The sequence below is a fragment of the Grampus griseus genome, assembly GCF_964374135.1.
Source record: "Grampus griseus genome assembly, chromosome: 1".
In the NCBI taxonomy this organism is placed as follows: Eukaryota; Metazoa; Chordata; class Mammalia; order Artiodactyla; family Delphinidae; genus Grampus; species Grampus griseus.
The window spans coordinates 153,450,638-153,522,386 of record NC_139017.1 but is presented as its reverse complement, the minus strand read 5'-3'; the positions used below and the strand labels follow the sequence as shown (position 1 = coordinate 153,522,386).

Genomic DNA, 71,749 nt, shown 5'->3' with positions numbered 1-71,749 from the left:
GCCTTGAGTGTGTAGCAACTTGCTTCTAATGAATAGAATAGGGTAAACATGATGGCATGTCTGAGACTGGGTTATTAAAGGCTGAGACTTCTATCTCATTTGCACTCTCTCTGGCTCTTTGTGATGAAGCAAGCTGGAAAGGCCCACGTGGCAAGACACTGAAGTCAGTCTCCAGCCAACCACCAACGGGGAACTGAGACCCTCAGTCCAACAGCCCTTGAGGAACTGAGTCTTGCCAACAACCTGTGCATGAGTTAGGAAGTGAGTTCTTCCCCAGCACAGCCTTCAGATGAAACTACAGCCCAGTAATACCTTGACTACAGCCTGTGGGAGACTCTGAGAAGGGGACTCAGCTAAGTCATGCCCAGATTCCTGACCCACAGAAACTGCAAGATAATAGATGTGTATTGTTTTCAGCTACTAAATTTAGGGAGATATTTGTTACACAGCAACAGATAACTAATACAATTATTATTCCCATTTTATAGATGAGGGAACCAACGCTCAGAGAAATCACCAAGTTTGCCTGGGCCACACAGTGAGTAAGTGGAGGACCCCAGATTAGAACCGAAGTTGATCTGACCTCAAAACCTGAGTTCTTATCCACCAAGCACTCCTGCCTCCTCTCTAGGCCCCAATAATGCAGAAGTCCAGTGGCCTTCCTGACACAGGCTCCATCATCTCCCTCATCCACCTGTCCAAGCCTCTCCTGTTCAGGGATTTGGTTTTATTGGGTTTTGAGGCTTCAGTCACTTCCTGGCAAGACCCAGTTGAGGCACACTGATCCCATGACTTCTGGTGCTACCTTGGATGGACACCCTGACCCTGACCCTGGAGAAGGTGATCATGTACAAGAAACAATGGCAAAGAAGAGGCGAAGGAAGGAGGTGTTGGCAGTGGTGCAAGAGCCAAAGGCCATGTCCTTTTTAAAGCAGCCCCATCACTTTCCTCAGCAGCCCCACCTCTCACTCCCAAGCATACCCTGGTACCCACTCCACTCACCTTCCCTACCCCCACCCTCATCCGCAGTTCCTCAAGGCCCGCAGAGCCATCTCAGCCCCCACTGCCGCACACCTATGCCAGATTGCTGATTGCTAAGGTCTGAGCAGGTGAGGACCACATCTGCCTGGCTCTTGGCTCCCCCCAGGGCACAGCACAGAGGAGCTGGACCAGTGGAGTCCTATGCTGGTCAAGAACCCACAGAGCTGGAGTCGGCCAGACTTGGTTCCAGTCCCTGCTCCATCATTTATGCTCTGTGTGACCTTGAGTAACCTCTTCAGCCTCAGTTTTCTCATCTACAAAATGGAAACAATAACAAAAATAATAAACTTCTTAATCTAGTGCCTGCCATGCTATCGACACTTAACAACTGTTACCCATTAATACCATTGCCATTAAATTATTTCCTTATTTGTAAAATTGGAATAGCTCCATATTTCATGGAAGGCTATATTTCATTGTTTCATTGTAGGCTATAAAACCATTATTGCATAGACCACTAAGAAAGAAGAGTACTATCACTTTTCATCCCATCAATCATGTTTCCTATTTCTAAGAGTACATATCGGAATCAATGAAATACAGAAAGAACGTGCACCACCCAGAGCTGTGTGGGGACCAGATAAGTTAATAATGGGATAATAGCAAGGTGCTCAGTAAATGTTTATTGACTGAATGGAGGCTGGACTCCCACCCAGGACCCAAGACTCCCAGTCCAGTGCTCTTCTGCCCTGCAGTCTCCCCAGCACTGCCCCTCTGCAGTACCCACGAGGCAACAGGACTGAAGGCAAGGAGGTGGCTTCCATCAGTCCCCTTGCTGCACAATCTCTCAGTTCCAAGACCCCCAGCCCGGCAGAGCTGCCGTCCTGTTTACAGCCAAGGGGAGCCTTGCTCTGACCACCCTGGAGGGCCCTCCTCTCCTTGCAGCCATAGCCCCAGGCAGCAGCCTGGTGGCCAGCCAGGGACAGCACTCAGGGCTCCAGCACACCATGGGACAGCACTCAGGGCTCCATGCCTGAAGAGCTGCATCCCCATCCTGGCTCCCTCCTCCTGGGATTGCCCTCCCTGTGCCTCAGCTTCCTCATCTGCAGAATGGGGATGATGGTTCCTCCTTTTCAGACTGCTGTGAGAAGCCTGTGGGATAGCGTCCGTGAAAACCCTCCACTTGCTCAGACGAGTTTGTTTCACCAGAATGAAGTCCCCTAGACCTTTCTATTGCCCATCTGACCTCCTTCTAAGCCTAAGAAAGTTCAGCATCTTGTCCTTCCTAGGGCCTGTCAACCTCCCAAGGCCAGTGTCTGCTTGGCACTCAGAGCCAGGAAGTGGGGCATCAGACAGAGGCCTTTCCTTACAGACCACCAGAAGCTAGGATTGCACTGGCCCCTCTTGACGCTTCCTTAGAAAGTTCTTCCCAAGATCTGCCCTGCATCCTTTGGGCATCAGGAGTCCAGGCCCCAGGCTGAACAAGTCCCAGTAATTAAAGGCAGCTGGATCACTCTCCCCTGCCCCTGAGATGTCTGGGTGAGGGGAGTGACTAAGGGAGAGGGACAGATAAATGGCAGCCCAGCCTCCAATTTACAGCTGTGCATCCCTTGGGCAGGACAGGCATTCACAAAGCTCATAACTTGTCCAGTTTTCAGAAATATGGGTCCAGGCTTCTCTGTGTCCATGTCTCTCTCCCAGGCACCTCTGTCTAGGAGTATCTGTCCCTCCCTGCCACCTCCCACCCTGGCGACCAGGACTGAGATCGCCTAGTGATGGGCCACTGAGGCAGAGAGAGCTCAGGCATCCCACCCCAGCCCAGAGAGTCTGGCTCACGAAGGACCAGCTCACAGCAGCTGCTGGGGAAGAGCAGTACCCCCTCCGTCAGGCATGATGAGCTCCTTATCTCTCTCTGCAAATTAGGAGCACTTCATGGTAATCTAGCCCTGCTCCAAGCCTCGGCAGACTCTCCAAGATAAAGAGAGGGATCTGAGTCATCGAACATTTAAGTTCCCCCATCACCCCATCCCTCCAGCAGTCACGCCTATGAAAGGGGGTTGGATGATGCTGCATGTTGTCTGAGCCTCCCCCGTGTCCAGGCACCCAGAAGTCCATGACCGGCCTCCCCATGGGTCATATGGGGGCTGCCCCTGAACAGGGCTCACACCCTAGAGAATGCACCATAATATTAACACCCACCATTTATGGAGACTTCAGAAGGTCTAGGCACTGGGCCATGAATAACCTCATACAAGCCTCAGGACAGCCCTGTGAGGTGGGAGCTTTAGTCCCATTTTTTAGACAAAAGGCCGAGAAGTACAGTGCCTCGGCCAAGGTCGCAGTGCTGGCCAGTGGCAGGAATGCACTGCAAATCCACCCCCATCTAACCACGTTGCTAACGTTCCTGGGGAGAGTCAGGGTACGTCACTGCAGCTGTACACATATACTCCCAGAATACACCCACTCACATACTCATGTGTCCGGGACTCGAAGTCTGATTTTTTTTTCCCTCAAATGGACCCAGAAGGAATGCATGACAGACTGCAAACTACAGCCCCAAACCATAAGGCGGAAGATCAATTTGTAACAGAAAAAGCCACGATCTGATCTCCCGCAGGTGCCTGGGAGGACCAGGCAGCCAAGCATGAGGCACAAGCAGCCACTGCAGAGCATCGCTCTGCCTGCTGCACTGGCTCCCTGCTCGGGAGGCAGGACCCGCACAGCCCTGCACTGTTTCCAGATTGATGTTGCCAACAGGTTCCTGCTTCCGTTTCTCTCTTCCTGGCAGTGGCTCCCCCGCAGATGCTGAATTCCAAATGCAGCGAAAAATAAATATTTTAAGACTCTGTGGCCTGAGTCGCCAGAGTTGGTAGCAGCTAATGTTTTGCAGCTGGCCCTGCCCACGGGCTTCTTAGCATGCAGTTAAGAAGCAAAATAACATCCCTTAAAAGCTCCCCTCCAGGCTTCTTTGCTTCTCCCTTCAAGGCCCTAGTGGATTAAGAAGATTCAGGAACAGTGGGGAGGAGCTTCTCCAAACACCCTTATTGGCAAAAGAGTTCCAGGCTGGGCGCATGGGCTTAGCTCAGAGCCAGCCTAGGATGGGGACGCTAGTCCTCAGCTGTCCCCTCCTCCTGGCTCCCTGCAAGCCACCTCTATACCAGAGCACACACAAGACTGAAAAAGTAAACCAGACTGTATTCCTAATTAGACCCCTTCAGTGATGCCCCATTGACCTTAGCTTATATTCCAAACCACTGACAGTGACCTCCAAACCAGACTACTTGATCTTCTCCCTCCCACCCCTGAATCTGATCTTATCTCCCTCTACTTATCCTCTCCAGCCACAAGGGCCTCTTTCAATTCCCCAGAACAAGACAAGATTTTTCGTGCCTCAGGGCCTTTGCACTTGCTGTTCTACTTTCTCCCGATCTGTGCATGGCTGGCTCCCACTTAACCTTAAATATCACCTCTTCAAAGAAGCCCTTTTAGAACCCCAAGTAATAAGAACTTACAATGGGCCAACACTGCACCAGGTACATTATAACAACCCAGGGAGTAAGAAAACTGAGGCATGAACTGTTAACTTGTCCAGGGCCAAATAGGATTTGAACCCAGCTATTCTAGCTTCAGAGTCTGGGTCCTTAACCATTGTGCTCTATACTATCTCTGACTAAAGTGGCTTCTTCCCCTCTATCTTTATTTGGTTATCTTCTGTGTCACCTCAGTTGGATGTCACTAGTCCATGAAAACAAGAGCCTCTTCTATCTTATTCTCTCCTGTTTCCCCAGGACCACAGCAGTACCTGGCCAAGGTGGTTACTTAATACATATCTATTGAATGAATGAATAACCAACGAATGAATGAATAAAGTGTTCCAGCTGACTCCACCTCCTCCTGCCCTTTCTCTGGAGGGCTTTGGAGTCAGGCAAATGACACAGGGAAACAGAGCCTTGCCCGCTGCATGGCATGTGGGTAGGTCTTCAAAGCCTGGGCGCTAAAGTGACTCCTTGGGAAAAGACAGGTTAGCGTTTGTAGCAGTTTCCCTAATCTAGACATTCTCTTGCTGCAGCTGGTTCCCAAAGTACAAGGGAGACAAAATAGCAAGTAGAGTTTGTAGTTCCTGAATTGTGATGGGCAGCAGGGAACAAGGAAGACAAAAATGCAGAGGGAGTGCCACACGTGCTAAAGAGAATGTACCAACAGGCCATCGAACATGGAAACTGCAGAGATCTCTGAGTCTGTACAGGGGCAGGAGGGAAGAAGGGGGGGGTCCACTTAGCACATTCCTTAGGACTGTTGTGGAACAAAATCGTCACCTATTAGGACTGTTACATGATAAGAACATGTGTGAGGGCAAAGCTCTGGTGTCCGTAGGTGACCATGATATAAACATGGGCCAGCAGAGTGAAGTGACTGCTGAAGAAATTTCGTTCACTCTTAGGCAATATCAATAGGAGTATGAGAGGGCTTCCCTGGTGGCGCAGTGGTTGAGAGTCCGCCTGCCGATGCAGGGGACACGGGTTCGTGCCCCGGTCTGGGAAGATCCCACATGCCGCAGAGCGGCTGGGCCCGCGAGCCATGGCCGCTGAGTCTGCGCGTCCGGAGCCTGTGCTCCGCAACGGGAGAGGCCACAGCAGTGAGAGGCCTGTGTACCGCAAAAAAAAAAAAAAAAAAAAAAAAAAAAAAAAAAAATTGGAGTATGAGGTACAGATTAAAGGTCATTGCCTCCCTGCACCTGCTCTGGCCAGACTTCCTTGGAATGTTGCATGGGGTTCTTACTACACTTCAGGGGGGAACTTACCAACTTTGAATGTCCACAGGATATAGCCCCAGGCCCACTGAAGGAACTGTGGCCATCCCCCCAGGAGGAGGTAAACGCAGAAGACCTTGACCTTTGTTTGCAATCCCTGAAGGCTACCTGGAGATGGAGCTCAACCTGGCAGAGAAATGAGGATTTGAGTTATAGGATTTGTATGGTAAAGGAACCTCACCCTATGGGTAGTAACATTCCTGTCCTTAGCAGGGTTCAAGCCACTTTTGTTGGTGGGCAGTGGCAGAGGGCATGGTGGGTCTATGAAGGTTTAGCCTGAAGACAGGAGCCTTGGAACTCAGAGTGTGTCCACAGGCCAGTAGCATCTTATTGCCTGGGAGCTTGTTAGAAATGGAGAATCTCAGCCCCCAGCCCTGCAAAATCAGAATCTCCAGTTTGACAAGATCCTTGGTGAGAGGCACTGGGTTAGAGGGCTGGGAGGAGGAGCGAGGCCTGTGGGAAAGAGAATGGCTCGGTCACCTGTTTGGAGGACACCAGCTGAGCACCTCCCTGCTGTCGGGCCCCAGCAGCCCCCCTGGAGGGTGGTCCAGTCTGCGGAGGAGACAAGAAGGAGCCCCAGAGTGCTGAGACCGGGGCAGTACAATGCGGGTGGTCAGCTCCGGGGGAGGGGGAGATGGGGGCAGCTACCAGAAAAGGCTTGAAAGTAACAGGCGACCTTGCTCAAGGTCACAGAGCAAAGACGTAACAGACACAGAACTCCAGGGCGCCTGGCCCCCAGCTCACCTGGTTGTGCTGTGTGTGTGTGAGTGTGAGCTCTGTGTGTGTCTGTGTGTGCATGGTTGGCGAGTCTGTTGGTTGTGAGTGTGTGTGCCTGTGTGTGAGCGTTCACATCTGTGAGCTGGGACATCTGTGCTCCTGTGTCTGTGTGGGAGTTGCGTGTAAACGGGTGGGGGCGGGGAGTGGCCTTGCGTCTGTGAGTGTCTGGGTGCAGGAGAGTTTCTGCAGGCCGGCGCCCAGCCCTGCTGACCAGCACCCCCCAGTCCACAGCCCTTCGGCCACATATAGCAGGGTCTCCCACCTTGCAGTTCACGCAGCCCCAGCCTGGGCTGGCTGCTATGGCTGGCCCTGGGGAAGCAGGGTCCTCTGGGGCTGTCAGCTGTCAGGCTGGGGGCCAGGACACCAGAGTCCTTGTTCCTGACTAACTGCCCTCTGTCCATGTGGCCTCAGGCAGTTCACAGGACATCTCTGTTCCCCAGCTTCCACCCCTAAGTGAAAGTGGACAGGAGCCACTGTGGCTGTCCTTTCCATCCCCTCCCACCGCCACTGCAGCCCCACCATGGGGGAGGGCTCATTAGCAATAGCAACCAGTCCCCAGGTCCCACTCTGGTGTAAGAGAGCCCTCAGCACCTCTGCCCTTCGGCTTCTAGCTCAGAGTCCTGACCCAGCTTCATCCCCGTGTGCCTGGCCTCTGACTCAGTTTATCCTAAAAACCCTCTCCCTTCCCCACCTCACCCCGTACGAGCCATCCAGGCTTGGACGTGTGACAAGAGCTCCTCAGATGAGCTTGACGAGGAAGACACCTCCACACAGACAGATAGCCTGGGCTCAGGGTTCCAGCCAAACCAGGGATGGGGAGGTGAGCTAGAGGGCAATGCGGCAGCACCTCTTTCTGCCTCCAGAATGTGGACTCTGGATTCCAGAAGATCAGCTCTACTTCTTACCTTGGTCAAGCACTCATGCTCTCCAAGAGTCAGTCCACACACCTGTAAAATGGGTATGTGATACCAGCTTCCAGCATCATGCACAGACTCTGTGTCAGTGGGTCAGCGGGGTCTTCTCTGAAGCTACCTAGGTAGAGGATGAGCCTGAGGGTCAGGATGGGTCAGGAGAGGAAGGGTCAAGACCAGACGTGGGTGAGATAGCCCTGGAAATGCCCAGTGCTGCAGGGCAGTTGGCCCTTGCGGGTCCACGAAGGCTGCTAGTGGAGTCAAGAGTGAAGAGGTGTTGCTCATGGATCTGGGATTCCAGAGCCTCAGCTTCCCTGGAGGGACAGAGGTCCCCAAGGAGACACGGGTCAGGAGCCACAGAGCTCCGGCCAGCACCTTGGGTAGAGTCTGGGGGCAGCAGCTGGTTAAAAGGGAAAGAAAGAGGATGGGCAAGTTCAGGGGCAGAATCTAAAGTCCTCTCCCAGCTGAGGCCCTGTCAGCCTTCTCTTCATGCGTGCCAGGTGGCCCTCAGGGACAGCTCACAGCCCAGAGTGGTCAGACTATGAAAATGTCACTCAGAGACATTGGGATTGGTGACCCGCACGGTCTGCTGCCCATAGGCCTCCGAGAGGGCCAAGGGTGAGCATAAGACTGAGTGGCCTCAACAGCCTAGGAGCCAGCCCCTGGGGCCCCCTTGGGGGTGGGAGTGCGGTGCTCAGGAAGTCAGCTCTGAGTCTCACAAGCTGCACGACACCGGGCGTGTGACTTGTCTCTTTCGAGCTGCATTGCCCCATCTGGCAGAGGGGGTCCTAAGCCAGCTTTCTGGGGCCACTCGGGTGACGAAGTGACATGATGAACAGCAAGTGCTTTGCAAAATCTCCAGTGCTCCAGGTACGCTCAGGGTCTACCTAGCATCCCTCAGCAGTCCCTTTATTCCTCTTCCATGGCTCACATCACAATTTGCTAGTGTATACTTATTTGTATGGTTAGTAAACGTGCTGACCTTGTAGCCAAGCAGCCCAGGTTCAGAAGCCAGTTCTACTACTTCTTAGCTGGTCTAGGGCCAGTCATTTAACCTTGAGGTGCCTCTATTTTCCCATCTGTAAAATGGGGAGAATAGGAGCACCACCAAAGGGCTGCAGTGAGGATTAAATGAGGTAATAAGAGCTCCATCAGCACTGGCTACAATCATTCCTGCCAGTATTGTGATTAACATTGCCCACCTCCTCCCACCATGCACACATGCCCACGCACATGCACGCATACACATGTACACACACATGCACACTCACACACTGGGCAGTAAGTGTGAGTGGGCAAGCAGTCTGCTTGGCTCACCGAGGTAGCTCAGAGCCTTATACACAGCACTTTCCCAGTAAACACCTGCTGGCTGAGCGACAGGTAAATATTTGAGTTCGGCAGCTCAGCGAACTGACTCTGCTTCATGCCCCTCCTCAAAGCCCGGGCTCCTGACTATGGCTGCTCCCCCGCACCTCCCCCCACTCCAGCCTCTGCTGTGTCTTACAGGGAAACAAGGGTGAACTTCAGCACAAAGCAGAATCTGGACTTGCCCCTCCCTCGTGTGTGACCTTGAACAGCTCCTTTTGTAGCTCTCTGAGCCTCAGTTTCGTTGGTTGCACAATGAGGGTAATTACCTTCATTCCCCAGCACATGGGCTGGAACAAAATAGGCCCCAATACAAATGAACTTATCTACAAAACAGAAATAGCATTACAGATGTAGAAAACAAACTTATGGTTACCAGGGGGGAAGGGGGGTGGGGGGATAAATTGGGAGATTGGGACGGACCTATACACATTACTATGTATAAAATAGATAACTAATAAGGACCTACTGTATAGCACAGGGAACACTACTCAGTACTCTGTAACGGCCGATATGGGAAAAGACTCTTAAAAAGAGTGGATATATGAATATGTATAACTGATTCACTTTGCTGTACACCTGAAATGAACACAACATTGTAAATCAACTATACTCCAATAAAAATTAAAAAAAAAAAATTAGGCCCCAAAACTGTTCCCAGGCACGTTGCCTCTCCCAATCCCACCCCTGCTGGATTCTACCCCTTCCTGACTCAGATCTGACCACAGCCCCTCCCAAGGCCATTTCCCTACTCTTGACCCCAAGGTCAAGGCCACGGTCCACATCTTTTCTGCTCAACTCCTGCTCCAACTGGATGATGCTCCCTAATAACCCCAGCCCCCAAGCTCCCTTGAAAACAAAGACTGTGGCTCCTGCATCATGTCTCTTCCCAGACCCTTCAGCCCTTTTTCAGCACCCAAGATGGGCTGGTGCTTGTGGCATGCACTTAAGTTTGGGTACACTTCAGTGCATGCACAGGGGAACACAGACTGATGTGTGAGCACCCACAACAAGGACAAAGGTTCACACACGTGGCTACCTACACATGCACTCAGATTGACCAGATGTGCACACGCACAGTGTGGATTGAGATGGGCTGCACCACCCAAGAATGCAGCTGAGTGACCCAGGTAAATAGGTCTCCATCGGGGAAGATCACCAATGCCCCCACCTTCCCCTCATGCTCAAGAAGAATCCAGAGAAGCAATGTAGGAACAAGGGCTTCAAGCCTGGCTTCAAGGCCAGGCATAGCAGTCTTTCTTTTAATGGGAGGCACAGCCAGTCTTTCTGGACCCCAGGCCCAGGCCACCATATTCTCAGAACATCAGGGGGGCCAAGCCTCACCCCCCAAAGAAGCTGCCTCTCCCACAGCAAGAGGAGCTGCCTGGGGGCCTGCTCACCGCCCCCCCAGCAATGTGTGTTGCCCCCTAGAGTCTTCCTCAGCATCTCCAGACCCCACTGGCTTCCCAGCCCCACCTCCAGCTCCTCTCTGTCTCCCACACTTGGGGGTGGGGGACAGCAGTTGGGCAGTGCCCGGGCTGGGCACTGCTAGGCTGGAGCGGCAGAGCTGGCTCCAGCTTCAGATGGGTCAATAGCTCTTGAAGTGGCCTCAGGCATGTCCCTTCCCTCCTCGGGTCTCAGTTTCCCCACCTGTAAAAGGACAAACATTCACACACGTGTCTGTGTGACTACAGACACTCACAGCCATTTCTCTAGCTGCGGGTGTCCAGGGCTAGGACCTCATGGGGCGTGATGGGAGGTCTTCTAACCAGGAAGTGGCCGCCCAAGGCCAGGCCAAGGTGGAAACCGCTGCTCAACCTGTCTCCTCCACCAGAGTCCAGAAGCTGGCCCTGCCCTGGGGTCGAATCCCAGCTCCTCCACTCTCTCACCGCGGGACTTGGAGCAGGCGCTCCATCTTTCTTCCTCCATACAACGGATGCAGACGAAACACTTGGCATGGTTCCTGGGTCACAGCGCATCCCCAGTGGATGCTAACTGTGATTAGCTACTATTGCCTGCCCAAGAGGACGAGAGATGGCTTCACCGGGGACCAGACACTCCACATGTGCTTCTCTTGTGCTCCATTTTAACTGAATGGAATCTGCCGGAAGCTGAGTGGAGGGACAACCATTTCTCTGAATTGGAAGAATTTGGGTCACACAGTGGAAACCCTGGCAACCAGCTCCAAAGGATGGGGGTGTGGGAGCGCCTGTCTGCCACATCCCAACCGCCTCCATGGTGGTCTCCTAGACAGCAGGATAAGCGCGACCCCAGCCCAGGCCCCAGCACCCTGCTGGAGGCCGGCCCGAGCTGTCTCCCCTACCTCTACCAAGGAAGGGGCGACCCTCGCGATGGGGACTTTACCCACTGCCAGCATCTCTTCACATTTGGACTGTGCAGCTCACAAAGCCCGTCCCCCACCCAAGTCGAGGCCAAAGGGTACTCCCCCATCCTGGATACTGGGACCCCCAATGCTGCAGCTGCACCCACAGCCCCTGAATCCCCACCACCCTTCTCCAGGATCTGCCACGGGCTCCCTGATTGCTAATTTAGACTTTCCTGCCATCCCACGCAGGGGAATCAGGGGAAATCAAATTACCGAGTTATTCACTCTTTTTGTGCAGCTGATGGGCTGATTAGCTGTCAATCACAGCCCACATTAACATCTGACACTGTGTGCATAACAATTACCAGTCACATTAAGGAAATCTTTCCCTTTCTCTCTAAAGGGAGAGGGGAGGGGAGAGACAGGAGAGAGGAGGGGGCAGAAGGAGGCCCTGAAGAGAGGAGGGAATTCAATCAGCATAATTAGCTCAATCAGAGAACATCACTTCACCAACTGAGCAGAGCTGCCGCCACTGACAAAGGCCCCCAGATGCCCAGCTGCTCCGGAGCCTCTGCCCACCCACCCTGCCCTGCAGTAAGTGCCTGGTCTCTCCCCGAAGCCACAGCTCTGGCCGAGGCAGTCCACCCTTCCTGTCAGTAAGCCACTTGGCCCCACCCACAGGTGCTCCCTGCTCCAATCAGGTAGGCCTGTTCCTGCCTGCTTCTCTGGGATTGGCTCTGACTGAAGAAGGGGCCTATAAGACTCCAAGGATGAGGCAGAGTTGGGAGTTGGGGGTGAGGTGGATGGAAGGGGTCGCCACCTGTTGGAATCCAAATTTATGGTTATTTTGTGGAAGAGACGTCCTCACATTTTGTAAACCATCCTGCCGTTCTTCCTGCTCCTTCCCTAGAGCCCCCATCTGCATCCTCTGGCCCTCAGCAATCCTGAACTGTCTGACCTTCTCCAGGCGGAACTGTTTGTTCTTTTCACTTGATTTTCCAGGATAGTTTCAAGCCCCCTTTTCCTATCCTGACTTCCACTTCCTAACCCTCTCCAGTTTGTCACTATCCCTGAAACTCATCAGTATTCCTGGTATATTATAACCAGTGGGGCTTCCTTGGGGGCTCAGTTTCCCCATCTGTAAAATAGGACGTCCCTACGGGCCCTCCAGACTCCCTTTCTGAGAGCCTCTCAGTCTGAGGAACCCCACTTCGGGTGCTGCAGCTGCCCCACCACCACAGGGATGGGTGCTTCCAGCTATTTCCCCTGTCTGGACGTGGGGAAGGTTGGTACGGAGTCAGCCATACGCTCCCATTCAGTCTCCTCAGGGCATCCTTGGGACTGAAGCAAAATAAACTGATAACATCCTTGGAAAGGGCTGATCTCGGCCCCGGCCCACAGACCAATGATCAAGAGGTTGTGTTTATGGAGCTGCCCAGGAAGGCAGCCTTCTTACTTGCTTGCTTTCTTATCAACCAGGCCCAGATCTCAGGAAGGCTGACCTCAGCCTCCTTAGCTGCTCTGATTCGGTGAGCGAGTCGGAGACAGATCAAGGGATGCAATTACAACCACATTGATGATGACCTTCAGGAAGGAGGGAGAGCTGAGGCCCAGGAGCTGTTGGTGGACTCAGGGAGGTCCAGGCAGAGGGAGGCCTGGGCTGCGCAGTGGCTGTCCCCGTCCTTGGAACGTCCCAGAGGGTCGTGATGGACGTTCAGCCCAGTTCTCTGGGTCTCTGAATTTCCTCATCTAGTATATTAGTCTGCTCGGGCTGCCATATCAAAGTACCGCACCCGGATGGCTTTACCAACAGAGATGTATTTATTTTCTCACAGTTCTGGAGGCTGGAAGCCCAAGATCAAGGTGTCAGCCAGTTTGGTTTCGCCTGAGGCCTCTCCTTAGCTGCAGATGTCTGTCTTCTCTCTGTGTCCTGTCATGGCCCTTCCCCTGTGTGCCCACATCCCTGGTGGATCCCTGTGTGTCCAATCTCCTCTTCTTATAAGGACACCGGTCAGATTGGATTAGGACCCACCCTAATGTCTCATTTTAATTTAATCACCTCCTTAAAGGCCTTATCTCCAAATAGGGTCCCATTCTGAGTTACTAGGGGTGGGAGCTTCAACAGATGAGTTCTGTGGGAGGAGGGGGAGAAAGACACAGTTCAGCCCAAAACACCCAGAGAATCAACAACAAAATCATTGTTGTTGATGCTGATGTAACTGGCCGACAGCCATGTAGCACTTACTTCATGCCGGGTGTGAGTCTAAGCGCTTTACTCATTCTCATTAAGTCCTCAGGGAGCCGAGTAGGTCCTATGAGGCAGATGTTACTATTGTCTCAACTTCACAGATGTGAAAACCAACGTATAGGGAGGTTCGGTAACCTGCCAACTAGTAAAGGGTAGAGCCAGGATTCAAATTCAGGCAGCTGGCTCCAGAGTCCACACTCTCAGCAACTGTATTCTATGCCTGGCTACAAGGTCCTTAGAGGCTCACAGGCAGTGCAGGCTGTCTCTCCCGGCAGCAGGAAGCTGCTGGCCTCCACCCCAGCAGCCTCCACAGTCGGGCCAACTCAGGCAACCTCCAGCGCAGGCCTGGTACCCAGCCATCTTCAGCCCAGAGAGCCCAGGCACCGCCCCCAGCACTCAGGAGGGTCTCCCACGTGGAGCATCACGGAGCACATCTGAGCCTAACAGCCAACACTTACCCTCACTGACGTTCTGACCCCATGCTAAGTGCTTTGCAGACGTTATGTCATTCAACCCGTGCATCAGCTTGTGATCCAGAGCCTGGTATTAAGCCCATGCTCTCCCTTCTCCCAGCAAGATCTCCCAAACTGACCTCAGCTAAGGCCACGCAGGGTCACTTCTGGGCTACCATAACTAGCATGTCAACTAATTTACTCACTCATTCAAAAAGTTATTTAACATACACACACTACTATATATAAAATAGATAACCAAAAAGGACCTGCTGTATAGCACAGGGAACTCTACTCAATACTCTGTAATAACCTATATGGGAGAAGAATCTGAAAAAGAATGAATATATGTGTATGTGTAACTGAATCACTTTGCTCTACATCTGAAACTAACACAACATTGTATTGAATAAATCAACTACACCAATAAAATTTAAAGTAATAAAATAAAATTATGAGTGAGTGCCTCGTATGATCCAGTCGCTGCTCTGGGTGGCAGGTATGAGTGGGAAAGTGATAGAAGGGATTCCTGCCTTTGTGAAACTTATAATCTAGTAGGTGGACACTTTAGATATAGAGGCTGGGGAAGGCCTCACTGAGGAGGGGAACTAGTATCTGAAGGAGCCGGTAGTGAGGGGGAAGTTCAGGCAAGGCAGAGAAGACAGTAAGTGTAAAGGCACGTTCAAGGGACAAAATGAAGACCAGCTGGGCTGGAGTAGAGGGACCAGGGAGACTGGTAGGAGATAATATTGATGAGGTTTGAACCTGCATCTACCTTCACATCATCGTCCACGGTGAGGTGACAGTTCCTCCCAATGTCTAATCCAAATCGTCCTAACTGCCGTGTAAACCTCATTGCCTTGCTCTGTCTTCAGTGAAGCCCAAACTAAAACTGGAGAACACTCACAGCAATCCCTCTGATAAAGCATCATCCCACCCCAAAACAAATAAAAAAACAGGACCCTCCCCTCTCCCCCCACACATTTCCAGGTGGCATTTAAGAGGGTGACAGGGGATGGGCTGGGAGCCTCTACCAGCTTGAGAAAATCTTTCTGATGTTTTCAGCTGCCGTCCTCCATAGGCTGTCAGAGTGTGACAAGGAGCATTTCTCACCAAAGGTTCCCTCGTGTTACTGCCTAAACTCACGCATAAATCCTTGCCTGAACCAAAAGCAAGGCCCTGCATTTAATATAAGAGAGGCAGAGAGGCTCGTAGGGAACCCTCCACCCCCTGCACTCTGTTTTCCTCTCCCTTTCTTCCCAGCTCCCAGCTGCAGAAGGTGGAAGAAACATTGCCACGAGTCAGGATGTCTGGATTCTCAAGTCTGCATACCCAACTACCAGCTGCGTCTCATGGCCAAGAGAGATGAATCCACAAACAAGTGCAATGCATGCTATAGTCAATTAATGACTGAGGAGCCAGGGAAGACCGTGGTTAGAGGGGACGGGAAGCTCCATTCATTTATTCATTCAACAGCTATTTACTGAACACATACTCTATGCCAAGTACTAGGCTAGGCACTTGAATCGGTTAGGGTCTGGTTAAGAAAACAGAAACCATTTTAAGTGTTTCACACAGTGCGAATTTAATGCAGGGGATTAGTTACACAGATGATATAAGAGTTGAGAGGTCAAATTTGCACCATCAAAAAATTTGCAATGGCAGGAAGCCTCTTGCACCCCTAGAATGAAAGAACAGTGAGAGGAGATGGTTTTATGAGATCCCAGAAACCATATTTTCCCTACAGAGAGCTCGACCGCATGAAAGGCTGCACAGAAGAATCTGGAACCTCAGAGGGGTCACTGTCTGGCAGAAGATGTAGTTGCTGCCAGAGATGGCAGCTCCTGGCAAAGAAAAAGGTGAGAAATGCCCCCAGCTTCTCCCTTCCATCCTCCGGTCTACTGCCAATGCCTCTGATTGGTCAAACCCAGCCAAAAGGCAGCTTGCCAGGAGCCTAGAAAACACAGCCTGCAGGAGTAAGCAATCCCCTACCCCCAGTGATAAGAAGAGAAGAGGAAGAACAAAGGATGGACTTGAGGGCAAATAGTCAAATAAGTGGCACAGTTCTAAAACCTTCACAGAGAAAGGACATTTGATGTGGGTTTTAAAGCATGAATAGTATCTTTGCAAGCAGAAAAGAGAGAAAAGTAGAGGAAAAGACAAGTTCAAAGACAGAGAATGTGGCTTATTCAGCTAACAGCAAAATATGCTGCCTGGCTGCCAGGAAGAGCGTATGAGCAGAAGCAACGAGAGATTGGGCACCATCCTGAAGGGTCTTGAAGGCTGAGCTCAAGGGGTTGGATTTTATCCTGTAGGCAGTGGGGACCCCATTGGATCTCAATCATGAGCAGCTCATTAGCAAAAAGGAGGGACCACAGGTTGGGAAAAGAGGCAGTGAGGAGCCTTTGCAGTGATGACCCTAGTGAGTGATGATGAAGTCTGAACTAGGGCTGTCTCCACAGACACTGGGGGGAGAGTGTGGATTTAAGAGAATTTTAGGTTGTAGAGCCAACAGGACTTGGTGACTGACTGGTTATGGAGGAGAGAGACAGGGGGAGAAAGAAAAACAAAATCTAATGTGTGTGGTAGTTTCTGGGTCTTTCTCCCTGCCTTCTTCCTCTTCCTCTTCTTCCTTCCACAGGGCCACCTGTGGCAGAGCCTCCACTTATCGCCTAATATCCAGTTTCTCTTTTTTCCATTGCATTAGAATCCCCAGGTTTTGGTGGGACAAAAGGCATCCCAGAATAAAGACTACATTTCCCAGCGTCCTCTGCAGTCAGATATGGTCATATGACTGAGTTCTAGCTAATGAGATCAGTGGAAGTGCCATGTGGTTGCTTTGGGGAGCCTCCCTTAAAGGTAGCTGGCACGTGTCCTTTGACACCCTCTTTGTCTCCCTTCTTCATCCTGCTGCCTGGACAGTAGGTATGATGGGTGGAGCTTTGGCCACTGTTATAGACCAGGGACCTAGAAATAGCCTGGGTCCCTGAGGACTTGATGGAGCAGAATTGGCACCAGCCTTGCATTGCCTACATCAGACTTGTAGAGAAATAAACATCCTCTTGTTAAGCCACTGTTACTTTGAGTTTGTCACAGCCAGACTTAATCCGAAATGTTACGATACTCCATCTCTCTAGAAATAATTTAAATATCTTATTTACTCCTCAACAATCCAACGATGTAGATAATATTTATGTACCCAATTTACAGATAAGGAGACTGAGGCTTGATGAGGTTGAGTCACTTGTCCAAGGCCACACAACAAGCAGGTGGTGCAGGTGAAATCTGTACCCTGGAAGGTTGACTCCAAATGCTCTGACTTCCCCAGAGGCTCCCCCTTTTCCCTTCCCAGACGTTTTTCATCTTCCCTCCTGCTTCTCTCCACCTGACACAAGCTTCTAGCAATAATAATGGCCTCAATAATAAGGACCATAATAATAAGAGCACAGAGGTTTGCTCTTTTGTAGAAATGAACAACTTCCCATTATTTCTGCCAACAAATGAGTCTTAGTTGCACTGTGGTATCATTAGGCAGCATTTGGGAAAACATAGAAAGTCCCCAAAATGTCAGGAATATAATTTGTTCAACAAAACATCTGAAAGAGAAAGAAATCAGTAGATGCTTATTTAAAAAAAAAAAAGCCACTGGGCTGAGTTTTATAATCTGTCCTTTTAGCTCCTCTCTTTGTAAAAGACGAATTACACCTTGGTGGCTTCTGGGCTCTGCCTCACTGAACAGTCAGTGAGCCGCCTATGACACTTCCAGCTGAAATGCTCCCGCTATCAGCTGGAGAGAGGGGGTTATTTCACTGAGAGAAAAAAAAGTGTTATTTGGGTTATTTCTCTACTTCTACTCTTGCCCCTCTACAGTCTAATCAGCAGAGAAAAGCCAGATGAGGCATTAAACGGCTAAGTCAGATCATGTGACTCTTCAGCTCAAAAACCGACAGTAGCTGCCCATCCTATTTAGAATAAAAAAGCAAATTTTCATCATGGCCTACCAGACCCTGCATGACTGGTCCTTGCCCATCTCTCCGGCCTCATTGCCAAATCTCTGCTCTTCACTTATGATGTTGCTGCCACAATACACCAATATGTTCCTGCCTCAGGGCCTTTGCACTTGCTGCTCCTGCATTGGCACATTCCCCCACCACCCCCACCCCGCAGATACCCATGTGACCTCATTCAGCTCTCTACTAAGAGTTACCTCCTCAAAGAGGCTGTCGCTGCCCACCAGAAAAAGCATCCCTTATTGCTATTCACCTCCTTGTTCTGCCTTTTTCCATTGAATTGATCACTACCTGTCATTATAATATGAATGTATGTGTATTTCTTTATTGTCTTGTTCCCCAAGTAGAATGTAAGCTCCATGAGGGCAGGGACTTTATCTGGTTTGTTCAACGTCTAGCCTCCATGCCTAAAACAATACATGACACATGGTGGGTTCTCAATAAATATTTGTTGGAGGAAGGGAAGGAGAGAAAGAGAAGGAAAGGAAGGCAAGAAGGAAGGAAGAGGGAGCAAAGAGGGAAGAAGGGAAGCAGGAATACAGGGATGCTGGGAGGGAGAGAGGGGAAGGCTGGCCAGTATTTGCAGAGGAAGGCATCAGAGAAGATGGGAATAAATTATTCTTGCAAACCAACCAAAATAAAATTCATTAAGAGGGATTGGAGTTAGACATAGAAAGTATTTTTTTGACAGTGTGAGACGTAAGGTACTGGATCTAGATGGGGTGGTGGGTTAGGAGGAGATTTGCAATTAGGAATGTGGGTTCCCAGAGCGAGGGTCAGAGTGAGAGAGGCTGTCTGATTTTGACCCGGCCCATGTAGGGAGGGCCCAACCATAGCTGCATCCTCTTTTCCCTCTTCCTGCCTTTCTGTGGGAGCAAATGGAACAGAAGGGATCTGGGAGCTTGGGGAGGGAAGGGGGAAGAGGAGAGGTAGTGCTTTTCTCTTAACCTCCCCACAAAGTTACAGAATAAATCTCAAGTGTGAATCATCCCTCTTTACAATCAAGCAGTTATTTAAAATGGGGAAAGGAAAAGAGACACAGAGAAAGTATCGCCCGCCAGCTCTCTCCCAAATTCCCAGCAATCAGCCTCTGAGCTGTGTCTAATCTCACGATGAGCTGCTTTCCTGATTGAGGGAGCTAATTGCAGGGCTGACACAGCTTCCCAGGAAAGTACTTGTAGACAAAAATGCCAAGTGCTACCACCACCAACAAAAATACATCCAAGCGCACCCGTAAAGGCTCAGGACCCAAAAGGCCTGTGCTGACGGAGACCGTGCCTCACCCGACAAAGGAAGAGGATGCTCTGAGGCTGGTCAAACCACCAGGAAATCCTCAGGGAGAAATCAGCAGAGGACAGAAACAGCAGGTCCACAGAAGTGGAGGGACAAATAGCCAATAAACCTAGGAAGAAAGGTTCAACCTCACTAGTAGTCAAAGAAATGCCAATTATAACAACCATTTTTGTGGGTCAAATTAGAACAGATTTTGAAAAAAAACAAATGTGCATGTTAGCTTGGGTCTGTAGGGAAACAGAGACGAGACCCTGGGCAGATTTCTTTGATGTGGAGGGTTCATCATCAAGACACCTAAGTGGAATGGGTCACAAGGGAACCATCTTTTCGGCCACTGTGGGCACAGAACCCAGTGGAAATAGAAAGAAATAGCTCCGCCTGCTCTGGGATGCGGCTAAGCTACAGCCACTGCTTTCTGGTTGTCCATGCCCACCTGCATGGCAGCCAGAGAGAGGACGTGATGGGCATCCACCCAGAAAGGAGCCTCCGCCCTGGACTCCCATACCCTAGGGGTCATGCTGAGATCTAGCTAAGGTCTAGCCATTTCCCCAGTCCCAAATCTAATCCACTGTGGCAGAAGCGCTCAGTTTCATTTCACCCAGCCAGACATCAGAGTCATAGCAACTTAGGCAAGAAAGAACAAGTTCTGGAGATGGTGTCCAAGGCAAGCAACTTACAGCTTCATAGCCTGCCTGACAAAATAATAATAATCATTTCTGGCAGAGATGTGGTAAGATGCACTTTCCTCTGTGCTGTTGGTGAGAATGGAAATTGATGCGATCTTTCTGGAGGACAGTTTGACCCAAACCTTCAAAATGTTCATTCCCTTTGCCCTTCTTGGAATCAGGAGTGGGAAGAAATGCTGCAGCTACTCCCCCATACAAGTCATCCCCTGCCTGATCCCTTTAGGACTCCACACCGCCCCCCAAAGAAGGAGAAGCTGCATCTGATTGACCAGAGCTGGGTGGGTGTTGATCTGCCCCATGTCCTTTGGCAGAGGAGGTCATTGTGCATTCAAGTCAGCATCCCTGTGGCGAGCTCTTGATGGTACTTCCTGCTTCTATCCTGGGGGATGGAATCAGTGGGCTCCCCTAAAGATGCTGTTCTCAAGGCTTAAATCCAACGAGAAGGGAAGTACTTGGCCTCGCTCGAGACTCAAGCTTCAGCTATGCATCCTGTGATGGCGAATTTTGTGTGGCCATCTGACCGGATCATGAGGTGCCCAGAGGTTTAGCTCAACATTACTCTGAATGTGTCTGTCCCAGTGTTTTGGATGAAAATAGCATTTGAATTGGTGGACTCTGTAAAATGGTTTGCCCTCCTCCATGGGGGTGGACATCATCCAATTCACTGAGGGCCTGAATTAAAACAAAAGGTGGAGGGAGGAGGAATTCACCACTTCCTGCCTGATGGCTTGAGCTGGCATGTCGACCTCTCCCTGCCCTCGGATCTCCTGTCTCTCAGGCCTTTGGACTCATCCTGAATTACACCAACAGCTTTCCTGGGTCTTCAGCTTGCACATGGCAGATTGTAGAACTTCTCAGCCTCCATAATTACATGAGTCAATCCCTTATAATAAATCTCTTCCTATATATATATATCCTATCGGTTCTGTTTCCCTAGAGAACGCTGACTAATACACACCCCCCTCCGCCTTGCACTAGAGTACTGAATTTGGGACTTTGGGTACTTTCATAGCTATGAACAAAACGGTACTTGATTCCAGTTTTGCTGTCGTTTCTGGTGTTATGCTTCTTTAAGTCCTCAAATACAGGTGACAGTGACTAGGGAGGCTGGATTCTAGCATTTCTGAATTTCTGGCAGAAATACCTTCTGATGTCATAGAAATTCCTCCCCAATTTCTTTTCTTTTTTATTTTTAATGAAAGGTAACCTACACACAGAAAAGCATATAAAGTGTATTTGTTTTCATTATACAGCTTGATAAATTTTTTACTTTTCTCTACACCCGTGTATCTCCACCAAGATCAAGATAAGGAATAATTCTGGAACCGCATAAGCTTCCTTCGTGCACTTTTGGAGTCTGTATCTCCCCACAGAAGTAACCACCATTCTGATTTTAATAAACATTGATTCATTTGGCCTGTTCTTGAACTTCTTATAAACAAAGTTATACAGAATTTTCTTTCTGGCTTTTCTCACTCAACTTAATACCTATGAGATTCATCCATGTGTTTGCATGTACCAGAAGTTCATTCCTTTTTGTTGCTGTATAATATTCCATTGTGTGAAAGCACTACAATTTACTTATTCAGTTAACTATTGATAAGTATTTAGATTATTTTTAGTGTGTGGCTACGATGGAGTGGAACTGCTATGAGTATTCTTGTATATATTTTTTATAGACACACACACTCATTTCTCTTGAGTACAGACCTAGAAGTAAAATTTCTGGGCCATAGTGTATGTTTGTGTTTATCTTCAGGAGAAACCATTTTCCAAAATAGTTGCACCATTTTCAACTGCACCAGCAATGTATGAGAGGTCCAGGTGCTCCTTATCTTTGCCAACACTTGATGCTGCTAGTCTTTTTAATTTTATCCGTCTGGCGTATCACGTAATCTCATTGTGGTTTGAATGTGCATTTCTATGGTGGGTAACGATACTGTACTGCTTTTCATGTGCTTATGGCTATCTGCACAGCTTGTGAAGCGTCTCTTTGAATTGTCTGGCTGTTTTTTCTAACTCTAAATTTCTAAAGGGATCAATACTAAGGAAATAATCAGAGGAGCAGACAAAACTTCATCCATGAAGATGAACAGCACAGCATTGCTTATAATATCAAAAAACCAGAAGCAACCTAAATGCTTCACATAGAAAATTAGTTGAAAATTATGATATGCATGTATTCAAATTCAAAAGATGTCATTTTAAAAGATGCTTATAGGGCTTCCCTGGTGGCGCAGTGGTTCGGAGTCCGCCTGCCGATGCAGGGGACGTGGGTTCGTGCCCCGGTCCGGGAAGATCCCACATGTCGTGGAGCAGCTGGGCCCGTGAGCCATGGCCGCTGAGCCTGCGCATCCAGAGCCTGTGCTCCACAACAGGAGAGGCCACAACAGTGAGAGGCCCGCGTATCGCCAAAAAAAAAAAAAAAAAAAAAAAAGATGCTTATAGTAAATGTTAGTAAAAGGAGACAATGCTTATAATGTAATGTTTTGATAGTGACTTTTTTTAATGTAAGCATTAGTGGAAAAAACTGGAAGGAAAAACACCAAAGTGTTACTGCTGGTTATTTCTCAAAGGTAAGACTATGGGTGATCACTATTTTCTCCCTCCTACTTTCTTTGTTTCCCAAATGTTCTACTTTTATATATTACTTGTATAATCAGAAACACAATAAAATCCTTTTTTTTAAACTGCTAAGACTCTTAAGTCTGACTGAAATGGAATGTCACAAACAAACCATTGCCTCCACGAAAACTAGTCCTGTGACTTTCACCATCTTTGGGCAAAATTTTCAAAGCCCGAATGCCCTACAAACACTTTCTCAAGAGGAAATTGCTTGGTTTACTCCACAGCCTTTGTAAAGGTACCTTTGTGTCTATGTTCCAATTAGTTCTCTATCAAAGGATGCCAATGGATGGCTTGAATTTGAATAGGCCTAAATGGGGCTCGGTAATGGGCATTTCAGAACAGGTAGAATCATCTGCAAAAGAACACATTTCTGAGTCTAGGCAAAGGAGAGAAAGGCCACGAGCTCCTTGAGGGCCAGGAACTCTAAGCCTGTCCTGCTCACTGTTGTGTCCTCAAGGCCTGGCATCCGACCTGGGCTCCATAAGTATTTGTTAGATAAATGAGTGAATACATTTAACTACGAAGTACTTATTCCCCCTTACAAAAACACCAGACCTTGTATACACAAAGGAGTGTTTCCCTCACAAAAGCATCCCCTTGGGAGACTAAATAGTTCTTACACGGCACCCGCATGGCATAAAACATTAGAAATTAGTTTTGTAGAATTGCTTCCAGAGTCTATAATGTATTCCTCTGAATAGTCTCAGGATGGCCAATCACGAAGAGTCAAAGGAAGACCTCCTAGAAGGGGGGCATGTTAGACGTAAAGCAGGAGGCAGACTCCATCTCTTCCTCTTGGAAACAAACCATGGAACCCCACTATCTGCCAGGCACTCTGATTCTCCCTAAAGGGTTTGTCCCTAAAGCTAGCGGAGACTCAGCTTCTCTCCTACCCACGGCCATCACTCTCTTGGACACTGAAGAGACCCCGGACCAGGCAGGACCATTCAGAGAGCCTGGTCCAAACACAACGGACCTGTAGCCTCACCTCCTCCAGGCTTCTGCACAACCAGATTGTTCCTCCTGAAGCTCATTTCCATCCTGCCGCTTGCCCGCCTCCAAATCTTTGATAGCTCAGAGCAGAGGCCAAGCCTCCCAGGCTGACCCCTCTGGGGTCATCCTCACCTCCCATCACTCCCTTGTGTGGACCTCCCCAGGGGAGGAGGGCGGCCTCCTGAGATTCTCTGCAGGTTCCCACCCATCCTCTATGCTGGGCTGGGAGAAACAGCATGATGTTGGAAGGCATGGCAACCCAGGAGGGTGTTCATCTGCAGCTCCATCACACTAGACTGAGTGGCGAGGATTTGGAACAATATTCTGATCAAGTCGTGAAGCTCTGGACCAGTGCTTCTCAACCCTGCCTACACGTTAGAATCACCTGGGAAGCTGTGACAGAGTGGCCAGCTGGCTACCAAGACTCATGACTCCCTCCTCAGGTGGCTAGGAAGTGGCCTCCCTGCCAAGGACTAAACTTTCCAATTTCCCTTGCATGTAGATGGGACCACTGACTGAGCTCTAGCCAATGGAATGTGGGTGGGAGTCGTGTGCATCACTTCTAGAGCTGGCCCGTAAAAATCTTCCCAAGCAATCCTCCACTCTCTCGTCCCCCATCTGCTGACTAGATGTTGAAACCCAGATGACGTTGGACACCATGAACTGAGGATGCCAGAGCCTCCCTCACCTGGGTCCTAAATGACCACAGGGGAGATAACCACCCCCAGGCAGAATGGACTTTACGTAAGCAAGAAATCCTTCTCCCGCACTAGGCCATTAAGATGTAAAGGTCTGGGCTTCCCTGGTGGCGGGGTGGTTAAGAATCTGCTTGCTAATGCAGGGGACACGGGTTTGAGCCCTGGTCCGGGAAGATCCCACATGCTGCGGAGCTACTAAGCCTGTGCGCCACAACTACTGAGCCTGCGCTCTAGAGCCCGCGTGCCACAACTACTGAGCCTGAGCACCACAACTACTGAACAAAGCCCTCGTGCCTAGAGCCTGTGCTCCGCAACAAGAGAAGCCACCGCAATGAGAAGCCCGTGCACCGCAACGAAATGTAGCCCCTCTCTATGCAACTAGAGAAAGCCTGCACGCAGCAACGAAGACTCAACGCAGCCAAAAATAAATAAATAAAATAAATTTTTTTTAAAAGATGCAAAGTTTTGTCTGTTACAGATCTAAGGTTACCTTAATTAACATAGGACTTTTTGGGAAATGGTGTGTTTGAGCCCCAACCCCAGATTCTGACTTCACTGGTCCAGGGTGGAGCCAGGCTCTGGTGTGTTTTAAAAGCTCCCCCAGGTGATTCTAATGTCAAGGTTGAGAAGCAGGCTTTAGGCTCGTAAGTATTCATAGATCTTCCTGCAGTTCACTCAGCACATCATGGAGCCCCACTGTGTGCCAGGCATTCTGCTTCTCGCTGAAAGTTTTGCCCCTAAAGCTGGCAGAGACTCAGCCTCTCTCCCACCCATGACCATGGCCCAGAATTCTGCTGTCTCAGACTTGAAGGCAAGTGCAGATCTTCCTTAGCCAGTGCCTCCCTGGGGGGCTGGCACGCCTCTTTGTCTCCTAAAGGAGCCCTACCTCTCTCCCCCGCTACCCACCTTAAAACCCTGCCTGCCCCCTGGACCAGAGCGTAGAGGACAGAGTATGCAGTTTCCAGCAGCAAAGAGGGTGAAGAGCTTCCTCCGGGCAGCCCATGGTGCTACCCCAAAACATACCAGTGCCTTCGTATCGTCACACCAAACACCAGCTGATCCTTCCTCTGGGACAGCCAGTCCTCAGGCTGGCAACTGGGACACAGAGATGGGTAGGATGCAGCCCCAACCTTGAAAGAGCCCGCCGTCCAGTTGAAGACACAGACTATGGTATTGGGATAGGGGTCATCCGAAGCCATCCTGAGTTCCCCTACCCTCGAGGCAGCTGGTGTGGTGAAAAGGGCACTGAACTCACTGGCTCCAATGCTGCCTCTAGCACTTTCCGCAGATGGCTTCAACACAGCATGCGAGAGCTACACCAGAGGCTGCTCGGGGCCCTGTGGGATCCCAGATGGGGGAGGTGGCTCTTGGAGGAAAAGTAGGAGTTAGCCGGACAGACGAGGGACGAGCGATACAGGCTGAGTCACAGAGACAAGAGAGTGCTGGGAAGGTTTTAGAAAGATGTTTGGCCTGGTTGGAGAGAAAGGAGCAAGGAAGATGGGGCAGAAAACAAAGCTGGGGGGGGGGTGATGGGCTGATTTGGAGAGAGCCTGAAATCCGAGGTTCAGGGCCTTGGACTGCATCCTATAGGCCCTCAGGGGCTCTTAAAGGGCTCTGAGCAAAGCATGACATAGTCAGACTCATGGTTCACAAAGGGGCTCTGTGATGGGGGTGTACCAATTGGAAGGAGAGAGTTCAGATGTAGGAGCCCAGTTGGGGAGTTATTAGTCATCCAGACAGAGGTGATGAGGACAGTGGCCATGCTGATGGACAAAAGGGGTCACCCTAAGGCTCCCCAGGCTCCTCCCCCTAGGAGGCAGCAGGGTAGCTTGGAGAGAGCACCGAATTTGAAGTCTACACTTGCTGTATCCTGGGTCTGAGACACTCTTCATCTCTTTATTCTTACCCTTTCACTCTGTTCAAACACCACCTCCTCTGAGAGGCTGTCCCAGACCATCAAAGCAGATGCCTCAGTTTCTCCCCATCTCACCCCCTGTGATTTCCTTTATTTTAATTTCACGATCTGTGATTCTATTGTTTATTCATTATTCACATGTTTGTTGCAAGCTCCGTGAGGTGGCCCCTTTGTCCTGTTTACTTTGAATCCCTAACTCTGGGCACAGTGCCTGGCGCAGAGTAGGTGGTTTTGCTAGATCACATCATTGGCCTCAACTCCTTGCCTCTTCCTTTATTCATGCCCTCGCCATGAACTCTGCAGCGCCCTCTCACTGCGGGTGGGGTGTGCTGCCCCATCTCTTCGTTTGAGTTTGGCCAGGCGACTTGCTTCAGCCAGTAGCATAAGGTCGCAGCGGGGGCGAGCTAGCTCCACGTTCTCTCCTGGGCCTCAGGAGGACGTGTGTGTTTTTGCTTGTCTCTTACCTCTGCTACGGCCATGAAAAGGACGCACCCAGGTCTCAGGAGAAGGAGGGGAGACACATGATGCACTGCTGCCCCCAGCCAAGCTCAGGCCAGATCAGCTGACCCACAAACCTATAAACAAAAATGACTTATTTGAAGCCACTGAGTTTTGGTGGTGCTCTCTTATGTAGCGTTTTTCTCTATCTGTAAAATTAAGGGGCTGGTTTAAGCATCTCCCTCCAAGGTCCCTGGTTCTCCTTTAAGCATGGCAGCTCCCAGCTTCCCAGTCCTGCTCCCTCCACCTTTCCTCCTTCTCACACATGCCACCTCGCCTCAGCCCTCATAAATAATCAGGCAGCACCCACTTTCACAGGGCCAAGTTCATAGCTCCTGAGAGCCCCACGTTCGAGGCTGCCTCTTTGCTGCTGCTTCCTCTTCTCCATCAGCTTCACCAAGGCCGGGGGGCATGGGCCGCTAAAATCCCTCCCTGAGCTCTGATGTGCAAATCAGAGACCCCCCAGGAAGCCCCAGGAAGAGCCCTGTCCTTGCCAGGATGGCTGGCCCACCACCCAGGGGCCCGGGAAGGGTGGCTCGGCTGCATTTGGAATATGAGGGGCCATCTGAGCGGGGTACAAGACAGGAGGGAGGCAGGGTCTAAAGTCATGGAATCCTACACCTGAGAGACCATTTGGAACCAACCCCCGCCGCCACCACCCCCACAGCATCTGGGGAAACAGAGGCAGGAGGAAGTAAACAGACTTGTCCAAGTCAACCATTCAGTGGCAGAGTCAGGACTGGATTTCCTGACTCCCAGCCCAGCGCTCCTTCCACTGCCTCCTGCTGGTCACAGGCAGGATAGATCACAAGGCAAAGGTTTGGAGGCTGGAACGGACTCCTTTATGGATTTTCTTTCCTTTTCTTCCTTCCTTCCTTTCTTTCTTTCTTCCTTTCCTCTCTCCCCCTCCCTCTCTCTCTCTTTCTTTCCTTTACCACGCAGCATGGAGGATCTTAGTTCCCCAACCAGGGATTGAACCCACACCCCCTGCAGTGGAAGCCCTGAGTCTTAACCACAAGCCTGCCAGGGAAACACCATGTCCCACCCACCCCTAGTTGGGGCCACCTACCATAGGCCAGATCTGTGCTGGGGGAGGGGCATCTCTAGTAGGTGCCAGGTCCTGTACTGGGGAGCTTACGCCAGGATCTGTGCTGGGGGAGCAACCAGGCGCCAGGTCGTGTGTGGGTTTGCTGAATGCTTTACTACGTGCAGGTTCTGTGCCAGGTGCCGCCTGCTGGATGGCAGATGGACCGAGAGCTGTGACTGCCTCTGCCTCCCCGCCAGTCACTCTGCTCTGTGTGCCTCTCTCTCCAGGTCACCCCGTGGCCTCTCTGTCTCTCTCTGACTCTCTCTGGGTATTTTGCCTTCATCCTATTGCTCTCAATGAGTTTCTGCCCTCTCTCCCTCTCTTGTTCTCTCACTTTCGTCTTTCCTCGGCCTCTTTATGTTTTCTCTTTTGTTCTATCTTTTCTCTGCCTCTGACCCTTTCTGTATCTTTCTGTCTGTGTGTCTGTCGCCCGTCTCCTGTGTGCACGTCTCTGTCTCTGCCTCCCCCCGTCCTGTTTCTCCGGAGCCCCTCACCACACCTCTGACTGCACCTGGGTCTCTGGCTAAATCCACCTTTCTCTCTTGCTCTTGCTTTTTATTTTCTTCTTTCTCTGTGTCTCTAGGTCTCTGTGACTCTAGCACTCTCTGTATCTCTGTCTCCTTTCCCAGCCGATCTCCCTTCCCCCACCCCCCTCCACACCCACCCCAAGGTTCTGTCCAACGCCTCCCCACTCCCCGGGTCCTGTTCTCTGCCAGCTACAATTACAAGTGCGTCTACTGAAGTGGACCACCTTGACAGGTAACAAGAGGCTTTATGTTTGCAGTCACAGACTGGAAACACTGAATTCCTTTTCAGCAAAGAAAGACAAGCACCCTCTTGGTTTATAAATATTAATTATAGGTACCCGGTAATGAGAGAACAGGGCAGCTGTTGGCTGTGATCTCTGATTGTTTGACTAATCCTAGAGACAGTTTAAACAAGACAGTTATTACCTGACGGGAAGAGGAATTAGGGTGCCGTTGTCCTTTCAGAAGGATCAGCTTAGGAGATCGGCGAGAGATCTGGACCTACTGAGGACACTAGGAGAGTGACCTTGGGCAAAGCCTCTTCCGCTTTCCGGGCCTCAGTTTCCCCTCTTGTTCTAGGATGCCCTTCTAGCTCTGACCTGTATGATGTGGAGGTGCTACTTTGGGAGGGGATCAGGCAGACCATTTCAGAGCATCTGCGAAGCAGGAATCATGGACCAACAGAGGGAAGGCCCAGCTCAGGGGAGAGGAAGCTTGGGAGTCATGGGGGGAAAGCAGGAATCATGGACCAACAGAGGGAAGGCCCAGCGCAGGGGAGAGGAACGTTGGGAGTCATGGGGGGAAAGCAGGAATCATGGACCAACAGAGGGAAGGCCCAGCTCAGGGGAGAGGAAGCTTGGGAGTCATGGGGGGAAAGCAGGAATCATGGACCAGCAGAGGGAAGGCCCAGCTCAGGGGAGAGGAAGCTTGGGAGTCATGGGGGGAAAGTAGGAATCATGGACCAACAGAGGGAAGGCCCAGCTCAGGGGAGAGGAAGCTTGGGAGTCATGGGGGGATGGGGGGAGCATCTGCCTCCTCTGGATCTTTGGGGTGATTCCTAGGTCTGTCCTGGTTTGAGTCAAACTCCTCCCAGGGCTTGAGGCAAAATATTGAGCAAGGACTGAGGCGTGTCCCGTATTGCAAGTCAGAATTTCCAGACCTACCACCGGCTGGCCCAGCCTTCCAGGTACCTCAGTTTTACTTCCTGCAAAATGGGAGTAAAGAAGGATAACTTTATGCAGCTCTTCCTGATGCCAGAGTTACAAGTTTATCTAAATTGAATCTGAGAAGTCCCAGACTGGGCATGCCTGCAAGAGGCCATTTCAACAGTTGTCCTATTTCCAAGCTCACGTCTCGATTCCATAGTTATTGACATCGTTATGTGCAAAGCAGAGAAGCGGTTCCTTATGCGCAGGACACAGGCTTGATGGTGGAAGCGGGGTACATCGGGAGCAGGGAGTGTGCCTGTAAGAGGTCCCTGCTCAGGGTCCCCACATTGAGTAAAAGTGGGCTATTCCTTCTAGAATGTGTACTTTCTAAAACTCCCTCTCCTCTGGGGAGATCAGTACATTTATAAAACACGAAGCCGTTTATCACCTCTGGGGAACACGGGTCAGCCTGCAGGAGAGCCGTCGTGAAATACGTGTTTCCCATTTGGCAGAAGAAGGACCCAAGCTAGGAGGCATCCTTGTCTCTTACCCGAGACCATGCAAGTAGAAAGTAAGGGAGCTGGGAATCAAACCCTGGTCTGCGATCCCAAAACTCAGCTCCAGGTCATTACTGGGTTCCCAGCACCATCAGCCTGCAACTCATCCAAGGGGCATGAGAGCCCGGCAGGCATCCTTGGAGGCTGGAACCGGCCTCTCCTCCTCTGGGATCCTACCCTCCCATCATCACAGTGGAGCCCAGGCTGGCCCATGGAAGGTGCTCACAAATGTTATTGATCGAATGTTCTTCAAGGTTCCGGTCGTGTTTCCGCCAGTCACTCCTTGCCTGGTAGTTAAAAGAGCGTGAACCTGAATTCAAATCCCGGCTCCACCATGTGTGTGTGAGACCTTGGGCAAATGACTTAACCTCTCTGTGCCTCAGTTTTCTAACCTGTAAAATGGAAATAATATTAGGACTTCACTGTCGTGTAGTAAGCGCTATATAAGCATTGGCTGTTATTATTAATAATCACCTCCTGTCATCTCTCTTTCCAGAGCCTCTGAAGTCAGTTTACCCAATCTCACATAAAGGCAAATGTGGAAGGAACATCAGACTGCTCTCCGTTACTGTGTGGTGAGGGAGGTTGGGGACAGAGTCTGGCTCAACTCCAGCCCCTGTGAAGCCAGAGGCTGGGCGGGAGCCACCTCCACTGCCCTCAGCCTCCTGCAGACCTTGATCTGTGGAAAGGCCGTGCAGGCCCCATCCTGGCTGACCCTGAACAGAGCCGAGGGCTCTGCTTTGCCCTGGGCTCTATGCTTTGCAGCAAACTCCTGCCACAATCCTGCAGGACTGAGAGGGGTAGAGGCGGCGACTCACTTAAAAAAAACCCAACATTCTGAGTGTCCCCAAGGCCCCCCTTGTAGGCTCAGGCCCAACTAAGTGCTTCTCTGGAACCATTTTAACTCCAAGTACAGACGCCACTAAGCGGGTCCTGAGGGAGCCGTGGGCTGGGCTTACACACGAATGAGAGCACAGCCGGTCCAGGCAGCAAGGCAGGCGGCTGTCAGCAGAAAGAAGCTGAGTGGTCTTCCAACTTGTCCCTGTGTTTTCTATTCTCACCTTCACCTTCCCAGCATCTTGACAATGCTGGCCCATCTTAATCTTTCATGGGGCCCAGACACACATCAGACCCTCTCTAACCCCCCGAGAGGAGTCAAGACTGGCTCAAGGGCTGAGGTGAGAGCCCATTTTCCGGCTGGACTGCTCAAGGCTCCAGCCCCTTTACCCCAGGTCTTCTTGACAGTTCCCCGGACATTCACAGCATCAGCAAAATCTGTGTCTGCAGCTCCCTCACATCTGTGCTCCCCTCCCATCCTCCCTCCTTCCAGCACCCCCCACCCCCTCCTCCCCACTGTGCCATACATAGACAAGAACCACTTTTGCCTGCAACCAAAGCCCTCACAGCTCCCCCTAAAGATTTCCAAGAAAATCTTCCTACAGATTCAAAAGGAGGCCATGAGCTCAGAGCCAGTCATTCAAATGTTCCACCTGAATTCATCCTTCTTCGCATTCTATTAACCAACTTTGTCATCTGCGCCCAGTATCTTGACCCCTTTGAGCCTCAGTTTGCTCCTCTGTAAAATGGGGAGAATGATGGTACCTCATAGGGTACGGTACCTCCGTGGTCACTCATCAGGAGAGTGAGGGGCAGTGAGAAGATGCACATACAGTGTTTAGTGGAGTGGCTGGCACATGGAGAAAGTGAGCCATCCTTGGTAGCTGTTACCATATATATTTTTATTTCACTGAGTACGTGCTATGTGCCAGGCCCTGGAGCCACACAGCTGAACTCAACAGGCATCCCTGTTCTTAAAGAGCTCACTCAGGCATGGAAGAGAAAGAAAGAAACAGAAATGTTGATATGGTGGGATATGTTTGCATAATAGAAGAATGTACAAGTTACAGGAAAGCCTAAAAAAGGAAGATGTTGAGGGAGGGATGTGGGCGTGCTTGGACGGACTCTTGAAGTCTGAGTAGGAGCTCACCAGGTAGCCCAAGGTAGGAAAAGCGTTGCAGGCAGATGGAAGAGCATATGCAAAGACTCAAAGGCAAGAAACATCATTTTAAGGCCAAAGCCTTAGAGAAGGAGAGGCCCGGAGACAAGACAGAATGGGGGATTAGGGGTCAGTTCTGGACTCACCCTGCCAGCTCTGAGTTCGCAGTAAAGGGAGACTTTTAAGCAGGAAAGTGACATGATCACACTCGTGTCTTAAGCTGCGCTCACGTTCAAGCTTGCAGGGTTTACATAACTTTTCCTTTTCTTCTCGAGCATTTATCCAGCCTAGAAATTCGAGAGCAAGCACTTTCCCTTATTTCTATTCAACCTGAAAGCGGCAGTCGAATCCAGCTCGCATCGTATTGAAATGCAGGTGGCCTGTGCAACAGTGTTGCTAAAATTACCAAAACTAACCACAGCCAGGGAAGGGCCATTATCGGAAACAGATTTTATTACCATGGAAACCAACAGATAATGCCAAGTCCAGTCATTTTTGTTCTCTGAAAAGAGAGAGCGACAAGGGGAGAGAAACAGAGAAACAGAGAAAGCAGCAGGAGAGAGAAAGTTATTGAAAGGAAGCGAGAACCCGGAACAGACTAGAAGGGGACAGAGAAAGCAGGGGAATCTGCCTGAAGATTTCATGCCACACATGCCTCCTGACCGGCCATCCAGCTCGGGTCACATTGGCGGAACTCATACTACATGAGGCAAGCTGGCAGGAAGCAGCCAGAAAGGGCTCTGCGGTGTGACTTCCGCTCCTGGTCCAAAATGCAGAAAAAGCTGTAAATGCCCCCAGAAAGAGCTGGCCCCGGTGTATTTCAAGGCACTTCTGATGATCTCCACTAAGAGCATCAGATTTGGGGTCGGAAGACCTGCTTAGAGTTCAGGCTCTGCCCGAAGTGGCTTGTGACCTTGGGCAAGGTCACAGAGGTTCTCGGAGCCTCAGTTGCTTCACGTGTCCCAAGAGGGAGCTCCTGGGCTGGTTGTGAGGATCCGGTGTGCGTGGCTGCCAAAACATTTTGTAACTGTAGAGCGCTGTGCGCACAGAAGGCCCTGCAGGCCCCATGATTCCTACACGTCTCTCCTTTGTTCCCTGATTTGAAGGGCTCTTTCACCCATCACGTAGTGCCCTGGTCCATGCAGCCAGTGAGATCCACCCCCAGCCCACATAGCTCCAAATGCTGAGGTATGGGAGGCAGGAGGCCCTGCTGAGAACTCTTGGGTGTCCAGGGAACAGTGTGGGTTTGTCAGCAGGACTGAGGTGAAACATCCACCCCAGGAGAAAGGAAAAACCAAAGACAGAGGGAGAGGAGGTGGGCAGACAATTGAGGTACACCAGGACACCCTGGGGAGGGAGAGACCGTAAATATGCTAGGATCCTGGCGAAGCCGTGAGTAGGAGGTTTTAGCTGCCAAAACGGAGAGTCAGGGAGAGGGCAGTTCAAAGGAAGCCACAGAATATATGAAAACACCCATAACCGCACATGCACATACACAAACATCATCAAATCTTTGCTACTCAAAGTGTGCCTCACCTGGGAATTAGAGATGCAGGCTCTTCTCCCGGACCTCCTGGTGATTCACTTCTATACGTAAGAGATGAGAGGCTCTGGTCTAAGCCACTTCCCTTCTCTGAGTCTCAGTTTCTTTGCCTATAAAATAGGAATAATTATACCCTCCCAGCCACATGGGGCTGTTAGGAGGATTAGAGGGAAAAAAAAAAAAAAACCAAACATTTGAATGGATCACTTTGAAAAACAAAAAGCACCGGATGAGTGTAAGATAGTGTTCTGTTGTTATGTAGTTATTACTATTATATATGGGGAGCCCAACCTCCCAGGGTAACAAGGCACTTTCATAACAAAATGACTTGATTAGACTGTTCTCTTAAAAACATTGCTCCCCAGCTAACGTTTTTCCTATCCGCATGCCTCTTCCTGCAGCTGCATATTAAATCTTCATGCCATCAGCACTTGACTGAATTTGTAGAAACAAAATGGAAGAGGGAACTCAGGCATGAATTAGCAGTTTAAGACAGGAATGAGATTACGATAAAATCCCCACTCTCTCCATCCATCAAAATGTAATAAGAATAGAAAACTAATGTGAAAATATCAACATGACCTATTGCTTCGAGCTTGTCATCGCCATCCTTTACGATCGAGCCTTGCAAGAGGCAAGCAACTCATTTCGCTGTAAGTGTCACGCTTTCCATAGGAGACGTAAACCGTGTCCGAGACAGGCAGACATTTGGGCAGATCCCTCTGGGGGAAACAGGAAGGGACCAAATGAGACGCAGTTCCCTGACTTTCCAAGTCGTGGAGAGCAAGAATGAGTGGGGGTGACTCGAGCTGAAGGGTGCTTTGTTTTCTTTTTGACTGTCTGTGGATGGGGAAGCTCCAGCCCTGTCAAAGGATAGTGGCTCCTGTCCTAGATGTCCAGGAAAGGACATTTCCAAAGTTCCAAATGTCTCCAGGAGCCCCTGCTCAAGACCCAGCCTCACACCCTCGCTGCTGGCAACCTGGTCAGCTGCATGGGCACCCCAGGATACAGAGCAGGTTCCTGGAAGGGTGTGGTTCTATCATTGGTCCCTATGCCAGCAGATGAGGGACAGATGTGCTCAGAGAATCAACAGGACTTGCACAAGGACACACACCAAGTGAGGGTTAGACTCCAGGTCCGCGGACTCCTTATCCAGCATTCCTTGCATGGCACCCCGTTGCACTGAGCTTGGGCTGAAGTTATGTGAATCAGGAGCAGAGGCTCCTGCCCTCAGGGAGCTCACAGTCTCGCTCCCATCCTGAGCGCCGTCCCTCCAACCCCTTCCCCCTCCACTCTGCCCTGGTCACCCTGGCTTCCTACTGTTCCATAAAAGCACTGACTTTTTCCCAGTCAGAGACTTCGAGCATGCTCTTCCTTCACCCAGACGGCTTTCCCCCTCCCTGTTCATTGAGACAACTCCGCATCCTTCAAGTCTCACCTGAAATATCAGCTTCTCAAGGAAACCCTCCCAGATATACCTTCACCCTACACCCTTTCCTCTGCTTCAGGGCCCTTGGTTAATTCACTGTCATATCAGTGCTATTCCCCTGTAGCATATTTCTCAATAGTAATTAAATCATCATTTGTTTTAATGTATTTAATAGTAATTAAATCAAAATTATTTAATATTCATCACTCTCAAGGAAGAGCAAACTATAAAGGGCTGGGACCACTCGGCTGTGTTTACTGTTGTGTTCCCCAGCACCTGGCATAGCACCTGGCATGTATCCATCCATTCATTCAAAAATTTTTTATTGAGCACCTAGTATGTGCCAGGCATTCACAGCATGCCAGCTCTCGTGGGGGCTTCACTCCAGTGAATGTCAGGCGGTGAGGAGTGCAAGAACTAAAACAGAGCAGGGCACTCGAAGCTTATATCTGACATGCTGGAATCCTCTTTGAGAAGGGGACACCCGAGGAGAGCCTGGAATGGGCCGCACTAATACTTAAAGGAACAGCCTTCCATGCCGCAGGAGCGGTAACGGCAGATGCTCTGAGGCTGGTTTGTGCTTGGCACATTCCGGAGACAGGAGGGAGGGGGCTGTGGAGGAGGAGGTCAGGGAGGTGGAGAGCCCAGTGGGGAGGATTTGGATTCTACCCTGTGTGATGGCGGAAGGCTTGGAGGCTTATGGGCAGAGGAGTGACGTGATATGACTTCAGCTCTAAAAGGACAGTTCCAGGTGCTGTGCAGAGACCCACAGCAGGGGTCAAGGGCAGGAGCAGGGAGGCTCAGTAAGAGGCTGTTGCAACCATCCAGGTGAGAGATGGTGGTGGCTTGCACTGGAAGAGCAGCCGTGGGGGAGGGAGAAGAGCGTGGATTCCGGATGCAACCTGAAGACGGAGCCAACAGGGTTTGCTAATGGATGGAAAGTGAGGTATGAGAGAGAGAGAGGCGTCAAGGACGAAAGGTGCCTAGAGTTTTGGCCTGAGCACCAGGAAGAATGCAGTTGCCATGAACCAATAAATTGCCTCTTACGCTGAAGCCCATTTGAGTTGGAGTTTTATCACTTGAAAATTTTTTTAAAACCTTGACTAATTCAGAGACTAACAGGTAGGCCAGAGGTAGCAGGGTAGGGAGTGGAGAGGAGAGGACAGATGGGAGAGACAAGGGAAGGTGCCTGCTTGGATGTAGCAGAGATGGGGTCTCAGGATGGAACTAGAACGACTCTGGGGTTTCCAGCCCAGGTGCTTGGGAGTACGGCAGCCTCACTGATGGGACGTACAGGCTCAGACCAGCGTTCGGCTTTTCCTTTTTAGCATCTTAACTTCTAGGTACCAGCTGCTGGAGCTTTGGAGAGAGCCCAGGACTGGAGATAAAACATTTGTTGCATGCCTCCAATGAGCCAAGCACAGGGCCAGGCTCACTGTGTACAATTTTTCCAACCGTGACAAAACGCTAATCAGATTAGTATGCTATTTGACAGATGAGGAAGCAGAAGCTTACAGAAGTTATGGGGCTTGCCCAAAAACATACAGTTAGAACTAAAGATCTGCGAACCACCCAGGAGAAACAAAGCCCTTTGCCTCTAGGTTTCATTATGAACCCCCAGGATGGAGGTCAAGAGACTTAGGGTCCAGCCCTCGCTCTGCCACTTTCTCCCGTGTGACCTTGGGTGAGGTCGCATCCCACTTCGCGCTCGACTTTCCCGTCTGGGAAACGTCAAGATTGGGCACAATGACGTCCCCAACTCATTACAACCCTCATCCCCCCAGCTCTGCTCGGGCTTCGGAGAACCAGGGTAGGCAGAAGCGATGTTTGCCACATAGGTTGAGCACCTACTGTGCGTGGCACCTTCTCCTGGGACGAGACCAGAGGAAGGAGAGGCTGTGACCTTGCCACGGTCTGCGGTCTGATGAGGACTCCCAGACTGGTGGGGGCTGGAAGCGCAGGGCTGCAGCAAACAGCTCTGCAGGGAGACACCGGGGAACCCAGCCAAGCTCCCGCGCACGAAGGCTCACAGCATATGGTCTGCATTTCATACATCATTTACAAGGAGCCGTAGCCATTTTGCAAAGTCTCTTCCTGCTCCCAGAGCGTTTGGGCTTTGGTTTCTGCCTTTGCTGATCCAGCTTCTGACCTTGACACTGTCCGCTTCCACCACTACCAGTCACCACAGACAGTATTTTCCTGTAAGTTTGGGAGATCCAGGTCAAAGTGAACTGAGTCACTTCCCCGTGATGGACTCGCTAATGTAAAGAGTGTGCGTGATCCAGGTCCTGGGAGATGGGCCTGGCGAAGGTAAAGCAGCATGTGAGGGCTGCCAAGGATGTCTGGGAGGGCACCCTGAGCGGTGAGCAGCAGGGCACGGAGGGCACACGGAGTCGTGCAAGTAACGCTCGCATGGGACCTGCTGAGCAATGCCGACGCTGCCAGAGTAAGGTCTCCACTCGGAGCTGCTGTGACACAGCAATGTGGGAAAACGCCCACGGTAGAGTCCACTGCCTCTCTTAAGTTACGTTTTAGCAAGCACATCACTGTGACAGAACAGCTGGGGAGATGCGAGTAATACCAGGGAGCCCTGGAAACGCGGGCCGTGTACAGGTGGGGCAGGCCCGTGCCTGGTTCATGGTTCTCTCCAGAGCTTGGAACATAGTATGTGCTCACTGAATAGCTGCTAAGCAAATGAATGGATGACCTGAGTGAACAGCCTGCAGCCGTATGCACCAAGTGATGGGCCCCCATGGCAGAGGGCTCCTCCCAGAACTGCTCCCAGCACCCGCCCAGGACTTCAGGGACCCCAGATACAATGGAAATGGGTCACCTGCCCCAAAGAGAGGAAAAAACCCATCTCTCATTCTTGCTCACTCTCTCTCTTCCCCTTTCAGTCTCTGGCTCTGCGGCTGGAAGAAAACAAGAAAGGTCCCCTCGCCCATGCTAGGATTTTCTCCCCAAGCCTGGAGCTTCCCAGCTCCGCCATCCTTCCAAAGCTGGACCAGCAGCTTACCGCCTAGGACAAGGGGAAGAGGGGATCTCTGGGCTTCCACCCCACCTCTTAGGCTCAGTTCCTACATGGCTACCGTGGCCACGGAGCCTGCTGGGCCAACGTCAGCCTCCCATCTGGCAGAACGCACACACATCCCCTCCCTGTCCTGGGGTGCCCATCCCCAGGCTGAACCCAAGGGGGATGAAGATGGCCCAGGGAATCCTAAGCAACAGAGCTGCTGGCCTGAAGGAACATGAGCCTCACGCAGATTCTCATTCTCTCCTAATTCTTTCGTTCCACAGAGTTATGGAAGATCTGCCCTGTTCCAGACACCTTGCCCAGCACTGGGGTGGGTCCCACAGGGGCCAAGCAAAAAGTTCCCTGTCCTTGTGGAGCTGACATTCCAGTAGAAAAGAGAGTCAGTAAACCACCAGCCAACAAAAGAAAAAGACTATTTCAGGTGGTGATAAGCACAACAAAGGCAACACGAGGTGTGCTGGGTTTTCCGTTTCTTCCCTTGAAATCGATTCCATTCTCAGACCCCTACGCCTGCTCTGTGCTCTGGGGTTCGAGCCCTGTGGACTGCATCCCAGGGCTCCCTTGCTGGCGGCTTCGAGGATTCAGACAACAAGGAACCGGGCAGGAAACGAGGGCTCCAGAGGAGAGAGGTACAATGTTTCTTCTCCTGCCCCCTCCCTGCCTTGCTGCCTGGGTCTGCAGCGCTGATCCTTCTGTGACAGAGCCTCCAGTGTCTCCAGGCTCTGACAGCACCCCTTCCTCCAGGGTCGCCAAGGTCCCTGGGTGCTAACAGCTTCCCTCATTTGCTGGTCACCAGATTCCCTTATACTTGTCACATCTCTTCAGATTCCCAGCTGAACGGGACTTGCCCTTCCTGCTGGGCCCCTGACTGATACAGGCAGATGCGATAGAAGGTGCTGGGAGATAGGGGTGGTCAGGGAAGCGGCGGGTTCAGGCCCGGGTTGTTCAAGGAGAAGAACAACAGTCAATGTGGCTGGGACGTACTAGGTGAGGGGGAGACAGAGAGAAAGTGAAGTCAGGGGTGACATTCATAGTATTCAACAACGGGCTGGGCACGGGCATAATCCAGCCAGAGGAGACTCCCAGCTCTAAAGGGCTGTCACACCTGCTGGACAGGAGTCCTGGGTGATCAGACAGGTGGGCAGGGGTGTACCAGCCAGGATCCCAGCAGAACAACGATGCTGCACGTGCGCGGGCTCACGTGAGGACAGTTTAATAAAGGGACTGTTTAAACAGGTGTGTGCAGGGACATCACAAGGATGGTACGGATCTCTAGGACTGCAGAATCCCCAGCAAGAGGGTGCAGGAGAGAGCAGTTGCCAGATGCAGACAGAGCTGTGTAGAGAGGAACGGAACACACTCAAGCTGCAGTGGCCCCACGGGGAGGGCACCCATGACATCGACACCCAGCCTCACTCTCTCCCTCCCCCCACCCTCCTGTTGGCGACACCCACTGGCCATGGCCGCCCAGGAGCCAGAGAACATCCTGATGGATCACGTCCTAGATCTAGAACAGTGTGGAGAAGCCTGAAGCCTGGATCTTAGGAGACAAATGGGAAATTTCCAGCTCTCTGATAGGTAAGACCTTGAAAGTCACAGTAAGAAGTTTAGGATTTCAGGCTAAGCAGAGTGGAAGAATACTGGGAATGAGAGTCACAGAATCTCACTTGCACCCTTTTTCTCCATCCACGGGGAGGCGATGGAACGAGCTCTGCTCTTGACATCCTGGACCAAACACCTCCCAGAAGCACTTTGTGGTGGTGGTTGGGAGACAGGAGGGGGTTAAGGGAGTGTCCTGAGAACTAAGCCACCAGGGCAGGCCTGTGGTGACAAACAGCTCAAGAACCTCAGGGACCTCCAGCCTGCAGGGGACAAACCCACAAGCTCAGCATACAGGACCATCTCAAATATGATGGAATTTCACCAGCCCTAAGAAACCAGAAAATGCCCAAGGTTTTCCTTGAGGGGAACAGGGGAGGAGAGCCTGAGGAAGCGGGCAGAAGTCCCCCCCAGACCCACACTTGCCAGGCTGAGAAATGGGAGGCTGGTTTTGAAAGCCTGCCCGCGTGTTTCTTTCTCTAACCATCACGAGGTTTCGGCAGGGATGCAGGAGACAGAAGAGGCTACCACCTTCCTGTACTCTGTCTATGAGACAGGGGGATGAACTATACACTGAATGACCCCCTTGGGTCCTAGGAGTGTTTGGAGTTTACAATCCCAAGGTTCTACAGACCACCAGGAAGGATCTGGGGCTTAAATTTTCCATAGCCTCTACGTTGGGGTCAGGAAAATTCCTAGACTTGGACTCAGAAGCCCAGGGTTCGAGTCATCACCTGCATGTAACAGGTGCACAGAAATGCTGATTTAAGGTAAGAGAGAGAAACCCGATGACTAGGATAATAGCCCGTGCGTTCTCATCCCACCCATATGTGAGCCAGGCATGGGCTCTGCCTATGTCCCTTTGGTCCTTTTTCACATTATCTCACCCAGAGTCTGAGCCAGATATTATGATGCTCATTTCACAGAAGAAGAAACTGAGGTTCAGAGAATCTAAGTCCCTCCCTGCCAGCCCTGCAGCTGGTCAGCAGAGGAGGCAGGCCCAGGACTCTGATGGTATAAGCCTGGGCCCTCCACCACCGTCCCTCCCATCTGTAGGGAGAAGGACACAGCCCCAAAGCCTGGGTTCCCTCTGAAGATGCTGGAGTCTCTGGAGAGAGCTCAGCCCGGTGCTTCCATTCCCAGCCTCGCTAGGTGGAGGCTGGATCCTGCCTGATTCATTCTTTTAATCAGGGACAGAGTGGTGGCAGCAGCTTCCTGAAGAAGTCTTCAGACTCTTATTAAAACTAAGTTATTGCTTTAATAACCACAGGGCGGAGGCAGCTGCGGCTGGGGGCCTGTGGGCTCTCAGCCGTCCCCGGGAGTCCTGATGAGCAGGGCATTGTCACATGGCACTGGGGCACTCCTGTCCCTTCACTCCACATTATATGCCTTTCTTTCTCCTAGTCCCAAGGCCACAGGGAACGGGGAGCTGTCTTGGCTGGTGTCTCTCTCACAATTAGCCGTGTGGACAAAACAAACACTGGGTTCTGGAGGCGCTTCTGAAAAGTATGCCCATATGGGTTCTGGCTCCAGCCCCAGAGATGGGATCAAGCTAAGCTTTAAAAAAATATGACTCAGAGAGGTTACATAATTTGTCCAAGGTCACACAGCCAGCCAGAGGACGCACAGGGGCTTGAACCCACATCCATATACTCTTTCCATTCCATCACACAGCCTCAGTGTGTCTTGCCTGGGTGCTGAAAAAGGCACCTATTCCTGGGACAGGTGTAGCATCACCTGGACAGACATACCTAGCAATGTCACTGTGACTTGGGGCCAATTGCCTCATTTGTCTATTGCTCAAATTCTTCAGCTGTTGTACGGGTTATCAGGTCATTATGGACCTTGAATGAGATAACAAATGTAAAATTGTTCTGTACACTGTAAAGTGCAGTGCACCTCGAGGATGTGTGAGCCTAGGGCTATGGGGAAAGGCAGACTTCAGCAGATGTTAGGGCAGGGGGTTGGGAGCAGCAGGGGAGAGCAGAGGGGAGGGGATGCGGGCTGGGAAAGGATGACAGAGTCCCAGCAGGTTCCAGGGAAGAGGCACACACAGAGACATGTGAGGCAAGAGCCGGAGCCAGGCTCAGGGAGACAGGAGGCATCCTGGCCGGACCACACAGGGCTGGGCTGTGGCGGGGGGGATCCTGAGGTGTTAACAGCAAGGAACCAGAAGACCACACTTCTCTGGAATAGAGCAAGAAGTGGCCAGCGCCGTGCCACACCTCCAGCCTCTGAGCCTCAGTCTTCCCTCTGTCCAATCGAGAAAATATGTCTACTTTCCCGGGCTGTTGTGAGGATCAGCATGTATGTAAAGTGCCTGAGTATAATAGGTGTTCAATAAACCATTTCCATTATGATAAGGATGGTGAAGATTTTGTAAAATGGTGAGGATTATGTAAAAATTACTTACGATCTCTGAGTCTGTTTTCTAGTCTGTGGAATATAAGTAATCAGATCTACGCCACAGTGTCCTTGTCCTCTTTCCAACCCATGGAGTGATATGGAACCTACAGATGGACATGGTAGTCAGACAGGCTTTGGCTCCTTCCAAGAGCTCTCAGCTCCCCATGAAAGGTGGTGAGCTCCCCATCCTTGGAGACATCCAAGGAGACATGAGATGACCTTGTGTCAGTGAGGGAAGGTGATCAATTTCAGGCAAGGGGCTGGGCTCAAGGCCAAGAGCCCTTCCAGCTTGGAGGATACACGATTCTACAACTCTGCAAGCTCTTATATAATCAGACTGCCCAGGCTGGCCCGTGGTAAACACGACCTTACACTTGGAGTCAGAAGGCAGTGAGCTGAATCTCTTCTCAGCTTCTTGGTTTTTCTCAGAAGCTGCCTGTTCCTGCCGCTGGCTGGCTCCACACCTGCAGGTGCCCCTGCTCCCCGTCCCGGCAGCCCCAGGCCCAGACCCAGCAGGTGTGTTTGGAGAAGTACAACCCAAGTGTCACCCTGTACATGTTCCCCAGCTCAATCATAGTCCCAGTTTTCTTTGCTGTTTAATCCCCAAATCAATATGTGTTCATACATATTTAATCGGGAGGCTGTTTTTATTAAAGGGGGGATAGTTCTACATCTTTCTCCCCACCACTTAGAAGGCTTCTGCCAGTCACGAGGAAGATGAGTAGATTAATGGAGGAAAGGCTTAAGCACGGGCTGGGCCTGGTACCCCAGCCAAGCCAGAGAAACTGAGAGCACCACTCCTGGGCCGTCCCTTCTGCATGGGGCTGGCGTCCTGCTGCTTCCCAGCTTCCTCTCCCCCAGGCCACCTGCAGCTCATCCGTCACCCCCAATTCCCACTGGAGGTCCCTGCCTAGGGATGCTCCCTGGGGTCCTTCCAGGCCTGCCCTCCAGCTTCCCCCCGCTAAGGAGCCAGAAGAACAGGGGCCAGCTGCCTGTTGGATGTCAGAGAGTGGAGGTCACCCTCAGCCTTGCCTTCCAGAAGTAATAGATTTCTCCTTCCAACTCCGAGTCAAGGCTGAACAGAATAAATTATCGCCCTTTCACAGCGTAATCACTGTCACACTTAGCCCCAGCTGCCATCTGCTTCTTCACCAGAATCCCCACGTAGCCAGGCTGGAAGGAACGAGAGGAAGCGTGGACCTGGCAGTCACCATGCTGGCCAAAGAAGGACAAAGAGAAGAACACTCTGGGGCCTGGAGCAGGACAGAGGCGGCCCGGACAAGCTTCTCAGCCCTCTGTTAAAACAGGGCTGGGACAGTCATAAGCGGGTGGCAACATGTCAAGTCCCAGCTACACGACATCACATTTCATCCTGGTTGCATCTCTAAGAGACGGAGCCTATACTATTTTTTTTTAAGTATAGTTGATTTACAGTGTTGTATTACAATGCACAGTGATTCGGATATATATATACACTCTTTTTCAGATTCTTTTCCATTATAGGTTATTATTGAATATAGTTCCCTGTGCTCTACGGTAGGTCCTTGTTGTTTATTTTATATACAGTAGTGTGTATCTGCTAATCCCAGACTCCTAATTTATCCCTCCCCCTCCTTTCCCCTCCGGTAACTGTAAGTTTGTTTTCTCTGTCTGTGAGTCCATTTTTGTTTTGAAATAAGTTCTTTTGTATCATTTTTTTAGATTCTACATACAAGTCATGTCACGTGATATTTGTCTTTCTCAAGACAGAGCCTATTCTTATCATGCACATTTTGCAGAGCAGGAAACTGAGGATCTGGGGTCCCACAAATAGGAAGTAGCAGATGCTGGACTGGGGACAGGACCCACGGTTGCCGAGTCCGTGCTCTTAGCTGTTGGGCTGCCCTATCCCCCACTCCATTATGCAATAGTCCTCTCCTGCTCTACACAAGCTGGGGGCCATTTAAGGTGACACCTAGAAACCAGACTAGTTCAGGAGCACCAGTTACTGGCAGGAAATTGCCAGCCGCAGAGGAACCTGGGGACTTCGGGTGGGGTCAGTGCCTCAGCTCACAGCCATCACCTCCCTCTTCTACCCCTTTGGGGACTCATGCCTAACTTCCACCTCCTCTGTGCTCGGAGCTGGGCTGCACGGATGAGCAAAACCCGGCACGGTCCCTCCCTCATATGACGAACTGTGTTACAGGCGAGACTGATATCAAACAGTGACACCATGGAGGTGTGTCTGCAGACACGGCCGAGGGTCCTGGTACAGCGTGTCTCTGCCTGGCGCCCTCTTTTCATCCCTGAGCCCCCCCTGTTGGTCACCTAGCTTCCTGCAGCTCGCCCTTCAGCCGAGGCACCGTGCTATGGGCTCTGGGACTGCCCTGTGCCTCCCCTTCCAAGAACTCACCCCGCTCTGCTCGCAACGACTGGGTTGCAGAGACCAGGTCTGTCTTATTCACCATCGCATCTTAGGCGTCACTGCAGGAGAGAATAAAGTTGAGGGAGGAGGAAAGAAGGAAGGCAGGGAGGAAGGGAGAAAGGACAGGAGAGGGAAAGGAAGGGAGAGAAGGTGAAATCGGAGGAGAAAGAAAGAATAAGGGGAGAAATGGGGAGAAGGGGAAGAAACTTGGGCCACTTTTGAAAGACCAGATGCACCCCCAGAGACCCTACGCTCTCCTCTCATCCTGGGCTGAAGTTTGACCTGGTTGCCAGGAACTGGCCAAGATGGTAACAGCAGGAGACCAGCTGCAGTAGGAAAGAGTTAGGTCTTCCATGGGTTTCCCAAGAGGACAACTGGGACTTAACCCCTTTGCAGAGGTCTGGGGTCCACGCCTCTCTTCCCAAAGCTGCCAGAGGCAGAGGGAGGGACACCATGACCTCCAACCATTGACTTTATATCTAACGACTCCGTGAACTTGACAAGAGACTGCGGCAGAACCACCGCAGGGTGCCCTTCCGGCCAAGGAGCCTATGGCCAGTGCTCAGGGACACGCAGAGCTTCTCCAGAAGCTTGTGTGTCTCCCAGAGGAAGCCTTTCCCACGCAAGGTCCTCAGGACCACCAGCCAGAAGGGCCCCACGGACACTGCGCTGTCCTGGGCTGACACAACCAGCCGGCCCCCGCTAACTGCTTGACAGTTCGTGTTCGACAACGGGATTAATTCCTGAACAAAACAGATAACGTAGGCAGTGCGATTCCTCATTTAGCTGTCAGATCAGGATAAAAAATGTGTGAGAGAGAAAAACCCAAGGGAAAAAAAATTGGATAATGATAAATTGTGACTGAACGCTCCAAAGAAACACAAGCCGTCTCTCCCATCGTGTTGTGCCCACTGTCACTTAATTTTGAAAATATTCTAAGTGCTCGGGGCCTTCTCCTTGGCACTTGCCAGCTTTGCCTGAGAAGCGCCTCATCCCCTTTGGTCCACAGTCTCATTTCCTCTGCAAATACAGCACATACAGCAATGCATCAGAGACCCAGGTGGACACACGAGCCCAGACGCCCTCCTGCCTCTCCTCCCTGCCCCGCCGGGCTCTCCCATCACACAGCCCCTCTTGCTGCCACTCCCCAGAGGAGGGGCCTTCGTTCTGCAGATTTTTACAGTATCATTACGATGCTGGCTCAGAAGGGAGACGGAGGAAAGAGAAAAAAAATGTTTTTGCTGTGATAAGCGTCAACTCTGCCAGTACCTTAAGAGGACTGTTGTTTGCAAAATGCATCATCATCCAAACGTACGGAAGCTGTACAGTGGAGCAAGTTTTCCCAGATCAGAAATTGTTTGGCTGTCCCCGGGGGGCAACAGAGGAAAAGCTCTTCTTTAGATGTTTCGTCGCACCACACAAGGGTCAGGTGAAACATTAGCAGGCCCTCAGGGACTCCTCAGGGCCTGACCAGCGCCCTCTCCCCCAGGAGGGCCTAGAACCTCATGCCTCGGCCAAGGAAGCTCGTTTCCCTGATAATCTCTAAGAACAGGAAGTGGCCTGCTGAGCAGAGATGCTTTGGGTCTGAAGGCGGGGGTGGGACGTGGTGACTTGTAGAGAGTCAGCCTGCCTGAGGATGTGTCTGTGGCCTCTTGGACACCAACAAGGGTCGATGACAGGTCCTTTCCTCTCTGAGTGCCTGTTTGCCCATCTGTGGTCTGGAGGAGCTCAGGGGCTAAAAGGAGCGGGCTTCTGGGACAGGCACCATAGTGCAAGGATGGCCTGGGGTTTGGGTTAAGAAACACCCACCTGGGGTGGATCAGCCCAAAACCTCCTAGAAAAGAGCAAATCAGGAGATGGCTCATCCAGTGGGAGAGGAAAAATAGACGTGCCATTGCCAAAGGAGATCCTAATGCTGGCCAGAAACGGAGAATGAGTCAGACAGCCTCACATCAACCCTACGAAGCAGGAACTGTCGCCCCCCTTTTAGAGATGGAAAACTGAGGCTGAGAGAGATAGAATACCTTGCCCAGAAACGTAGGCCCATGCTTGCCACTGTCTCACCACAATATCCAATCTATCATCAAGCTCTGAGTCTCTGGACTCAGCCCACATCCCTCTATCCTAACCACCGCCTTAATCCAAGACGCCACCATCCTTCCTGGAACTGCTACAGGAGCCTCCTGGCTGGCCACCCTGCCTCCAGTCTAGTCTCCCCACCATCAACCAGAGACTGACTTATAAGATGCAATATCGCATTAGCCCCACCTAAACGCATCGTTGGCTCCACGTTTCCCTCCAGGTGAAACCCAGCCACCTTAACAAGGTACTCCAGGCTCTCTCCAGTCTCCACCCACTTCCATACACCTTCATCTCTTGCTGTTTCATCTTCACACTCCAGCCTCAGCCATCAGAACCACTCTTCGTTTTCCCCAAGGGGCAAATTCTCTTTGCTTCTGGCCCTTTGCCCACGCTGTTCCCTCTGCCTGGTACACCCTCTCCCTTCCCTTTTATCTGGTTCTATCACCCTGAGGTGTCACCTCGTTTAGGAGCCTTCTGTGAGCCCCAGCTCACGCTAATTTCCCACGCCCCTCTATTCTCTCCTGCATCACATCTACTGAAATCACTAGCATGTTGTCGGGGACCCCAATGGCCCAGAACTTAGAGAAATTGAGGACTGTGTCTACCTTCTTCATCATTGTACCCTGAGCACCCAGTAGGCACACAAGAACTATTTGCTGGGCCAATGATTGATGTAATGAATGAATGAATGAGAGAATGAACGATGAGGCCAGAGGGGGCTCTCCTCCGTATATCCAAATGTCCAAAAAGCCCAGGCAAGTCCATCAATAAGGCAAGCATTCGCTCCTCACAGCCTGTCCTTGACTGGGAGTCGGGTGATGGATTTCCAGAGGTGATACATGGGAGCACGAGAAGGGCGTAGTGGATGCGTGGAAGAATAGAGTATAGATTTCTATAGATTAATCATTTGTCATCCCTGCCACTCGGCACACTCGTACACACACTCCTCCCCTCCCCGGACCTCCCCGTTCCCATGAAGAAGCACAACTCATCCTGGCCTTGGACCTTGCAACAGGGGCACACACACTCACAACACACACACACAGCAACATAAACACATGCAGAGAGACACATCACGCAAGTGTGTCCATCACGAAACCCCTCAAACACACAAATTCAGACACACACTCTGCACCGAATCTTAATTCACAGCTTCCCTGCCACCTAGGACACACACACACACACACACACACGCGCGCGCGCGCGAGAAGTGCACACTTACGGTGACACACACACACTCACAAATCTTCTCTCATTGCCCTTACTGTCTTCACCTTATTCCAAGCTCCCCTCTGTCTTCCTTACAGAGTCCCTCCGGGACTGAGGCTGGGGCACTGAGCCCTCTCTCTTTTTTCTCCAGGGGAGAACACAGACATCACCTCTCTGGGCACCCCCGAGACCCAGCTATCCAAGCCACTGGGCTGCTCCCCAGCAGTCCCCTCCAGAACTGTGTCCTGTATCCTCACATCAAATCCCCTACATCATAGGTGAAGGACAGAGGGGAAGGCAGGTAGACTCAGAGTGAAGCCCCTGGTTTTCTCCACTCGCCGTGTGGGTTACATGTGCCTTGTGAGTTGCTTCCTGTCTTATGCAGAGTTGCTGAGGAAGAAATTGAAAAGGGACAGACTCTCTTTCATCCCAAATGAAGAGGGAAGAGCCCCAGCCTCTCCCTGGCCAGCCAGTCTGCTTACTGCAGGGAAGATAAGGGTCAAAGGGCATCGCTCCCCTCAACATCCAATAGGCCCTGTACCTGCTGTCCCAGAGGTCCCTTCCCTGGCACCCAGGGCCCGAGGTATCTCCTCCCTTCTCAGGGCCACACCCTCTACTCCAACACCTCCCAAAGACCACCCCCGCAAATGCCTCCTGGGGCCACAGACCCAGCGTCTTCATGCATCTCTCCAAACTATAGAGTAGTTATTTCACACACACACACACACACACACACACACACACACACACACTCCCCCAAGCTCCATACCCACCAGCCATGTAAGTGCTCTGAGTTCCCTGAAGCCCATAGGGTCATCTTGGGGCTCCCTCTGTCTCAACAACACTTGAAGACACTCAGCCGTGTCCTAGTCACTCTCTGAGGCCCTCTTAACTCTCAGGTTTTCCCACACTCCCTGTGCTGGTCATCTGCAGAAACACTGAGGTTTCACCCTGTGCTGCCAGGGAACATGGCTCTTGGCCCTCTTCCAATCTACCATCCTGACTTCTTGTTATTGGAAACTAAACCCCTTACATGCCCCACCCTCCCCAAAGCCCAAAGACCCAGACACCCGGGTCTCCGCCTACTCCCAGTAGGAGCTACTTCACTGCACTGGTCACAGCCCAACAGGAATGTCAGTTATTGTATCCATTCACTTATTCCCTCATTTGTTTACTAAGCAAACACATCACTGCTCGCTCTGCACTGTGCCCGAAAGGATGGGCAGTACCTCTACCAAGGGCCCGGCCCATGGAGCTTGCCATCCACAGAGACCCAGACACTCAGAAGAGCCAAGTCCAAGCGCAGGGAGATAGCTCAGAGCAGGAGGAGGGCACTGCTGGCTGCAAGTCAGCAGGCAACGACCTCGGCCCAGGTCCGGGGTCCCCTTCAAGACTTACGAAGAAGAGCTTTCTTACAACAAAATGGCAAACGAGTTCTGCCCCCGCTCCCAAGCGTGGTGGATCACAAACCTGCCATGCAGAGGGGGGCGATCTCCAACTGCAACCCCAGAGATGCAGCAGAAAGAATCAGCCCTTCCTGACCTCGTCTATTTGGTCTCTGCTTACACTCTGCGTACCAACTGACACACCAGCTTCTTAACTTTCTGAAGGACTGGATGAGAACAAAGAGCAGACACAGACCCACACAGAGGGCTCCACTGAGGCGCACAGAGATAGTTATTTCCTCCAGGGGATGCCTGTTCGTTGCCAGGGGCTTTACAAGCATTAAAATGCAGGGACCCTGAGCTCCGCAGACCCTGCCTCTCCCAGAGAGGCTGAGCTGGGCTGGGCTGGGCTGGGCTGAAAGGGGCTTCTGGTGCCCCTGCTACTGGACTCAGTTTCCTGGAGCCTCTATTTCCTCCCTGGAGAGCCCTTTCATTCCAGCACCTCTGTGGACGCTGAGGTCCAGAAGGGGGGTACGTGGCACCAGATTCCACTGCTTTTCATCTCAGTCACACTCAAGTTGTTTCAGCATCCTGCCTGCTGCCTCTCTCTTCCCATCTCCCTCTGAAGTCGTTAAATAAAGATGGCTGTAGATTACAGCCATTTCAGCTGCCTGGAGTGGAAACTTCTCAGGCTGCCTCCCCTTTTGGTATTAGCCTGTTGCTCTGTTGGGGGGGAGGGGAGTCTGAAGTCCCTGCTCCAGGTTGGCCAACACCAGGCCTTCTCCCTCCCACAAGTCATGTGCATTTGTGCAGGAATGACTAGGCATCTCTTTGTTTACCATCCTCCCAGGAAACTTTGCAATGACTTTACAGGCCCTGTGAGCACCGAGCTGGGCATCTGTGGAGATGCTGTCAAGGGCCCCAACATGGGCTCCCAAGAATGGCTTGGGGAGCCCTCTGTGGTGCTGAAGACAGGTTCCACACCTCCGTCATCTGAGAGTTTAAAATCAGCCTCCTGATCATGGTCTGCTCAGCACTGCACTGTGGGAAGATGGCCAGCACCTCACCTCCCTTGCTAGTACAAATTTGACTTCCTTTGGGCAAATTTCCTCTCCCCCACCCTTACCAAGCTTCTGTCTTCCATCCTGCTCTCTCTATTGGCCCTGCCATCCTTCCCTGCAGCTCAAACCTTCCAGTGGTAAGTCTGTCAGTGGCAGCAGAGTGAAGTTTTCAGAATGCAAGTCACGTCACCCCACTGCTGTAAACACACAGTGGCTTCCCTTTGCTCCTACAGTAAAAATTAAATTCCTTGATTTCTTGACGTACAAGGCCGCGCATGCACTGGTCCTAGGCCACCATCCCAGCCTCACCCCTACTGGCTTTTTGCTGTCCTGCTACCATCCCTTGGCCTTCCCTGGGGTGGGTCTTTGTCCAAACTTGCCCCTCCCCTTCTTTGTCTAACACATTCACCTTACAGAGCTCGGCTCCTGTGTTGCATTCTCTAGGAAGTCTTCTCTGGTCCCACCATCCAGGCTAGGTCCTCCTAGGATTGCTGTCTTAGAATTGTTCTTTCTTTCTAAGCACTTGCCTTGGTTTTAATTAATCACTCATTTCTGTGACTATTTGACTAGTACCTGCCCTTACATTCCCAATAGACTGTAAGTTCCATGAGAATAAAGACTTTGTGTGTTTTTACTCAGAGTCATCACCAAGACCTAACACAATGTCTTGACCATTATGGGCTCTCAGTACACATTTATTGGATGGACGGATGGATGGATGGATGGATGGTTGAGAAGATGCTCATTTCTGCGGGTATGAGGGGGCCGGCAGCTTCCTTCCAGGCCATCCCAGTTCTCAGATCATGCCATTTTATCAGACCAAATGGGAGCGTGGCTCCTGGGAAAAGAAATAAGAAACAGACCCTTCCTTGCAGCCCCACTTTGATTGCTCAGTGCCGTAGAATGTCAAGGGCAAGGGCCTGGGCGTGAGACTGGATCCCTGAGCAATACACCCTTTACGACATGAAACACGATGACTGCAGAAGCCCCAGAGCTAACAATCCCGGAACCTCACAGACCAGCCCACCTCCCGGTAGGACTCAATTTAAACAAGCCAGCTTCAGGTTTAGAACCAAGGCCAGAAAAATAGACTAGGAAAATTCTGGAAGTCACAGAGATGTTGTGGTGCTAAGAGGGACCAGAACCTAGAAATCCAGACCCTTGATTTCAAACCTGATATTCACCCTCTCAAAACATGACCCAGGCTGTCTTCTCTCACTCTCATTCCTGTCCCCAAGCCAGGCCCCGTAGACGGGCTTCAACCTGCAGAACCCAGCACTGAGGCCTTTGGTTATTTCTTCCACCCCTTTGAGGGGTGGCAGTGACTGACAGCTCATTCCTCGGTCCCCACCCATCCCCAACACACACCCCACCCCATCAAGCCCCAGGTTTTGTTCTGAAGATACCACGCTCTTCGATGCTGCTAGAAATTACAACGCACTTTCCCTGGTTAGTCACCCCTGTCACTAAAACCAGGGAAAGAACCTGCTTCTTGTCTCCCAACCCTCTCCTCCCAATGCCTTTTCAAAGAGAAGGGGAAAACCACACAGCGACAAGAGCGACACCCCCTTGCCGCTCCAGGCATTTTAATGAATTCCAGCCTTCAGGGAGAAGGACGGCTGTGTTAACGGTGCCGGTGAAAAATGAGGGGAGGAACAGTGAAGCAAATTTCTTTTTATTGACTTTTAGTGAGCTATTTAATCCAAACAGCTCATTATCTGCAATATAAATATACTATATAATGGATTTTGCAATAAGAACAATTAGTTTTGCAATTAGCATGAGAATAAGCTCTCCCCCACTGCAGAGCAGGCAAGGTCCAGACAGTGGGAGCTGGGGGAAGCTGGGGGATGGGGGGAGAGGTGGGAGGGAGGGAAGAAAGCAGCTCTCCAGGTGGAGAGGGCAGGGCTGCCCCCAATCCCAACCCCACTGCCCAGCGGGGCCCCAGATGGGCAGGAGCATTGCCAGTAGACAAGAGAGCAGAGCCACGCAGGTAGCTGTGAAAAGCACAAGCTTCCAGCAGATCTGCGCTCAAGGCTCAGCTCCATCACTTACCAGCTGTGCAACCTTGGGCAAGTCACTTAGGGTCTCTGAGACTCCGCTTCCTCATTTGAAAACACAGGCATCACTCTAATATCTCCTCATGGAGTTGTTAGGAGGATGACGGGAGGGGATGCGTCTGTCCCTGGCACAAGAGTACGTCCTCAGCGAACACTCCTGAGGGCGCTGAGCTGGGATTTCTTTGCATCTCCAGGGCTTACCTCCAGGAAGGAAAGGAATGATGTCTGTCTAGCTCACCACTGCATCCAGCCAGTACACAGTGGGCACTTGATAAATATTTGTTGAATCAATGTTGCCAAGTAAATGAAACTCAGTGGCTGCTTCCCTGCTGTTGGTAGCAGCAGCCTTGTCTCAGGGAAACTTGCAGACAAGCATACTGGCCGGGACCAGCCTGCGAAAAAGAGCACCTCTGCAGCCCCATTTCTTTTTTTTTAAATTGAAGTATAGTTGATTTACAATATTATGTTAGTTTCAGGTGTACAGCAAAATGATTCAGTTATACATATATATGTATATATCTGTATTCTTATTTTTCGATTCTATTCCATTATGGTTTATTACAAGATACTGAATAGAGTTCCTTGTGCTCTACGGTAAATCCCTGTTGTTTATCTATTTTATATGTGGTAGTGCACGTCTGCTAATCCCCTACTCCTAATATATTCAACACACACCCCCTTCCCCTTTGGTAACCATAAGTTTGTTTTCTATGTCTGTGAGTCTGTTTCTGTTTTGTAAATAAGTTCATTTGTATCATTTTTTTAGATTCCACATGTAAGCGATATCACGTGATATTTGTCTTTCTCTTCTGACTTCACTTAGTGTGATAATGTCTAGGCCCATCCATGTTGCTGCAAAGGCCATTATTCCATTCTTTTTATGGCTGAGTAACATTTCCTTCTGTGTGTGTATGTGTGTGTATATATATATCACATCTTCTTTATCCGTTCATCTGTTATGGACACCTAGGTTGCATCCACGTCTTGGCCATTGTAAATAGTGCTGCTATGAATGTTGGGATACGTGCATCTTTTCTAATTAGAGCTTTTGTCTTTTCCGGATACAGGCTCAGGAGTGGGATTGCTGGATCACATGATACCTCTATTTTCAGTCTTTTAAGGAACCTTCCTATTGTTTTCCATGGTGGCTGTACCCATTTACATTCCCAGTAGCCCCACTTCTTGACTCTCCCAACCTGCTCTCTCTGCTGCCCCTCCGCCAGCTTCTCAGCATCAGGGCCTCCCACCATGCCCCCACCTCTCGGAGGCCCCAGAGCTTTCCTGAACATCACTTACCTTCAGCCCTTGTCCCTCCAGCTGCCCGCAGCCCCTCACCCCTGCCCTGAACGGGAAAGGTGAGCACACTGGTGCGCTCACCAGATATAACGGGGAGGTGTGCCCATTATATCTCGCAGGCAAAGAGGTCAGGCTGGCTGTGGGGCTTTCCAAATGTCCCCAACGTGGTAGAGAGCACCAGTTAAGGCAGAGACTCTCAGCCAGACAGCCTATGTCTGGATCCAGGAGCTCCACTTTCTAGCTATGTGACACTGACCAGGCCCCTAACCTCATTTGCCTCATCTCTAAAGTGGAAACAATAATAGGTTACTTATGGCTTAGAGTTTGGAGAGGATTAAACGAGAAATCTGTGGGAGGCACTAGTGCCCGTCACACAGTACGAGTTCAACAAGTGTTAACTACCATTGTCACCACCATCTCATTGTGGGTTATCAAGAGCACGCAGACCACACTCTTGGGGTCCGACTCAGCCACCATCTGGCCTCTCTCCAGGGAGCTTTGCTGAAAGTCTTTCACATCTTAGCTAGTCCTGACCAGGTCACAGGCTCGCTTTCGATACTACACACATGTGATGTCCTTTAATCCTCACACCTCTACGAGGTAGGTTTAGGTGTTGTACAGGTGAGCAGACTGAGGCTCAGGGAGATAAGGAAACTTGTCCAGGTAAGTGATGGAACCAGGTCTCAACCCCAAATCTGCCTAAGCTCCAGCCTCTTCCCCAGGCACTGAATGTGACGCTGAAGACCTAAGCGAAGGCAGGGAAGGAAGGGCCCTTTGATCCTCCTGCTCGAGTCTCCAGATGGTCCAACCCGGACTCTGCTTGGTAACTGCCCCAGTGGCACAGGCGGGACCCCTTGAAGGAAAGGGGGTGGTGCCCTGGAATCCTGAACCCCAGGATTCCCCTAGAGTCAGCCCCAGGGACACAGAGTCTGGGCAGAAGCAAAGAGCAGCCTCCTGTGCTCACCAGGGACTTCCTGACCTTGGGCTGCAGCTGAAGTGACCTTCAGGGCCCCACTACAGCTGGCTACCACGTTGGGGACATTTGGAAAGCCCCACAGCCAGCCTGACCTCTTTGCCTTCAAGATAGAATGGGGGGGCTGCCCTGGTGGTGCAGTGGTTGAGAGTCCGCCTGCCAATGCAGGGGATGCGGGTTCGTGCCCCGGTCCGGGAAGATCCCACATGCCGCGGAGCGGCTGGGCCCGTGAGCCATGGCCGCTGAGCCTGCGCGTCCGGAGCCTGTGCTCTGCAACAGGAGAGACCACAACAGTGAGAGGCCCACGTACCGCAAAAAAAAAAAAGCTATAATGGGAACACCTCCCCATGGCCTCTGCGCGCCAGTGTGCTCACCATTCCTGTTCAGGGCAGTGGTGAGGGGCTGCGGGGAGCTGGAGGGACAAGGGCTGAACTTAAGAGATGTTCAGGGAAGCTGTGGGTGGGTGGTGAACGCCTGGCACACACAGCCTCCAGGCAGAAAACAGAAGTCTCCCTGGCATGTGAACACGTGGGTGCGGAACACACAGCTCCTGCCCTGCTTGGGAAGGGGGACGGTGCTGGGACCCCCAAAGGCACGAGGCTACTGAAAGCTTATGGGAGGCTCTCCGGACATAATGGCTAAGAATGCTGACTTCGGGGCTCACAGCCCTGAGGCCAATTCCCAGTCTTGTTATTTACCAGCTCTGTGACCTTGGGCTAGTCAAGTGTTCTTTCTGAGCCTCAGTTTCCTCATCTGTAAAGTGGGACGATGATAATACCATACCTCCTAGCGCTGGAGCACGATAAGGTGTGGAAAGTGCCAAACACAGGTTCTAGCGCCCCCCAGATGGAAGCTGTTGCTCACTAGCTTTCTGCTTTAAATGCAAGGTTCTGGGAAAAGAGGTAAGACAGGGGCCTTGTGAGGCATCCTCTCCGGGTCTCAGTTTCCCCGCCTGTCCAAGCCGATGGGGCCCATGGTCTCAGCACCCTTCTCCTCTCCCCGCTCTTGCCCTTGCTCCTGCCTGCAGCCTCCCCTGATAGCTGCCTGGTTCAGTGTCCCGGCTGGGCCCAATAGCCCTTTGGCAGGAGAGCAGAACGGAGCGCTGTTAGTCACGGTGTAGAGCGGTACCATCCATTGGGGGAGGCCAGCGGGACACAGAGAGGTCATCTCCATTACAAACTGGCTGTGATTAAGCCATTACTTGCCGTAATGGGATCCTTTCAGTTGCAGGTGATGCCTGCCACAGCCGATAACGCTGCCGGCGGCCACTTCGGCCTGGCAGTCTGCAATAACACAGGTTCTCCCCTCTGTGACATGCTCAAGTTCTCACACTCATCAAATAGTCCATTTTCCAGCACAACTGGGTACACTTCCCCGTGACAAATACCTGTTTGCTTTTAATCTGTTACAAGCCGAAGAGGCCCAAAGGAAGCACTCCATCATGGGAGGAATGTTTTCATAAGCGTGCTCGTGAGGGGTCCCCGAGGGAGGGGCCGAACAGCGTGCGTGGCTGGGATGTCTGAGCACTTACGGGGTGTTCTGCCAGTCCAGAGCTGAGTTTGGGAGGAGGGGGTGTGCTGGGGTTGCTTGCTTCTGGGGTGAGTGGGGAGGGTCACACAGACGCGCAAGGCATACTTTCACGTGTCTGTGCTTGGGGAGCGTGTGGAGAGCGGTGCCCGGGGGGACTCAGCCCTTGGTGTGTGCATGGGTGTGACTGCAAATGTGTGTCCCCGAGTAAGGGCAGGAGGTGTATGAAACCTGCAGTGTGTAAGGAAGGATAAGCGCCCAGGGGTGTGTGTTCACATATGTGCATCGGACCTGGAGCTCCCACAGTGTGCAACAGTAGCCCTGCGTATGGGTGTGCCTGGGTGAGGACCCGTGAGTGTGCGTGCTCGAATTCCTGGTAGGGAGCGTAGGTGTGTGTGAGCGTGCGTGCGTCCACTGAAGAGGGTCAGGGCGCGGTCTAACAGCACGACCAGCTTGCCCGGGGCCGCCTGGGAAGACAAACAGGGGCCCTGAGCACACACCCTTAAGTTTTCAGATTTCAGGCCAAGACTGTTCCAACACCTGGAAGCTGGGGATTCACTCTGAGCCAGGGTTGGGGGACAGGGACGGACGGGGGTGCTTTCAGAGACCAGAGGGGCCCTCCCCAAGCCTAGATTCTGGATGCAAAGTCAGGGCCTCAGGTGCGCTCTGTTCCAGATTGAAACCAGAGGCTGCAAGAGCTTGTGCATCTGCAGACGGCCATGGGGCGGGAGGAGTAAGGAGGCTTGGAGGACAGCCCAGAGAAGTCGGCCACGCTGGAGCCAAGCAGCAGCCCAGCAGCAGGCCAGACCCAGGGCTCGGAGGAGCCACGGAGGAGGAGGGAGCTCGGATGGTGGAGAGGACGGCAGCTGCATGCCCAGGAGTTACTAAAAGGGACACTACAGCTTGGGGCTCCCCAGTTTTCTGATCTGAAGAATGTGCTGGAGGGCAACAATGGGAGGAACTGTGCCCTGGGCATCAGCACATGCCCGGCCCCGGGCCAGCCACACCGTCAGTAGCGTCCACACCACTGCGCGCTCAGCCCTCGGCATGCAGAGGCCCTCAGAGACTGGTTTACAGTCAGAATCTCCCAGGACTTCCTAAAGATCTTTACTGAGGACCAGCTCTGAACCCCCAAGCGTGTGGTGTGCATTATTTATGATGACCACAGCAGGACGATGCTAAATAGCTGCTGTGGGTCAGGCATAGGCATGTGCTTCACACGCACAGTTTCATTTATAAATAACAATTCCTAGTGATTACAGTGGCCCACTGAGGGCCTGAGGGGAGCTTCCCACATGCCAGGCACGAGGCTTTGTACCTACGATAATCTTAAAACCTCGCTGAGGGGTGAGGGGCAGGGCAGGGCAGCTGAATGCCCCCCGGTCCCACAAGCAACAAGCTGAGGACCCGACACTGAACTCTGGCGGTTCTTCAAGGAACGTCCTTGAGGCAAGTATTCCAGCAGGATCATCTCCTGTTCCTGCCTTCACCCTGGAGCCTTACACAGCCAAGCAGAAGGTGAAGCTTAGGGCGCTGGTTCACGGACTGATGGAGACTGTGCTCATTAAACAATCAGATGGGTGGAAATGACCCGAGTCCTCCGCGTCAACCGAAAAAAGTAGGAAAATGCCAAGGAAAAGCTCCTGATCCTTATATTCTACACAATACAAACAGTAGCATTCCCAAAGCGTTTCACTTTCATAAGTTTTTTTCCTGCCAAGGTCACACAGAGAGGGGATGTCAGAGCCAGGGTGAGGCTGAACCTCCTTCTACCACGCACTGTGCCAGACATCCCAGGCTGGGAGTGAGTATGGACTTATTTTTCTCAGTTCTGAAGAGAACGTACTGGAAAATGTATGGTTGTGTCATCTCTTGAATGTTTAGTCTGTTTTCTAAAGAGATGTGTGCAAAAAACGTGGTCAGGATAAGGTCCGGATGAGGCTGGGGGTGGAGAGGAGGTATGGGTGGGAGTGGAGACCTTTGACCTTGAGGATGTCCCTTGTGACCTTGAGAACTTGGGGGTAGAAACACAAGTTCTGGATTGCTGGATGTGAGGGCAGCAGAAGGCAGGAACTTCCTGCCAACAGTGGTACCACTGAGAAGGGAAGAAGGGGAGAACGCAGATATACTGACCACCAGCTGTGGGCCAGGCCCGGGGCAAGGCCCTCATACGGAAGATCCTACGGTATCACCCTACTCCACCACCCAGAGCGTAAAATGTCCATCGTAAATGAGGACACTGAGACTCAGGAAGTTGAAGTGATTTACCCCAGATCGCACAACTCGGCAGCGGGGAAACAGGATACGCAGCCAGATCTGGTGGGTTCTTTCTCCCGTATGTCAAACTTGGGGGTACTGTGTACCCCACTTCTGAGCCCTCTTGGTGCAGCTGTGGGCCCTGAGCATTCTTACCCTCCCTGTCCTCAGCTTTCGGCTCCATTACAAGCGCCACTCATCACAGAACCTGAAATCTCCTTGCCCTGGGAGCCAGGGGTCAATGCTTCCATCTCTGCCCTGTCCTCCTTCCCAAAACACTGACCAGGGACCCTCTCTCGGTTCTTTGAAGGAGCTGGTTGCTCCTCCCAGCCTCTCCCAGGTGCCCTCCTCCACAGTACGTGCCCCAGATCCGCGCAGGAGAAACCTCTCTCGTCCCTCTTCTCATCCCCAGTGGATTGCTGCTCTGTCCAGCACATTCCAGGGGAGGAAAAGGATCCAACACTGACCATCTGGGACTCCTGCCTGAGAAATGGCCCTTTCTCAAGACCATGACCCTCCCCCAATGGACATTTAGTTCTCCTCTAGAAGAAGAAATGGCTGGCCTGGTAAATGAATAAGTTAAACTCCTAGTTATCCTCCAGATCTCAGACTAAACATCACTTCCTCAGGGAAGCCCTCCCTGACTCATCCTCAGACTCTGATTGCACGGCACACCAGTCCTTCAGATAACACCAGTTTACAGCCAAACCATAAATAGTGTGACACAGTGTTGGACATCTGTCCCCCCTACTCTGCCCCATGAAAGGGGAGCTGGGCTTATCATGAATCCCCAGCATTCAGCACAGAGCTCTGCACATGATAGGAAGGCAACCAGTAATTGCTGAATGAATGAATGAACGTATGCTCTGGGCAGAGCTGGGGCACCCTCCTCTGGGCCCCTGTAGCCCCCTGGACATAACGTCCTCACTGCCCTATCACCCCATACTCACGTCTCTCTTTCACAGTCTCAAACTCACAGCTCAAGAGCCAAGTCTGGCTCAGCAACAGATTTAAAGTAAGTAATTTTGTATTTTAAAAATCAATACAGTAGGGCTTCCCTGGTGGCGCAGTGGTTGAGAGTCCGCCTGCCGATGCAGGGGACATGGGTTCGTGCCTCGGTCCGGGAGGATCCCGCATGCCGCGGAGCGGCTGGGCCCGTGAGCCATGACCGCTGAGCCTGCACGTCCGGAGCCTGTGCTCCGCAACGGAAGAGACCACAGCAGTGAGAGGCCCGCGTACCACACACACACACAAAAAAAATCAATACAGTAATTTCTCTTGAAGAATAGGAAGATCTGGCAACAATCAGGTGGAGCTGAGTGGTAAGTGCCCCTCTTTAGATGAGCCTCAAGTCTCCAGATGGCCAAAGACCCCCAACTCCCTGTTCTTCTTACTCCAGACCTGCTTCACTCATCCCTGTTACCTGCCTGGACACTGTGAGCATTTGGGCTTGTGACCTCCTGCTATTTCCATAACCCTGCCCTCCCCCCAAGGCCGTGAGCTTCCTGAGGTCAGAGCAACCCTCATGGGGCCTGGTGCAGAGAAGAGGAACAGTAAATGTTGGCTGAGTGAGTGAATATAAGCAAGAACTGGAGGAAACTCCAGGGAGTGGCAAGACCAAGTGGAGCAAACTTGTGTGTAAGGAGGAGAAAGCCTTGCCTAAAGGAATGGAAGCACTCGATCAGACGCTCTTTAAGGATTAGTTAAGAAAAGATAGGGCTTCACTGGCGGCGCAGTGGTTGAGGGTCCGCCTGCCGATGCAGGGGACACGGGGTCGTGCCCCGGTCTGGGAAGATCCCACATGCCGTGGAGCGGCTGGGCCCATGAGCCATGGCCGCTGAGCCTGCGCGTCCGGAGCCTGTGCTCCGCAACAGAAGAGGCCACAGCGGTGAGAGGTCCGCGTACCGCAAAAAAATAATAATAATAAAAATAAAGAAAGGATAATTGAGTGCACCAAACACTTTGTATTTTGTCTAACTACCTTGCCGTCCTTAAAGTTGGGGTGGTGAGTAGGTTAATCTCACTGAACTGATTTAATAAATAGAAATCCATTTTAAATTTATTTATTTTATTTATTTATTTTTGGCTGTGTTGGGTCTTCGTTGCTGCGCGTGGGCTTCCTCTAGTTGTGGCGAGCGGGTACTACTCTTCGTTGCAGTGCGCGGGCACGGGCTCCAGGCACGTGGGCTCAGTAGTTGTGGCTCATGGGCTCTAGAGCACAAGCTCAGTAGTTGTGGCACACGGCCTTAGTTGCTCCACGGCATGTGGGATCTTCCCGGACCAGGGCTTGAACCCCTGTCCCCTGCATTGGCAGGTGGATTCTTAACAACTGTGCCACCAGGGAAGCCCATAGAAATCCATTTTTAAATGTCTCCCAAGGATGAAAATCCTCTGCTGTGTTCTGGTTTCCAAAAGCGGCCTGGGACTCTTCTGCCACCTGGTGGTAATAAGTACATATTGCAGGAAGAGTATTCTAAAAGGAAAACGCAGCCAACATGGACCCACCCACCCCCACCCCCACCCCCACCGCCAGGCAGAGCCACCCTTCACAAAAGGAAGGCACAGAATAGGGCAGAAGTGACTGGTTTAAAAAAGAAATTAAATTCAAACCGCAATTACTGAATATTTGAGGCACCTGAGTTGGGCTAAGTCTGCCCCAACCCTATGCCCCAACCCTTGATAACCTTAACTATAATCAAGACAGACATAAATAATTCTAACGCAAGGCAGACTGAAGTCCAAGTCCAGAACTATCACATCAACAATACTCAGTAATATAGGCCAGGCATCGAGCAAAGTGATTTCTCTTTTTTTTTTTTCTCCAGCAAAACTACAACAATCTTTTGAAGTAAGTCCAATTAGCATCCCATTCTGCAGATGAGTCAACTGAGGCTCAAAGAAGTGAAGCCTCTTTCCCAAACAGCTAGTGAGTGGTAGAGAAAGGATTCAGATCAGGCTTAGATTTGACTGACTCCAGACTCCTCGCCACTTCTTTAGAGTCTCCTACCTGCTGTAGACCCAAAGTGGCCTCTTGAGATTCCAGGGCCCACCGGAAATCAGAATCTCCCCTCCTTATAACCTCAGCAGGTCTCTGGAAGGACTAGATAAGCACAAAGAAAAGTGGTAGAAGTGTCTGGCTCATACCTTTGTTCTAGCCCACCTTCTTGCCCTTCCCCCCTCGGCCTCTATTCCACAACACCCTCACCCTCTGCAGGTTCTCCCAGGTCTGCCTGCCCCAGGGGGAGAGAGGCTGCCTGTCCTGAGCCTCAAGCCCTGGCTCTGCGTCATCTCCATGCCAAGTCCACAGCCCATCTGGGCAGCTCAGAGCCTTGTTTGCTGATTCGCAAGTTCATAGTATGGGCCAGTGCTCCCCAGAGAGAAATACAAAACCATAATTGTCCCCGGATTGGCTTGTGTTCTTTGTGGAAAGAAACAATACACAGCCTTTGTGTTTAAAAAAAAAAAAAATTACTGCAACAAAAAATTTCCAGTTCACACTCTTTTGAATTGAGAGAAATAAGTAAACACTATTTCCCAAATCTATGTTCAGTGGGAAGCCTCCTTTTATTATATTTATACAAAAACATGAGCCGAATATCATCCTACACCACTATAAAACACATTCAATAATAAAATGCAAACGCTATTTGCAAAGAATTACTGAGGATCAAGTTCTGGCCGATTGCAAGAAGTAGTTTAAAATTAAGAGTTTTAAGCTTCACGTATTCCAATTTTATTTTGTAATAATCTATGCCTTTAACTTACCCTGTTTATATTTGCTCCAAATAATGTAGCCAAAAATCCACTGCACATTGATTGTGAAAAGGGTAACTCATTATCTGCTTTTGCCCAGAAATAACAGCGGAAGAAAAGAAGGTGTTTGCTTGCACTCCCACAATTCTTTGGAAATATTTGCTTTCAGACATTTTGTATTATTGTGCAGTGCGCATATTTCTGCATGGGAGCTTTGCAATTTTGAAAAGATACCAAGAGGAGCAGAAAAAGAAACTAAAGAAGTTTTGCTCATTCTTTAGCCCAGGTTAACGTGGAGCCTAATCTGCATACCTACCTGAGGGATTCTGGGACATTGCTGTGGCTCTCCTGGGAGTATTTACACGAAGGGCCTGCAAGGAGGATTTTGGGTGGTTGCTGGAGGGATCTTACACCCTATGCCATTAAAGGAATATGGAGAGCCAACCCGCAGCGCTAAAGAAGACACTCTGGGGAGGATGGCAATTGGAGGAAAGACACCCTAAGCCAAAGGAGTGGATGAGTATATGGCTGACTGTGCCAGTGAACAGGTAAGTGTCTCTTTAGTGCTGTCAAGAGCCTTGGTCACCCAGTAGGGAAGGACAGGAGACCCTAGCAGTGCCAGGGTAGAGTCCAGCTCCTGTACCTGCTGACCAGTCCCTAGGAACGGACCCCAGATCCACCCAAATTTTTACATAAACCCTCTGGGATTTATAGACCACAGAGGCTTGGAGGTCTCCTCCCTCTAAACTGAGGGAGAGAGGAGGTGTACCCAGCAGGAGGATGGGCAAGGTCTAGGAACCAACACTGAAGCCTGGTCCATCCAGGGTTTCCATTCATGGCCTGATCACCATCCAGTCCCCATTTCCACTCCTCCATCTCTGCCTGCCCGTCTTTTTCTCCTTCCTTCATCCATCTTGCTCACTGTTCCTCTTCCCATTACCGCCAACAGTCACATTAAAATATCTGACCTTTTTGTAGCATTTTTTGCTTTCTCCAGAGCACTTTTTGTACACAAATACTTCTTAAACTGGGGTGCATAGCCCTTGGGGCGCTCCCATAAATGGGCCAGGGAATTTGCAGAGCCACGTGACACACATGGCCCATCTTGCTGGCATTAAAATTACCCAGTGGTAAATAACTTAAAACACTGGCTTTGTGTTAAAAGAAACAGCATGGGTATATTATGGAGCAGAATGCAAAATGCACATAAAATTTTTAGCTACAGTAAGACTTCAGATAAATTGTGAGCCTGTGGCAGGCTGCTTTAAGCTACACCCTCAAGCCCCCAGGGTACCTCTTTACTCTCTTTTGCCATTAGGTTTGGCTTTGGTGGAAAAGGTGGAGAAGCTCTGACTTACTTTCTCCCATGAAATCCTCACAACAGCCCTTTCAAAGCAAGGCAGTTTTAGAGATGGAGGAATGGGGACCAGATATGCTGAGTAACTTGCCCCAAGTTACCCAGCAAGCAGGTGTCAGAGCCTAAACATCGTCCAGGTATTCTAACTCCAAGTCCAGTATTGACTCCACACCGAGGTACTGCCAGGCACATTGAACCACTGGGGGCAACAGGTCCAGGAGGCAGGTAGTGATGGGCCCACAGCTAGGGAGGATCCTCTGCAAATTTATGAAGTCCTCCCCCATAATCCATGGCTTCAAAATTCATAGGCAAGCGGTGCTCCAAGTCTGGGGAGCCAAGACACAGATGGCTGCAACTCTGACATCACCCAGATAAGCCACTGTCAGCTCTGGACCGCCAGCCTCAGAAGCTGAGGGCAGGGAGATTGGGAATTCTTGGTTGTTGAGATCGGCAGTTCTTTCTGGTAAGACTCAAAAGGCAAGAAGTTGACACGTGGGGACCCAGGTGGCCCTGCTCTCTTCCTCAGTGCTCAGTGCTATCAGGGCAGATACTCGGCTCCCAAGCCACTGGGCCCAGCAGGACTGGAGTCAGTTGTCGAATGGTTGGCTGGAGAAGGATTTGAACCCAGGTCGGGCTGACTCCCAACCCCCAGCCCTTCCCACGCTGCCTGAGGTTATGCAAGGAGTCCCATCCTGGAGTCAGGATACCTGAGTTCTAGCCCAGCTTCTCCAAAAGGAGCTGTATGACTTGGGCCAGTGCCTTCCGATTCTAGTAGAGCGGGAAACACTCTAGCACCCAGGGGTTCTAGAGCCAGAGCCACCTGGGTTCAAATCCCAGTTTTTCCACTCACTAGCTGTATGGTCTCAGGCAAGCTTTCACTGGCCTGTGCGTCAGTCTCCACATCTGTAAATGGGGACACGATTGGTGCCCAGCTCACAGGATCGTCATGAGGATTAAATGCCATCCACACAAGGCACTCGGAAGAGAGCCCGGTATGGAGCCGTGCTCAATAAAGGTGAGATGTTATTGTATAAAAATGAGAGTGAAGGGGGTCAAGTGGCAGCCCCAAGGACCCACATCCTCGCAGCAGTGAGTCTGATTGGCAGGTGGGATGGGAGCCGCTGTGTCGGACCTAAACAGCTGCCTCTCCCATTGTCCCCCAGCAGCTCAAGCCCCAAGTCCCATGGCTGGTATTCATTCAACAACTTTTTACTAAGTATCTGTTGCAGGAAGGGGGACCCCTTCCAGGGCCTGAGAGTGGGCTCTTGTCTAACACTCAGAAATGAATTGTCCGAGGAGACATGGGCTGACAAAGCAGGAGACTTTATTGGGAGGGGGCGCCCGGGTGGAGGGCAGGAAGGTAAGGGAACCCAGGAGGAATGCTCTGCTACATGGCTTGCAGTCTCGGGTTTTATGGTGATGGGATTAGTTTCTGGGTTGTCTCTGGCCAATCATTCTGACTCAAGGTCCTTCCTGGTGGCGCACACGTCGCTCAGCCAAGATGGAGTCCAGCGAGAAGGATTCTGGGAGAACATATGGACTGGCATCTCCTGTCTCCTTTTGACCTTTCCGGAATTCTTATTGTTGGTGGTGACTTGTCAGTTCTGTGTTTCTTACCAGGACCTCCTGTTGTTACAATAACTCATGCAAGTGACTACTATCTTGCCTGGCCAGGGCGGGTGGTTTCAGTCAGTGTTTCCCCTAACATATCTACCCTGGGCCAGGCATGGCTACTGTATGGGGGACACAAAGGAGAGCAAAACCAGACACAAACCCTGTGTGTCTAGAAGAGAGACAGTGAACAGATCCACAAGGAAATGACAGCCAGTGGTAAATACCACATGGGAAAATAAATTGGGGGAAGGGATAGCGATGGGGAGGTGTTTTAGATGAGCTGTTTCGGGAAGCCCTCTCTGATAAACAAAGACGTATTTATCATTTGTAAATAGTATTTAGCCGCCCTCAGCTTCAGAGCTCAGCCAATTTCCCAGCTGGGGGAATCGTTGGCGTGGTGGTCACCCATGTGATCCCAGAGGCCCGCAAGGAAGACAGGGAGGGTTTGAGCATTGCAGAAGGGGACGCCCTGATATCAGTGGATTGTGACATTTTGGGGAAGGTGCTGGGGGTGATGGTCCACGAGTACAGTCAGGTTGAAGGTAAAAAGTTGGGATTGGGAGGCTGGATCCAGAGTACCGACTGGAACACAGTACAAGGCCAATTGCAGGGTCCCATCTCTGAGGTGCGTCATCCGCAGGAATGCTTAAGACACAAGGAGGTCTCAGATCACACACCGACAGAGCCAGCTTCAACAGTGAGAAAGTCATCTTAAAGTCAGACTGCTCAGCTTTCCAAATTGTGAAATAATGGCCTGAATTTAAATTTTCCAAGATAAATTCAGTGGCTTTGTTTTTTACTGTGAATAGAGGTAGACCTATTCTGTATTGTGTTAGAATTTACCTGTAAGTTATTTTAGTATCAAGTACACGAATGTTACTGTATATTTTACGTATGATAGGATTACAACTGCACACAATTCTAATTCTAATAAAAACACACTAGAGCCTTAAAAATATTGATAACATTTACAATATTGTAATACTATAAACAATAATTATTAAGAAATAGAGAAGCAAGAAGATATAGGACTCTGAGAGAAGAACATTCCTGGCAGAGGAAACAGCACATGCAAAGGCTCTGAGAATGGGACAAGCCAAGGACTTTGGCTTTTATTCTCAGTGTGAGAAGGTAGATTGCTCTTTTTTTTTTTTTTACTTTTGGCTGCGTTCGGTCTTCATTGCTGCGCATGGGCTTTCTCTAGTTGCGGCGAGCAAGGACTACTCTTCATTGCGGTGCGCGGGCTTCTCATTGCGGTGGCTTCTCTTGTTGCAGAGCGCGGGCTCTAGGTGCACGGGCTTCAGTAGTTGTGGCACGCGGGCTTCAGTAGTTGTGGCACGCGGGCTCTAGAGCACAGGCTCTAGATTGCTCTTTAAAGCAGACAACATAGCAGATGTTTTTCATGTCTATCAAATTCAAAATGCTAATCCACGAGTCCAGGGGGTTGACCCACCTTGTCCAAGGTCACTCACCACCCAAAAGTCCCTTCCTATTGAGACAGAAAAAAGTAAAAATAGACTACATAGTAGCCCAATGAATGTGAAAAGCCTTGTTTTCATCAACAGAAAGGGGGGAAAAATGAATCAACACAGCCTCCTCTTCACGCTGAACAGTCAGTCATAGTTAATGTACAGATCACAGAGGCAGGTAACTCATACATGCTTAGTAGCAAATGGAAAAATCAAAGCAAAATAAGTTAAAAAGGGATACAGCAAAGAGAAGGCACCTCTTAAATCAGCCTTTTCGAACTGCTTCGGGGCACCCTGGAGGGTCCTGTGAAATACCATGCTCAAGCCTGCCAGTATTTCTGATGCAGGAGTGGCCCGGCCGAGGGCATGCACAGCTTCTCCCGTGCCGCCTGGGAGTTCAGATCGCTGTCCAGAGATGTTGAGATGACGTGAAGCATGTGCCTCAGGCTGGCCATTGTGCTAGATGCCTTACCTGCCTTGTCTCCTTTAATCCCCCCCAAGATCCTGGGAGGTAGGCAGGATCTTCCCCATTTTACAAATAAGAACACTGAGTCCCAGAGAAGTTAAGCTAAACGTATGAAGTTTACATTAATTTGAATCCTGGCCAATTCAGGAAATTTGTAAGATCTTAGTTAAGAGTGGAAAGGTTGGAGCTTCCCTGGTAGCACAGTGGTTGAAGGTCCGCCTGCCGATGCAGGGGATACGGGTTCGTGCCCTGGTCCGGGAAGATCCCACATGCCGCGGAGAGGCTGGACCCGTGAGCCACGGCCGCTGAGCCTGCGCATCCGGAGCCTGTGCTCCGCGACGGGAGAGGCCACAGCAGCGAGAGGCCCGTGTACTGCAAAAAAAAAAATGACAAGGCAGATCTATAGATATTGCTGAGAGGTGATTACAGTCTACTGTAAAGTAAGAAGTTCAGATGAGATCCAGTTTGTTTAATCTGACTCCATCCAGGCAAAGATGGAACCAGTCTGAATGTCTGCACACCAAAAGGTCGTGGGGTCCACTTCTGGATGGTGGGGATTATGGGTTATGTTTACCTTGTCTTCACACTTTTATACTGTCTGATCTTTTGACAAAGAGCATGAAATTTTATGTTCAGAAAAATAATGCTATTTTCACATTGAAAGAAGAGGACAAGATAGAGGGCGGAGAGGAGAGGAGAGAAGGAAAAGCTAAATAAGAAACAGGTGAAGACAAAGATGACTGCCCCCCAAAGACCCTCTGAACCTCTCCTGCCAACCCGCCTGGCATGCCCACTGTCCAGGAAAGACCCCCTGATCGTGATTCCAGAATCTAGTCTCCGGCCTGCAGGCCACTCTCCAGGGAGCAGGTCCCTGTCATCTAACACACAGCTCCAGACTACACCCTTGTGCCTTTTAGCTGAGGGATAAGAGAGCTCATCAAGACTGCTGGCTCAGACCATCCCCATTTGTTCAAATTCCTCCGAATGAAACTCCAGGGCAGGAACCCAACCCCTTACCCCTGTGCCCATGTGGAGAGACTCACGTGGAAACACTGTACCAGTGACCAGCTTGGCACCATCTGAAGTCACATTCCTTTAAGGCACACGACAAGAACCCACAATGGAGGGTTTGAATTGGTTAAAGCCTGGATGGGAATCTGCAGGGCACCTGGCTTCCATACAGAGGCTGTTAAGTCCTGGCCCCTCTCCCTAATGTCGGGATTGCATTGACCTGGCTACTTAACTTCACTGAGCCTCTGTTTCCACGCTTGTAAAGTAGGGTTAATAACAGCACAGGCAGACCTTGGAGATATTGAAGGTTCAGTTCCAGACCACTGCAATAAAGTGAACATTGCAATAAAGAGTGTCATATGAATTTCTTTGGTTACTTGGTGCATATAAAAGGTATGTTTACACTATACTTAGTCTATTAGGTGTGTAAAAGCATTATGTCTAAAAAAACAATGTACATACCTTAATTTTAAAATACTTTATTGCTGGGCTTCCCTGGTGGCGCAGTGGTTGAGAGTCCACCTGCCGATGCAGGGGACACGGGTTCATGCCTTGGTCCGGGAAGATCCCACATGCCGCGGAGCGGCTGGGCCCGTGAGCCATGGCCGCTGAGCCTACGCGTCCAGAGCCTGTGCTCCGCAATGGGAGAGGCTGCAACAGTGAGAGGCCCGCATACCGCAAAAAAATAAATAAATAAATAAATAAAATAAAATACTTTATTGTTAAACAATACTAACCATCATCTGAGCCTTCGGCGAGTTGTAATCTTTTTGCAATAGTAACGTCAAAGATCACTGACTACAGATCACCATAACAAGCATAATAATAATGAAAAAAATTTTAATAGACTATTTTTTAAAGCAGTTTTGAGTTCCCAGCAAAGTTGGGCAGAGGGTACAGAGATTTCCCACATACCCCATGAGCTCGCACAGGCATCGCCTCCCCGACCAGAGTGGTACATTTGTTACAACTGAGGATCCTGTGTCGGCACGTCGTTATCATCCACAGTTCATAGTTTATATCAGGGCTCTCACCCTGGGTGATGTACATTCAATAGGTTTGGACAAATTTATGATGACGTCTCCACCATGATAGTGTCATACAGAGTAGCTTCACTGCCATATAATTTTTGTTTTAAAATTCAGTTAGCTAATATTTTATTTGAGATTTCTACATTTTTTTTAAATTGAAGGATAGTTCATGAAATATTGCGGGAATTACCAAAATACAACACAGGGACATGAAGTGAGCAGATGCTGCTGGAAAAATGGCACCGGCAGATTTGCTCGATGCAGAGTTGCCACGAACCTTCCATTTGTAAAAAACGCAACATCTGCAAAGCGTAGTAAAACGAGGTCTGCCTGTACAGATGTCACAGGACTAATGAGGGCTGAACCAGATGACACATGTACAGCACTGAGTACAGTGCCTGGCACACAGTAGGCACTTAATAGATGGTAGCTTTTATTATTATTGACAGAGTTGTTGTAAACCTGCTGTGGGTGGGTCATAGACATGCCCAGGCCATTGGCAGCCCCTCTAACAACAGGAGCCAAGTGTGCCCCATAAGTTACCATTAGGAGGCTGGCAACGCCTGAGGGATTCTGACGGAGGGAAAATCGATTGGGGTTCATGCACAAGGGAAAGAACTACATTTGTCAGAGGAGGGCTGCTGCACAAGAGAAATATCAAGGGCTCCTTTTAGCTCATTCTCTTTCCTCCTCGAGAACATTTAGTCTTATTAAAAATACAACGAGAAGCACGGTTCCCACCTCCATCATGGCTAGTTGGGAAGCAGAAGACGCCCAGGCAAAGGAGAAGAAGGAAGCTATCTGTCTCTTGAGGCCGATGCCTCAGGGCATCTCTAAGGAGCAGGATAGAGAGAAGCCGTGTGTGTGTTCAGCAGCAGTCAGTTTCAGGGAACGCATATAGGTCTGGGTCCTGGGCATGGGGGAGGTTTTCGTGGTTCTGAATCATCTTTTAACACCAGCACCTCTCCTCTTCCTTCCTGAATCCCACCTGTCCCAGCCAAGGCTCTCGACTCAAAGCAACACAGTATTTTCAGCCAGCATTGGCCAGTCCCATCTGTGGGTCTGGACCCATTTTTTTCATTCAGTCCACAAATATGTGTGGATGCCTACTGGGTGCTGGGAGAGACATGGAAATGAAACTGATATAGACCCTAAGGGGGCATGTGCTCTCATCAGTGAGATGTGGCGGGTGCACCAATACACCCAACGGTGTCAATCCATCATGTCACTCTTCTGCTGAAAAATCTTTAGGGGCTCCCAAGTGCCCGCATGATGGCGTCCAAATGCCTGAGCCCAGCATCTGCATCCTCACAATCAGCCATAACTGACCAGCTCCAGCCGCATCCCTCCTCCTCTTCCATCACTCTATCTCCTCTATACCAGCCTGCTGAACACCAACTTGTTCATGCCTCTGGGTCTTTGTCCATGCTCTACCCTCCTCCACTGGACAAACTTCTACACTTCCTTCAATACCCTATTCAAATGCCCATTTCTCCACCTATCTTCTCAAGCAACCCCAGGAAATTTTGGTCTCTTTTACTTCTGTGTTTCCAGAACATTGGATGCAAATATGCATTTCAGCACTTACCATGCTATTATATATATTTACATATGTTCATCTTCCCCACTGATCTGTGAGCTCTTTGAAGGCAAGGCCCATGTCCTATTAATATCTTAATAATAGAACCTGGCACACAGTAGGGGTTTAATAAATGTTTGCCTAATTAAATACATATAGACAATAACTATAAGTAAAAATGCTCAGCCTCCCTAATAGTAAAGGAAATGCAAATGATAACAAAAATAAGATGCCTTTTTCACCCACTGGAGTAGCAAAAATTGTAAATGATTGATATTTACAAATATCAGATATTTACATCAGATATATACATCAGAACCAAAATATTTGGTTCTGATGAATATGTAAAGGGCAAGGGCTGGAGAGAACAGGAATTGCTACAATCTTTTAGAAGAAATATAGCTCCATCTGTTAACAGTTAGGATGTGTATACCTGTTGACTCTTCACTAACTCTATTACGAATTTCTCCTATAGAAATAAAAGCACCAGCACATAAGGGATGTTTGTTATCTATTGTTGCATAACAAATTTCCCCGAAGCTTAGCAGCTTGAAACACACACATGTATTATCTCACAGTTTCTATGAGTCAAGAATCCAGGCACTTCTTAGCTGGGTCCTCTGGCTCAGAGTCTCTGGTGAGACTGCAATCAAGGTGTCTGCCGGGGCTGCAGTCATCTGAAGGCTTGACTGTGGAAGGATCCGTTTCCAAGCTCACTTACATGGTTGTTGGCAGGGTTTGACTTCTCCAGGACTTTTGGATGGAGGTCTTCAGTTCCTCACTAGTGGTTGGCCAGAAGCCACCCTCACTTCCTTGCCAGGTGGCTCTCTCTATCAGCCCATGAGAAGAGCCAGAGAGAGAATACCGAGAAAGCAGAAGTTACAGTCTCTTGTAACTAATGCCAGAAGTGACATCGTATCAATGTTGCCATAGTCTATCCATTAGAAGCAAGTCACTAGGTCCAGCTCACACTCAAAGAGAGGAGAATGCACAAGGGCGTGAATACAGGAGGTGAGGGTCATTGGGAGCCATGTCAGAAGCTGTCTATGCAAGGTGTGTGTGTGTGTGTGTGTGTGTGTGTGTGTAAGCATGAATCACAAAGAAAGCTATGAAAAGAACTCTCCAAACCCTTAACAAGGATTACTGGGGAGAGGGGCAGGATTGGAGAGGGAAGAAAATTGGAAGAAACAAATTCTTATTTTTTTTTTTTTACAAATCCCTATTTTGTTTGACTTTTAAGATAAGTAAGCATTTCTTTTATAACTTAAAAAATTAATTAATTATTTGAGGGAATCAAAG

At 50.7% G+C, this 71,749-nt stretch overlaps 1 protein-coding gene across 1 annotated transcript; it reads left to right on the top strand.

Annotated features, from left to right (window-relative positions):
• Positions 1-34,026: 34,026 nt before the first annotated feature.
• On the top strand, positions 34,027-65,644 carry LOC309832582 (acylphosphatase-1-like; the record flags this gene model as incomplete). Its single annotated transcript, XM_082670507.1, is given in 3 exon segments — positions 34,027-34,102; positions 65,272-65,535; positions 65,538-65,644. Coding segments are annotated over 3 exon segments (447 nt in total).
• Positions 65,645-71,749: the final 6,105 nt, after the last annotated feature.